This window comes from Cucumis melo, chromosome 1 (assembly GCF_025177605.1).
Source record: "Cucumis melo cultivar AY chromosome 1, USDA_Cmelo_AY_1.0, whole genome shotgun sequence".
Taxonomy (NCBI): domain Eukaryota; kingdom Viridiplantae; phylum Streptophyta; class Magnoliopsida; order Cucurbitales; family Cucurbitaceae; genus Cucumis; species Cucumis melo.
The window spans coordinates 2020595-2074149 of NC_066857.1; the positions used below are offsets into that span (position 1 = coordinate 2020595).

A 53555-nucleotide genomic window follows, 5' to 3' on the forward strand; every position below is an offset into this window, starting at 1 on the left:
TTATCTTTAAAGAGAGGACATAAGTACGTTGAAGACAATGCTAGAGAACAAAATAAGGGATTAGAACATCGTGGGGTTTATGAATTGTGACACACCGACAAACTAAAAGTAAAAGTTGCACTATCAAATCTAACGATTTTTCTTAAGCACAAATCAACCCCACAACTAAAGAGAAGAGACTTCTAGTTTTACCAAAAGAGCGAGAGAGAAGCGTTTTCTATGAAAGTGTATTCGAGTTCTTGCCGTTTCGTTTACTGCCAATTGGATCGAAAATGAGAAATAAATAAATGAATGTTAAAAGAGAGTTGAATATATATAGATGGAGTAGAATTTAACTACAGTATGGGGACTATAATGAAAAATGTTAATGTGTAATGTTCGAAAGGACAAAGAAGTTTGAATTTTGATTTTCATTTCTTTTTCTTTCTCTTCTTCCAAATTATCCATCACGGGTTGCTAAGAAACAACGTGTTTTGGTTTTGGCGCTTCCATAATTCCCTATAAAATAAGTGTTTCATTGCATGTCTCAGTACAACATATACCCTTTTCTCTTCTTCTCTTTCACTAAACTTCTTCCCCACTCATTTCCATGGCAGCCATTCAGCTCGCCATGGCATCCTCCCCATTTCTAAGAAGTACAACCACACCACCAAAAACCCTCCTCTCTCTTTTTACATTCTCCTTCTTCTTCTTCTTCTTTTTCCTTCTCTCTCTCTCTTTCTGCGCCACTACCTCTGCCCAGTCTCCCACCGCGTTTGCCTGCGATGCCGGAACCAATCCATCCGTGTCCGGGTTCGCCTTCTGCGATTCATCACTCGGGTTTGAGGCGAGAGTGGAGGATTTGGTGAAGCGGCTGACACTGCAAGAGAAGATTGGGTTTCTAATCAACAATGCTAGAAATGTGACCCGGCTTGGGATTCCAAAGTATGAATGGTGGTCGGAGGCTTTGCACGGTGTCTCTTACGTCGGTCCAGGAACGAAATTTTCAAATGTGGTTCCAGGTGCCACCAGCTTCCCTCAGGTCATCTTGACGGCGGCTTCCTTCAATGCTTCTCTGTTTGAAGCCATTGGAAAGGTATCATATAAAATGCTATATGCTTCTCTTTCTTCACAATGTGGCTTACACAAAATGCTCGCCTTAGATTATTGGTCCACTGATTAGGACCCTCTTGCTTTTTTTTTTTATCTACAAGATGTGTTTTTGATAAGTTTAGCATATAAAACTCGGAACTGACTCAGTGAGTTGGGTGTACAACTCGAAGGTTTCAAATGGTTCTTTCTGTTTGTTAATGCAAATCACATTTGCACAGGAAGAAAATGGATGAGTTTCTATTTTTCCCCTTTAAAAATTTCATTTCAAAGAAAAAACAAAAGAAAGAAAGAACTCCATCTTCCTGTGACAGGACTTAAAAAAAGATTATCTTTCTGAAGGTGGATGCTGAAGTGGGATCAATCAATTGAAGCAAAACTGAAGTGTATCAGCCCTTTTTCAGAAGAAAAAAGAATCAAATAATATTTTTAGATTATTTCCACCTCATTTTGTGTCAGAAAAGTAGATATTAGATTACCTTCAATAGCAGCTACTAGGCAAGTTATGTGGAGGTGGGTGGGTGAAAGATTTTTCAGAAATTTGTTGCCTTAAAGAAGAGAGAGGAAAGAGAAGAAAGAAGTGAGAGATTAAAAAAGGTTGATTAAAAAGCAAATTATCCAATAATTGTTAGCAAAAGAAAATGGTAGTTGTTGACCTACTGGATTAGGAAAAATGGAAACTTGTACACAAATTCATGAGTTTTTCAAAACTTTTTCATGGTTCCAGCTCAAAAGGAAAATTTTGATGCAGACATTAGAAACTGCCGACAGCTCACATATAGATTTTTTTTCTGGATAATCTAAATGAAAAATCCGAAAAGCCCAAAAGAAAAGGGAAAGAAAAAAAAGAAAAGAGTTGTAAGAAAAAGTAGTAATAAATAAAAATATCCCACCAAGATGAAGAACACAAGAGCAGTAAGATTAGATTTGATTAAAATGAAAAATATGAAAGCTATTTTACTTGATGATGCATGCAGGTAGTTTCAACAGAGGCAAGAGCAATGTACAATGTGGGATTAGCAGGACTAACCTATTGGTCGCCCAATGTTAACATTTTCAGAGACCCAAGATGGGGCAGAGGTCAAGAGACTCCCGGGGAGGACCCTCTGCTCTCCAGCAAGTACGCTGCTGGATACGTCCGAGGCCTGCAGCAGAGGGATGATGGTGATCCTGACCGACTTAAAGTTGCTGCCTGCTGCAAACACTACACTGCCTACGATTTGGATAACTGGAAAGGCACAGATCGTTATCACTTCAATGCAGTGGTAATAGTTCACTTTCACTGTCATTGATTTGAATTTGTCGATGGCAATGTTCATTTTTGGCTCCATTTCTGAAGATGGTTTTGTATTTTGATTGAAGGTGACACCGCAAGATTTAGAGGATACGTTTCAGCCACCGTTCAAGAGCTGTGTGATTGACGGCAATGTGGCTAGTGTTATGTGTTCTTACAATCAAGTTAATGGCAAACCAACATGTGCAGATCCAGACCTTCTAGCTGGGGTCATCCGAGGGCAGTGGAAATTGAATGGGTATGTTGGTTTCTTCTTTTGCTTTTCTTTCTTTCCTTTTCCCCCTAAGAAACAGAACGAAAATGAACTCACTACATATCGATTAGGTTGCGTATTTGTTTTAGTTTAACTTGTGATGTTTAAGAAATACTAATTTATGTACTTTTAACTCGACAATGACGTGATATAACCACAGTGAGCTTGGCTAATTGATATTGATATGAACTCTGTTTCTAGAGGTTGAAGATTTTTAGTCCTACATTCTGCAGTTGATATACTAAAAAAGAAATGATGACGTGACATGTGTATTGGACAAGTATTTATTGATTTAACATAGTGTAATAGAACTAAAAGTAGACAATTAGATGAATCAAATGCCAAATTCACAGATACATTACTAGAAAGAGGACAAATGTGTCATTTTATTTGGTCTCGTGCCTACTTCTTTCTAAATTAGTAAGCCATTAAAGTTGGGACAAATTGTTAATTGTGGGTAATGATTTCCGACAACACTGGAGATAACTGCAGATATATAGTTTCGGATTGTGATTCAGTAGATGTGCTTTACAATTCTCAACACTATACCAAATCGCCGGAGGAAGCTGCAGCTAAAACTATTTTGGCAGGTAATCAACCACACGAAACAGTCTAACAAAGTTTGAATATCAATATTTTCTATAGGAATTGCAGTGTTATCATGTATAGAGGTTGAAAGAGAATGATTCAATGTTTAAATTTGTTGATTTAACAGGGTTGGATCTCGACTGTGGTGATTTTCTCGGGAAACATACAGAAGCAGCTGTTAAGGGGGGATTGGTGAATGAAGCAGCAATTGATAAGGCAGTTTTTAACAACCTTCTAACATTGATGCGGTTAGGCTTCTTTGATGGCAACCCCAGCAAGCAGCTTTATGGAAAGCTTGGTCCGAAAGATGTTTGCACACAAGAGCATCAGGAGTTGGCCCGTGAGGCTGCAAGACAAGGCATAGTCTTGCTTAAAAACAGCCCAAAATCTCTGCCCTTGTCTTCCTCTGCAATCAAGTCTTTGGCAGTAATTGGTCCAAATGCAAATGTCACAAAAACCATGATTGGAAACTATGAGGGTACATTATTTTCTAAAAATTCATCTTCGAATCTACCCATTAACTTGATCTGCTCTTGTAAAAATGGAGCACTATTTTGACTTGGTTACCTCTTTGCAGGCACACCGTGCAAATATACAACACCTTTACAAGGCCTATCAGCCGTAGTATCCACCTCGTATCAGCCCGGCTGCGCAAATGTGGCTTGTGCATCTGCTCAGCTAGATGAAGCAAAGAAGATAGCTGCATCAGCAGATGCCACGGTACTTGTAGTAGGTTCAGACCAATCAATTGAAGCTGAGAGTCGAGACAGAGTCGACTTGAATCTTCCAGGACAGCAGCCACTCTTAATCACAGAGGTGGCCAAAGCATCAAAAGGACCTGTAATTCTTGTCATAATGACTGGTGGAGGGATGGATATAACATTTGCCAAAAACGACGACAAAATTACGAGCATCTTATGGGTCGGTTTCCCTGGCGAAGCTGGGGGTGCTGCCATAGCCGATGTCATCTTTGGATCCTTTAATCCCAGTAAGTCTACGTCTCTTTACACTTTAAGCACCCTCCAATCACACAATTCACTTAATTTCATCTAACTAACATGGGTAAAACAACTAACTACCATGGACATTAATAAGAACATTTTCAAAAGTCATTGAAGCATTTCATCAAACAGGTGGTAGACTACCCATGACTTGGTACCCACAATCGTACGTAGAGAAGGTCCCAATGACGGACATGAGAATGAGGCCAAGCCCTTCCAATGGATATCCAGGAAGAACATACAGATTCTACACAGGGGAAACAGTATATTCATTTGGGGATGGATTGAGTTACTCCGATTTCAAACATCACCTTGTCAAAGCCCCAAAGCTCGTATCAATCCCCTTGGAAGAAGGCCACATTTGCCACTCGTCAAAATGCCACTCGCTCGAAGTCGTCCAAGAAAGCTGCCAAAACCTGGGATTCGATGTTCATCTGAGAGTAAAGAACGTGGGACAAAGAAGTGGAAGCCACACAGTTTTTCTGTATTCAACTCCGCCATCGGTACACAATTCGCCTCAGAAACACCTTCTGGGCTTCGAAAAGGTGTCTCTCGGAAGAGGCAGAGAAATGGTGGTTCGATTCAAAGTGGATGTTTGTAAGGATTTGAGTGTGACCGACGAAGTGGGAAGCCGGAAAGTTGCTTTGGGTCTTCATATTCTCCATGTAGGAACGTTGAAACACTCGTTGAACGTTAGGGTTTGAATCGGAAGAGCCGTCAATCTCTTCCTCCGCCCCCCGCCCCCCGCCGCTGCTCCCGGTAGCTGATTCTGATTGTTTCTTTTTTCTCTGTCTTTCTTTTTCTGGAAGAAAGCATTATGGTTAGGAGGGAAATCAAATTGTAAAATAAGTTGAGAGAGTTGTAAGAATTTTCTCAATTCTTATTTAAGAATACACAAAGAATGGAGTCCAAACTCTTTAATTCTTTGAAATTATCATCTAATTTTTCTAAAACTCTATTTTTCTCGACTTTTAGTAGGATTACATGACCGACACACCAACATTCTTTTAACCAAATGTAAATGATAAAAGAGAAGAATTGACCGCGACAAATGTAAGTAAGTGAAAGTTTAAAGATCGGAGGTGATTTGGTCGACAATTGGACCTCGTATCAATTGTTTACTAATACCATGTAATTCTTACGAATACTAAGTATTGTATTTTTAAAAAAGTCATAATAGACTAAATATTAAAATAGTTTGATTTTGTTTTTGCATTTTTTGTTTGAACATTCGAAGTCTTATATACTTTTTTATTGGGAAATTGCCAAAAATAGGTTAAAAAAAGAGATTTAAATGAATTTTGGGACAAGTTTTCAAAAGAAAGACTTTTAGGACAATTTGGGTGTGAATAGACAAAAATGCCCTTCATTAAATTTCTATCGCTCTCTATTGATTGTTTCGCCTACCCACGTTCGCTTTCCCTTCTCTTTCGCATAGAACACCTGAAGTAAAAAAAAAAAAAACATCTCCTTTCTTTGGCTTTTCAAATTTCCCGCTCTGCTCTTCGAAGATACTCCGACTGTTCGTCTGTCGTCGGTCCTCCAGTGCATTTCGTCGCTTCTCCTTTTCGAACCTAAGAATCAACTTTGAGCGTGTTCTCTTATTTCAGTGAGTTTTATCTGTAACCCATTTTCAATATATTTGCTTTTTCTTGGCTTGAATCATGACATCGACTTCAACATCGACCGACGGACCCTTCTACAAGATTAATCCTTCCCATCATTTTTATTCCCTAGTAAGCTGTTTGTCTCATTTGGAAAAGACAACACATAATATTAAGGCCAAACTCAAACCCGATCAATTAGCCTTATTTAGGAAAACAAAGTTTGGGCACTTTTTGGACCTAAATATTGTCTTCAATGGGCCACTCATCCACTACTTACTGTTAAGGGAGGTGGAAGATGAAGGAAAGGATTCTATAAGTTTCCTACTAGGGGGCGTTGTTTGTACTTTCGGTAGGAGAGAGTTTAACATCGTAACTGGACTATGGGGTCCTAAAGAGGACTATATTCAGTTGGGTGGGAACAGTCGACTGTTGGAGAAGTTTTTCAAAGACAAGGACTGTGTTTACGTTAGCGACTTAGAAGATATATTTTTGGAATACGAGGGTGATGACGATGATATCGTCAAATTAGCTTTAGTCTACTTTATAGAGATATCTTTGTTGGGAAAAGATAGGCGAACCAAAGTGGACATTGGTTTTTTGAAGATTGCTGATGATTGGAATTCATTTAATAATTATGATTGGGGTCGGATTGTTTTTGTACGCACGCTAAGTGCATTGAAAAGAGCCTTGGACAAGCAATATGCCAAGGGAAAGAAGAAATCAACACAGACAAAAAAATATACTATCAATGGATTTCCGCATGCATTACAGGTATTTGACTTCTTACTTCTTACTTCAAAACTTTAAAAAGATCGTTTAGTTATTTGAAACGATCGTTTAGTTATTTTAAACGATCGTTTAGTTATTTTAAACGATCGTTTAGTTATTTAAACGATCGTTTAGTTCTTTTTAACGATCGTTTAGTTATGTTAAATGATCGTATAGTTGTTTTCAAACGATTGTATAACCACTTGTTTATATATCTATATATATCTTGTGGCACTTTCTAAACTTGTTTGTCAAATGTGGAATAGGTTTGGGCATATGAGTCTATACCAACCATCATTGGATGTGGTGTAGATAAAGTAAACGATCATGCCATACCACGAATGCTGAGGTGGGTGTGCCAACAATCACCAAAGTCCCAAACTATAAGCCAGGTGTTTGACTCGCCAATGGTAAGTAGCAAGCAATAGTAACTTACTTAAGGATCGCGTGATTTTGTGCTTATTTCTTTGTCCTAAATACATTTGCCTTTTTCTATTTGCAGTTTATAATTAAGGCGGTCATTGAGATGACACCTGAAGAGGAGCAATTGAAAATTGCTTCAGGTGAACTTTTTGAAAACTTCCGCTCATCTACCATTATTCAGTCGAAGAATGGTGGTTCAAAAAGAGTACGAGAAGTTGTTAACGATGAAGATGAGTTGAAAAAGAGTAAGAAACAGAAGTCCAAGATTAAGATGAAAAAGGCTATTCGAAATCTCCAAGATCGAGTAGCGGTTGTTGAAGGCCAACTTAATACTATAAAATCCGATATTGACGAATTGAAGGGCCTGATGTCAACCATATTGAAGCACATTGGACTTCAAAGAAAGGTTAGGAATGAAACTGTTAAGTGTATTCACGTTAGTTGTTTCATATTTGGTAACCATGTTCTCGCTAATTCATTTTGAGGTTCCATAGGGTGACGAAGGGGACCACAAGGTGTCCGAAGGCTTGGAGGATGAACACATTGAAGTTAAAAAGAAGGTTTGGTTCCATGTTCATGCTAATATTGATGTTTAATTTCTATCATTATATACACTAATGCATTATGAGCTTCCATAGGGTGACGAAGATGTGTTGGAGAAGAAGGTTGATATTGGTTTAGAGGAGCCAATAGATGTCGTTGACGATGAGGACGTCATAGAGATAGAACCATTTCTCACTCAACGACCACACGTTCGGCCCGCCCGTAGGAAGCGTGCAAGTGTTTACCTATCAACCCCATTCACAACTCTACCTAAACGGTCTCTGACATCAACCACCAGCACCTCTGAGTCTGAAGCAATTGTTTATGATCCTATGCACAAAATACTTGACGTCCATTTAGATAGACTTCGAGCGTGGATTACAGACAAGCGTACAGACGATGAGCTGCGTGAAACCTTTCATGGGAAAAAATCGAAGGCTTTTTTCAGAGACTTGTTTATGTGTCGCCGGTGGTTGTCGGATGAGGTATGGGATTATCTTATCATTTATGCAATTATAATTTTATCATTGTTATGGTTCTATACATTTACTGCTTACTTTTGTTTGTATTAGCATTTGGATGCACTTTTTCTTTTCATTCGCTTGAAGATTAAGGCAGCCGGGATACCTTCTTCTCAGAACTTCACAACTGCGGACACAATCTTTATGGTTTGTAATCGTCTCGTTACTTTATGTATGTATTTGCGTTTGATATTTGTCTTTCGGTCTGATATTTGCGTTTGTATGTTTTTCTTTGCAGCGCATTTTAGTTTCGAAGTGGCCCCTATACAAAGAATGTATTAAAGAGAATCGCCCGTTTGACTGGGACGAAGAGTATAGGTTGGTTGACTATGTTGTCGGGTCAAAAGTGGACTTCCAAGATCCTTGGGCAAGTGTTGATTACGTTTACTCTCCATTCAATGTCCATGGCAACCATTGGGTTCTATTATGCTTGGATTTGGTAAGTTGTCAAGTGAAGGTATGGGATTCGCTTCCGTCACTTACAACTGCCGAAGAGATGACAAACATATTACTGCCCATTCGACAGTTGGTGCCAAAGTTGTTAGATAGTACTGGCTTCTTTGATAGGAGAGGTAGATCATCGACATACAAGGAACCTTGGCCAGTTGTCATTGTTGACCCAATTCCACTTCAACGAAATAATTGTGATTGTGGCGTATTCGCAATTAAGTATTTTGAGTACATAGCTGCTGGTGTTGGTTTAGATACATTATGTCAAGAAAACATGTCATACTTTAGAAAACAATTAGCATTTCAAGTATGGACCAACCAACACTCCTATGTATTGAAATATTAACATAAATCACAAGTATCAATTGGCTGTTCTATTATTGTGTATGTTGCATTTCAATTAGTAGTATCGATTATTCTCTATGTTGCAAAACTACTTGTAGCTAAACGATCGCTGAATTTTTTTATGATTTTAAGAATATCGTTTAGACTTTACCAAACGATCGTTTAGACTGTACCAAACGATCGTTTAGACTTTACCAAACGATCGTTTAGACTTTACTAAACGATCGCTTAATATTTTGACGTTTATTAAGAAGATCGTTTAGACATCGTTTATTAAGAAGATCGTTTACACTTACCGAACGATCGTTTAGACTTTACCAAACGATCGTTTAGACTTTACTAAACGATCGCTTAATATTTTGACATTTATTAAGAAGATCGTTTAGACATCGTTTATTAAGAAGATCGTTTATACATATGTGCGCGATGAGTATTTCTCTACACGAATATTTTGTGATATGTATCTAAACGAATACAAATATTAACTCAAATATTCTTTCTCAATTTTGGTCGCGTTTAATTGAAAATATCACAAAGTATTTATTTTATAACAAAGTTTAAAATTATAATATGTTATTCTCTCTATAAAAATTACATAAAAAAATTATATAAACGAATACAAATATTAACAAAAGTATTTATTGGCCCAAAGTTCCAGCACATATTGTTGTCTAAACAGTTTCATGTTTGGCACAGTTAGACAACCAAGGTCACTAGCAGTTACAAGGCATTCAACAAATTTGGTACAGAAAATTCCACAATCCAATGAACGCCCTTTCTGTAATGTGGCCTTCGATCTGCGTATTGGCCAAGGGCCATATGTGAAACGATCTGAATGGAGGTTGACTCCAATTGCAATCGCGAGTGAGGCAATGCATCGTGCAGGCATTTGAAGAGCTTCATCAACAAGTTTCTGCTCAACATAATTTGGCATTGAGTCGAACACGTAGATCCTGCATTTTCTCATATCAGCTGCAATAGCCAACCAGTGTTCTTTTATGTTGATGCAGGTAATCACGTAGTTGACATCTCCCCACCCTGGTATGTCGTTGTAATCACCAACAGCAGTGTTGAAATAGTATTCGACATCTTTTTCTGTCCATATACTTAGGTGTGCTGTTGGGTCTGTCCATTCAGCTTTCTTATTATCTGGTGTCACCAGATGAGTATCAAAAATGTGGTTCCAAACAATGCAGTCTGGTTTATTGATTCCAGTCTTCAAGAACAAGTCAAAATTTAATCAGAATATAATGATGCAGTTTAACTTGTATACAAAAAAAAAAATTAAAGAATAACAACTTACCAGAAAAGAGGAATGTAATATTCTAAAAGAACGCTTGCAATGGTGCTTGAGATGCAACATTTTATTCTGCAAGTGGGCGAATAGCAGATCCAATGTCTACAAAGAAAAAATAAACGATCGTTTAATGAATGAAAGGAGAGGATAAGCGATCGCATAAGAAATGTACATGTGATCGTTTACGTAGTAAGCGATCGTGTAATATTAACTTAACGATCGTTTAGTTAATAGAAGCGATCGTATATCAAATATAAGCGATCGTTTGGGAAGAGTACTTACGTCTCCATGTACCCATGTGTTTTCTTCAAGCTGTCTGAAAAAGTCTTTCTTTCTGGTTGTGGAGACTACTTTCCTTTCTTCATGGGTTGTTTTTCTTGATTTTTTCCATTGCAAGTATTCCTTCCATAATTTTGGATCCACTTTCCACATCGGATTATATGGATCTACTTCTCTGATTTCCACATCTGGGACAGGTGTTGTAGATACTGATATGATCTGAGCAGATGTTGTGGGTGGATTACCTTGTTCATCTTCATGTTGCACCTCTTTATTTGCTATTTTACATAGCTTTCTTCTCTTTATTGGTTTTTCTTCCACATCTTTATCAGGCACAGTTACTGGTTCTTTTTCAACCAAAGTAACTGCTTCATCATTTTTTTTCATCTCAACCTGTTTTTTTGTTGTTTCCTGCAATGTAATCGTATTAAACAAGTAACAAACTATTCATTCAAACGACTACAAATTTGTTGTGTATACATACCAGTTGAGATTCTTCATTTACAATTTGTACAGTTTGATCCATTGGAGCCAATTCACAAAGTGCAAGAGGTTGGCTCACATATGGAAGGGTAGTAATCATCTGTGGCAGGTCTGATTCTTTCTGAATTTGATGACTTAGACTATCCGATATATCTCTTATAGTCATTAGCAAGTCTGCATCCCTACCGTCTATGCTTATATCACTACCACGTTCCTCTTCATGTTCCCTAAACAAAATGAGAAGAAACATGAGAATAAGAAAAAAAAATACAATTGTTAGGTATTTATAAACTAGTAAACAATGAATGAAATGTTAACCTTTGGGTTTCCTCTTGACGTTCAGTATGTTGTTCTTCAGTAGGTTGTTGTTGAGTATGTTGTTCTTGAACAACATACTCATTGTCATTCTGATCAGTATGATCATTCCCTTGATTTTCAGTTTGATTCTAACAAACAAATAAAAACGAACATAAAATTAAAAAAATAATGTATTGTTAAACCATCGTGTATATAAAAGTAAACGATCGCGTAACTTTGATAAACGATCGTCTATCGAAGTTAAACGATCGAGTAACTTTGATAAACGATCGTCTATCAAAGTTATACGATCGTTTATCTAATGTATGATGAAAACAAATTTTACCTGGACCAATCTCTCCAGCATCTGCTTCATTTCATACAGCTCCAATGACTGCTTTGTGATTGTGTCATCCATCCTACAGACTATAGAAGTCAGTGTGGATAAATCCTTACGAACTTCTTTTATTTCCTTCTTCAGTTTCTTGTAGGATTTTGAATGACTTCGTTCTTCTTTGTCATTGGACTTCTTTGATCTGAAATGTTTCTTCTTGGTGATTGGATGCATTTCAGACTCCTCAGCCACTGTTTGACTTTGTTCCCTTTGGGGTGAGAGTTGTTCTCTTTGTGGAGATGAGTCTGATTGCTCCAATGATTTGTTGTTCATTGCTCCAATGGATTCATCCTCCTCCATTTGCATGTTATCATCCCCTCGAATTCGACTCTCCATGAAAGCCTTCTCTTGGGTTGACATCTTGAGTTTAGGTTGAACAACAGTCTGCAATGTAATTGTATTATTGGATTGTGTAATTATATTAAACGATGACTGACAGGTTTTACTTACATTTTTGTTGTCGAATATGTTATTCTGCAGCATTTTGTAAGATGGAGCTTGTGTACAATTCCATCTCAATATCCTTGGGATTAATCCCTTACTGTTTCTTGTGGCCAGGTGCTCATTTGCGGTTGAGAGTACTTCATAAGCCCACACCTACAACATTTAAACAAATATGTTAAACTTTGATGTTCAATTGGCATTTACTTAAAGTGTATGAAGAAATAAAAATCACCTGAAAAGCAAGGACGTAGCCTTTGATGTTATAGTATGACACTGCTTTGGAACTTCGTGTCTTCTTCAGCTCGTATGCTTCTTTTTTGCCTTGGAGACTTGTCTTTAAACTGTTGAGCAGACGAGTGTAGAAGAAAGTTGACCAATCGAAGCTTTTAAATGCTTCTTCATCATCAACTCTTCCCAAAATGTCCATGTCAAACTGTGTTTTCTTATCCTTCCCGACCATCACAGTTTCTATAAAGACGGCCAAGGCGACCTTCACAGCATCGTCATCATTTGTAAACTCAAAATTCTTGAAAATTTCCTCAATTTCCAAGCATGTTATTACTTTCTTATTTTCTGATCCGAATAGAAGACTTTGCAGTCGCTTGCTATCGCAATCTTTCTCCAATGGATTGTTTGTTGGCCACAATCCAGTTATGATGTTGAATTCCTTTTGGGTAAAACGGACGTTCTTCCCTAAAACCGAGAAACAGATTCCATCTGCGTTACCGTCTTCAGGTATCTGCCTCAGCAAGAAATGATGGATCAACTGGCCGTTGAATACCATGTTCACATTCAGCAATGGACCAAAAATTGTTTTTTCGAACATTTGCAGCTGGTCCTTGGTCAGTTTATCCTTAATAAGACTGCCAATCTTGTGCACTTGGCATGACACAGTGGCAGGGAAATACTTTTCGCTAGGTACAGCCATCCTGAAATGAATATAATATATTGAAGACAGAAGTCGAACCCGAAACCCTAAACGCTTCACAATAATAATATAAGAACACAGTGATAGTTTTTGAAGACAGAAGTTGAAACGTTTGAAATATAAACAAAGGAAAAGTGTAACGTTATAGTAGGAAAAGTTCGGGAAAATACCTTTTAACGTTGACGAAAACTATGGACTGAGACAAAAATGGTCTGAGAGAACAATGGACTGAGAGAAAACGAAGGTGTGATCAGTGCGGTTGTGTATTGCGTAGTGACGAAAAACGAAAAGTGAGAAGGCGGAACGTATATATATATCGGTCGTTTTTACCAAAGGGGCAATATTGTAAATTCGCATACTTTTTTTGAAATGTTGAATCGCGGTTGTAAACAATTCGCGGGTGTCTTTCGTTGTTTCAAAAGATCGTTTAGTTTATGTAAACGATCGTTTAGTTTTTTATAGTCGATCGTTTAGTTAATTTCAAACGATCGATTGGTTGTTTTAAACGATCGTTTAGTTTTGTTCGACCAATCGTTTAGTTTTGTTTAACTGATCGTTTAGTTAATTTCAAGGTATCGATTGGTTGTTTTAAACGATCGTTTAGTTTTGTTTGACCAATCGTTTAGTTTTGTTTCACCGATCGTTTAGTTTTGTTTTAAACTATCGTTTAGTTGTTTTCAAACGATCGTTTGGTTGTTCTTAACCGATCGTTTAGTTATTTTTAAACGATCGTTTACATATTTTTAAACGAACATTTAGTTATTTTTAAACGATCATAAAACCAGTGTTTGTGTTCTTAAATGAATAAGTCAATCGTTATTTTCGTCTTCTTCATCCATTTGGACGCACAGAAAGTAAGAATGTTGGGACAAATCATTAAGAAAACACATCATTAACAAACATTCATTAATTAGTGTAATACTTGGTACATTGGTAGGGAAATTTCTAATCTTGTATGCTCGACTTGTCGGTATATGAAATTGGATTGGTACACGTTAATCTGTTGTGACCTATTTGTTTACACCGACCACACTTATGCAATTTCGGAGCTTCACCAACACTTGGAATCCTCTTTTTCTTCGGTCGACCAACTCTTTTGACTACTTTTGGAGGTAAAACAGTCATATGTACGTAGTCTTCGCTTGTCTTCCAATCTGACTGATTCCCAACTGGGTAGACGGCCTCCGCATATGCAGCCAACAAACATTCATTAGTGTAATAATTAGCACATAAACTATAAACATTTATATTACGAACCCGTGCTGCAGCAATGGCATGTGAGCATGGTAGTTGCTCAGCTTGAAACTCCTTGCAAGTGCATTCTTTAGTCTGAAGGTTTACGACCTCCTCCTTATCTAAATCTTTGACATGAAATTGGTAACAGTCAATTGGGTTGACCTTCATTGTCAAAGCTCCTTCTTGTTTCTTTTGAATAACTAACTCTGCCCATTTGGTCAATGTAGACGTCACTTTAATGCCTTCTTCTCGACGCTCCCAAAACCAACGTTGTAGCAAAGCTCGAACATTTTCAAGGAATGAAGCAATAGGCAAATCTCTAGGTTCTTTCAGTATAGAATTCATGGACTCCGCTATATTTGTTGTCATCATGTTATACCGTCTTCCTGGGCAGTGAACACGAGACCATCGTGCTATTCCAACATCATTTAAATATTTCCCTGAACCATTAGGAAATGAAAGAAGATGTCTCCACGCTTCAACAAACGTTGATTCACGATATGTTCTCGATGCATTATAAAACAAAGTAGCAACCGTGTCATTCTTATATTTATCATGCAAATTTTGACTCAAATGTTGGACACAAAGGCCGTGGAATGCAGATGGGAAAACTGATGAAATACCCTTGGCGAAGCATGTTTTCCGATCTGTCACAAAGCCTAGATTAGGCACCTCCCCTATTGCACCTTTCAATTTTTCTAAGAACCACTGTATTGAGTCATCTGTTTCTCTATCAACTACTCCAAAGGCTAGAGGATAGATCTGATTGTTACCATCTAAACAAACGGCCACTATCAACTGACCCCGATATTTGTTCTTAAGAAATGTTCCGTCCATGACTATGACCGGTCTAATGCAATTTAAGAATCCTCTAACACATGCACCAACAGCCATAAAAAGATATTTAAAGAAACGATCATCTTCGAGTTCCATGTGAAATATTGTACCTGAATTTGTAAATTTGAGTGCTTCACCATATCTACGCAAAAGATTATATGACTCTTCAGGAGACCCTCGCACTCGTTCATATGCATTTTCTCTGGCACGCCATGCTTTCTCATAACTCATATTTATGCCATAGTCTTGCCTCATGTCTTCTATGATATCACGTGGTTTGTATATGCGACCGGGCCCCTTGAATTTGGACTTGATTAATTCTCCAACAACCCAAGATTTTGCTTGCCTATGGTCACGATTCAAAAACTCAAGAGAACATGAATGAACTTTCACATACTTTTTAATCTTGAATATATTTGAATCCTTCAGTCTAACCGCTCGCAATCTCCAACCACACTTGTTGTCGATGCATCTAACGAAAAGAACCTCTTTTGTAGACTTTTTTACTACAAACTGAAAATTTTTTTTCATTGCCAACACACTTAATCTCATTGACAAATCTCTCTTGCAAAAAAATATTTGTCCTACATCCAACTCTTCACTTGTAGAGCTTTCTTCCGACCAGCCACTTCCTTTTGTCTTCAACTTCCGACTAGAGGACCTGTAGTCAACTTTACCTTTTCCTTTGCAATCTTTTGTAGGAGCATCTCTTTGTTCTGGGATGTCAAACAATTCATTGTACATCTCAACTGACTCCAATGTAAAAGTATCATCTATTGAATGATATGACTCATATGATTCCCATATAGCCGAATTGGTCCCTATCATGTTATGACACAAGCCACCCTCGACTTCACCAATATCAACTTCATTCTCATCTAATCTATCCATTCCAATTGGAGGAGGATGAGGGTTTAAATTTTGAACTTGGTTGCTCCCAGATACTGAATTGTAATCTTTGTTTAACACTTTCATGCTTCGATTGCTTGTAGGCTCAAACGATAGGTATAGGGGGACCTCCAATGGATTTTCACTAAGAATATAAAACTTCAAATCACGGTCATTGCTTAACTCAAATGGAGGAGCTTCCTTTTCCCCTTTGATCTCATATATACATCTTATCTTTATGTCAAACTTTGTAGGGTCAACTTCTGCAAGGTCATATAGTTCAGACTGTAAATCTTTGTGTGTTATTTCTTTAGGGACAACAATGCCTTTTAACACTCCTCCTTCATATTTTCTTCGTCCCTCATCCCATTCACCACCGTGACGCACTAAAATCCGAACATGTGCCATCCTTAAACTACCTTAAGTACTTTTGTATCTTAAAAAATTGATTTGAACTTAAGAACCTACAAAATGCGTGCAAGATGTAAAGAAATGAATTAGGAGGTGTACCAATTTGATTTTGAAATAAATAGTGGAAGTTTGGAACGTGCGAGATGTGTGCGAGATGTGTGCGAGATACGTGCGAGATGTGTGCGAGATACGTGCGAGATAAAGCATGAGGGCCTAAGAGAGTTACTAAACATGCAAAGAATAGCTCTAAATGGATTAGGAGGTGTACCAAGTTGATTTTGAAATAAATAGTGAAAGTTCGGAACGTGCGAGATGTGTGCGAGATACGTGCGAGATACGTGCGAGATAAAGCATGAGGGCCTAAGAGAGTTACTAAACATGCAAAGAATAGCTCTAAATGGATTAGGAGGTGTACCAAGTTGATTTTGAAATAAATAGTGAAAGTTTGGAACGTGCGAGATACGTGCGAGATAAGTGCGAGATAAAAAAAAAATGCGAGATAAAAAAAAAAAACCTTAATTCCTTCTATTCCTATTGCTTACTCCTCCTCTATTTGATCCAACTAAATCCTCATCCTCTAGTTCAATTCATTTTTCACTAGCCATTGAACATTGAACTTTCTAAGAACCTAAAACCAAAATTTGACTAAACTAATTTACGGCAAATAAGTCCAATTCCAAAAACCAGACAATTACGGATGAAAATAGCACCAAATACCCTAACAAACATTTACTTACAGCAGATAAATTGAAAATCGGTTATACATGAAACTCACCTAAATAAGACGCTCGAAGTTGATTGAATGGTCCGAATAGGAGCGACGAAATGCACTGGACAACGACCGACGAAGGGCAAGCGACGAAGGGCAAGCGACGAAGGGCAAACGACGATGGGCAAGCGACGATGGGCAAGTGACGATGAACAACTGACGATGGCCGGAGTAGGTTCAAGTGTTCTACACGAAAGAAAAGAGAAGGGAAACGGAACTATACGCGAAAGAGAACGAATCAGAGAAGGGAAAGCAACGTGGAAGAGGGAAAGGAAAGGAAGGGCATTTTTGTCTATTCACACCCAAATTGTCCTAAAAGTCTTTCTTTTGAAAACTTGTCCCAAAATTCATTTAAATCTCTTTTTTTAACCTATTTTTGGCAATTTCCCTTTTTTATTTTATATGGTTATAAAATTATAATCCTGGTAACAAATACCGAGTAGTTATATTATGCTGCTTGACGGGGAGTTGTAATGATATAGTTTATACTTGAAAAAATATATACTATGTTCTTTTTGTAATCTACACTTTAGATTGTGAGGATAACGAAGTTACCCATAATTTACCCTTTAAGATAATTATACAATATCTTTTAAATTTTTTGATGAGATAATTAATAGTATTTATTGCTATGCTAATGTTCCCTAGAATATTTGCCCATGTGACAATTTGTGTGGGATCACGTGATGGTCATTATTCGAAATTTTTTATTTCTCTTTAATAAGATTTCAACGGGGAATTAGGTTTTATTTAAAAAAAAGAAAAATTAAGTGTTTCAAAAGTATCTATTTTAACTATTTACTTAGAACTCTCATTATCAATGTATTATCCTAACAACTTCTCAACCTCATCATAAATAGTTTCAACGAGTAAGTAGTCTTTTAAAAAAACTATTTTAAACACAATTCCCATCGAACAAATTCCAATCGAATAGATTCGTGGGTGAAACAATCGATTATTTGATTAAATTAAAGCAATTAGTTCTTGTTTGGAACTAGCTCACTGTCCCGAGCTATTGATTTTAGGTTAAGATAAGCGAAGGTAACAACTTCAAACTCAGAAAATGTAAAGCATAGTTAAGATATTAGGGCCACTCAACTTTCAAGAATCACACTAACTAAACCCTAAACAATGGCATAAAGAAAGAATCATATAATGACATTTTAATAAATAATAAAATTCCATTAAAATATGAAAAGTTGTGGATTTGGGCCAGAAGTTATTAGGCCCAGAAAGCGATGGGGAGTCCACAGAAATCACCCACCGTGAAGAATCATAAATCAATGCGTTCGCAAAAGTCTTCAATTCGTTGACTGCCTCTTTGCCCTACACCCACCCAGTTTTAACCAATATCACCGCCACTTTGCCTTCTCCAGCTTTCAGGTTCTCTCCTTAAGCGAATCCAATTCCTAAGGGCTAGGGCTTTCGTTCTTCACAATTTGTAAGCTCAATTCATTTTTCTCTCTTGCTTTTATGCTTTTCTTTATTCAATTTCCCATATAACACTCTCGATTTCGAATTCATATTTGCGCAGTTCCGTATTCTGCTTGGTTGTGAGGTTTTTTTTTTTCTTTTCTTTTTTCATTTTTTAATTCTTCGGATCCAGAAAGTTTTGAGTATTTTTTCCTGTTTTAAATCTCTTCAATTTCAACGAGTTTATTGCGGGGGGATTTTTTTTTTCGAATTTTTCGCTATTCTTCCCAATTCGGGAAATTCAATTTATTTGACTATGGTTCTTCGATGAAGCTCTCATAATGGCTGACGAGGTGGAGTATCGCTGCTTTATTGGCGGCCTTTCTTGGTCAACATCTGACAGAGGTCTGAAAGAGGCGTTTGAAAAGTTTGGGCATCTTGTCGAGGCCAAGGTATCTGATTTGTTTTTTTTTTTTTTTCCCTTGATCCTTTCTCCTGTAATGCGATTTTTCATTTTATATTTTTATTTTAATAGATATTGTTTGTCATTGGTTCTTTCTATTTTGTCCTGTCGTTCTTTCTTTTTGTAATAGAAAAAGGGAAAATGTACTACTTGAATGACAATGCTTCTATTGATTAATGTTTACAGATAGAGATGTGAGAAATGTAATGTTGGTACTTGTTGAATTTGATAATTTTGGATGATAGCGTGCTTAAGGAATTTCCATAGTCACCTGTTCGATTTTGATAATGCACCACCATTTCACAGGTAGTTGTCGACAAATTTTCTGGACGTTCCCGTGGTTTTGGATTTGTCACTTTTGATGAGAAAAAAGCTATGGATGAGGCAATCAAAGCCATGAATGGAATGGATTTAGATGGCCGGAGCATTACAGTTGATAAGGCTCAACCAAACCAAGGTTCTGGTAGAGATCATGATGGTGACCGTCCACGTGGTGGTCGTGATCATGATCGCGATCGAGGTCGTGATTTTGGTGGTGCACGTGGATCTAACAGTGGAGATTGCTTTAAATGTGGGAAACCTGGACATTTTGCTAGGGAATGTCCCAGTGAAGGTGGTAGAGGAGGTAGGTATGGAGGTAGGGATGACAAATATGGTGGTGGTGGCGGCGGTGGTGGTGGCGGCAGTGGTCGATATGGTCCGGACCGAAATGGAGATAGATTTGGTGGGCGCAATAGGAGTACTGGTGATCGAGGAGGTTCGGGAAGTGATCGATATAGCCGTGACCGCTCTGGTCCATATGAGCGACGTGGTTCTGGTGGTTTTCGTTCTGGATAGTATGGTGACTTTCCTTGTAGGGTGTGTACCTCAACTCAACTTTACTGGTTCTTTGCGGCTGCTTTGTACTGATGACTTGTACTGTCTCCCCATTAAATGCAGCCAGCTTACATGGTGGGATCTTGCCGTTATGTACTGCACAGTGTTAATGTTTCTGTCTACAGGTTGTCTCTCGTACAGTTCAGAGTTCTGAAGTGCAGAGCTTGACGTTAATGTTGAGATGTTTGTGTTCCTATGTGATGAATTTGGTATCTTGCTACAGTGGTGTGGTGTCTAATGTGTTCTTGACATATTCATTCAAACCTGGTTTTATGATCTTTAAGTGCCCATTGTAGCTGCTGCATAACTTGTGACACACACACAGGGAATTTCAATAACTGCTGCACCATTTCATTTTGAAAAAAAATTTCTTTTAGAATACAACTAGACCTGGTTTTTGATATTGGATGGGTATTGACCATTGAGAGGACCTTGGCTTTTGATAAGCTGCAACTAGAGATTTGTGTCCTGACTTGGAAACTTTGAAGTGAAATCTCCTTTTCAGAACGTTGGTTCCTATTGTCTTATAAATTCCACATGAGTTTACAGGTAATTACTCATCCTTCTATTGCGTTGCTGTCCTAATATGGCATATCATCTATGTATGGTGTTATATTGATGTTGTGAACTTCTTGGCAGCATCCTTCCTTTTTATGGTCTTATTGGGTGCATAGTACAGTTTCTTGTTAATTGGGCGCTTTAAACTTAAAAACTTACCAAAGCCTTTGGGATGCTCAAGCAATTTTGCAAATAAACACACTTAATCTTCAAATACGTCCTGCTGGCTTATGGTTGAGGGGTATTTCATGTGCTAAAATGCTCGGCAAGTTGTGTTTGGACCATCTTTTGCACTTACGGTTCTATTTCCACTTTGTTCTTGTTGGGGGAGACTTTTGATGTGTTCGTTCTTGCCTGTTGTGGATCTCTACTTGTTCTTGGTTTTGTTTGCGGAGATTAATTCAGATGTGTGATTCTCTGTGCATCCAAGGTTTTCATTCAAAGTTTATTTGGAGTTTCTATAATGATCGTCCCCCTTTCTTCACCATCTGGATCAGTTTGGTTTCAAATCCATTGATTGTTCTTTCTCTTCTCCAAATGTGATCAAAGGACCCGTTTCGCGTCTTCTGTAATTTTTACTCATATGTATCTCAATTTTTCATCCTTGTTTGCTGCCATGATGAATGTGTTACAACAATTAATGTTTAGCAATTATATTTTGAACTTCTTTGACTTTTTTTTCTTTTTTTTTTTCTTTTCATGGTTTCTTTTCCATATTTTTGTTCTTGTATCTATCCTTGTCCTGTAAGGGATGGATTTTTTTTCCCTTCTATTTTTGTGGCCCTAAACATTTTCAAGCTGTAAACTTTTTATGGTGAAGTCCAATATTGACATGTTTTTGGGAAGTGCAGGTCAAGTTATGTGAAATTTCACTTGGAATGTTTAAGGTGTGTTTAGTTTGACTGTTTTTTAGCGAACAAAAAGTGTTTATAAACCCTTAGGAAAGTTAATTTAGTATGTTTATAATGCTCTTCTCTCCCTCTCTATGGTTTAATTCTTTGTTGAAGGGAGGTTATCAATATTTTCTTAATTTAGAGAATAAACATTTCATCTTTTTTTTTTTCTTAAATATATATTTGAGAATAAGTTGTGTGGTATTTGATGATTCTTGTATTTTTAGGTTATTATTGTTGTTATTATTTAGAAATTAAGAGAGATTCTAGTCAACCTTGGAATGGTTGTCCTATGAATTTACAATTTTATCATTTTTCTTGATGATGCCTATTCATTCATACCCAAACATTCAAGATTAGTTATTTCTTTTGTTTATTGTTTTTCAATGGTCATTAAGATTACTATTATTGAATTGGTAAGTTTAAGTTTGATCTTCTACTTTGCCACTTTGTTATATTTTCATTTTGTTATGCTTTTTAAATAAAGCAAAACGAACTAGATATAACAAAACACACGGATAAGTTTTAACATTCGTTAGATTTGTAACAGCGTAGTTTTGTTATTTAAAGGGACAACAGTCGCATCATAATTTTGTTATTTTCGACTTCAATTCGTTAGAAATTTTTGTTATTATTATTATTATTATCATCATGTTCCTCACGAAAAATTGTCAAAATGTGCCAAAATGTGCTTATAAATTTTTATTTTGGACATGAAAGGTCAAGGAAGTGTGAGGCACTCCCATTACTCAATTCAATTAAATAATGTTTTTGAAATAAGTACATTAATTTAGCATTTTATATTTAATTAAATGTATATTTGAACTGTTTTATAATATGCTTTTCCAGAATTTCATTTCGATTAATTTTAACTTATATGATAGTCTAATTTATTATTTAAATCTAGTTCAAATAAATTAAATCTGCCCTATTATATAGTTTAAGTTTGCATCTTGAAACTCATTCAAAGTAACTTCATATTATAATGTATTTATATATATATCTTAAACAATATCATATACAGTCCATATGAACTATAACAATTTTAACATCTCCAGTTCTTCCAAAACTAAATAATCTTACTTTATGTGAGCTAGCTGAGAAACTTTATAAATCTATAGTTGTAAATTTAATATGAGATTAAGTAATTAAACTCTTAAAACTAATTAACGAGCATTCAATAAATATAAGGTATTCTACTGGATCAATGACTCTCAAGTAAACTAATTATTTAAAGTTGTGTCAAATCACCGTTATTCTTGTAATTACCTCTTATTTCTTAAGTATCATTAATCTTCTAATGAGCAATCTATTTGTGATACAATCATAAACAAAATCTGTCTAAAGAGGTCAAGGCTTCATTGTTCAATCACATAGTATCGTTAGGGGAATAACTTACCTATTTACTATAAAGGTGAGAGAAAAGGTTAATTTCATCTTATGTAGCTATTTTTCTGACTTCCTATTCGGTTTCATTTTCAAAATGTTAGGTTTATTGATTCAACAGCTTGGATCATTCTTACCCATCATATGTACATAGGAGTAGGAGTTCATAATTCCCTCATAATTGAGAACGGGTTGCACATGATCATCGTTTGAATTTTTAATCTATTAAGTCAAGTGTTACAAGGAGAGATTATATATTCTATTTATATACATATCTCTACCTAAACAATTTGGATCAAATGATTTGTAACATTTACAAAATGGATCATACTCATAGCATTACTCTAACAAGATATCAAACCTTATTCATATACTATAAATTACAAACGTCAACTTATTTGCGGAGCGGAAAATAGGGGGTAAAGTCAATGGCGGAAATCGGTGAGGAAGTGAAGAACAAGCAGGTGATTTTCCGGGATTATGTCAATGGCTTACCTAAGGAATCCGATTTCATCATTTCCACTGCTACCATCCGCTTGAAGCTTCCTCAAGGTTCAAATGGCGTTTTGCTCAAAACTCTCTATCTTTCTTGCGATCCCTTCATGCGAATGCTCATGGACAGTCAACCCTCCTCCTTCTCTTATTCACCTGGCTCTGTAATTACTCTCTCCCTCTTTTCTTTATTAAGAAATGAAACTTCGGATGCAGGAATTCAGTTTTATACTGAGATTGACCATTGAACTCTTTATAAGTTTTAGTCTAACTCTCTGACGGAAACGAACATTTTGGCAGTTACTATTTGGGTATGGAGTAGCTAAAGTTTTTGAGTCTGCCCACTCGGATTTCAATAAAGGTGACCTAGTTTGGGGAATGCTGAAATGGGAAGAATACTCTGTCGTTGAGGACCCTGAAAAATTCATCAAAATCCACCATACAGATGTCCCCCTCTCGTATTATACTGGAATTCTTGGTATTACTTTTCTGTGTAATGCCCTGAATTTTCAATTTACTATATATCACAGTGAATTTGGGATGATTTTGAGTATCGTTCTTTTAAGAAGAGTACTTGTTTCTGTTTTCTATAAGGAGTTTTGGGAGAAGTAGCATAAATAAGAGCATCTAGAATGGTTTTTAGAAAATTTACGGTCACTTTTGGTGAAGTTCGGAGAGTTATTCTTCTAAAAGTAATACCAAACTCATTATGTTTCCTATCTTAAGAGAAAAAATCATACCAAAGTCACTCTTATTCTTGTATTCTTAGTACTTCTGTGTCGTGTTTGTCACTTCATTTCTTTTTAAAACTTAGCAGTGAAATTTTGAAGTTTATGGATAAATAAGACGCTAAGCTGTACAGGAAAATAAATCTTGATAGTTCTGGCTTCTGAATAATTCACAACCTACCATTTGCATTGTTCCTTTTTTTTTGAGCTTTACATGGAGGCTGCAGCATTGCTGTATTGATGACGTAGCAGCTTGACTTGGACTTATAACTCCAAAGCAAAAGCAAGTAGCACTCTTATTGTCGAGTTTGATGTCTTTGGGATTTGGAACGATATTTTCCATACACATCTTGGCATTTTATTCCTAATTTGCAATACACATCTTGGCAGGATTCTTTACATCATGTACGATACTTTCTATTTGAGAAAGTGATAAATGTCAAGATTTGTTTTCTCATTGGTTGACGTTATATTTGGTAATTGATGTTTACAGGTATGCCTGGTATAACCGCTTATTTTGGGTTTCATGATATATGCTCTCCTAAGAAGGGAGAATATGTGTTTGTATCAGCAGCTTCTGGGGCAGTTGGTCAACTTGTTGGCCAATTAGCAAAGTTGATGGGTTGTTATGTTGTTGGGAGTGCTGGAAGCAGAGAGAAGGTGAGCCACTATGTTGTTAATTGTTAAAGCTTGCTTCCATATCCTCTTTCTCTCAATCATCTGTTTCTTTGACGAAATTCAGTTTCATGCAATTAGAAAATTGTTCAATCTTTCGCCTTTTCTTAATGAAAGTAGTCTTTTCTATAGAACAAAAAAGAGGATTTTGTGATATTTATTCATCTATGCAATTGTGCTGTTTATTATTTTCCTTTTTTTTTTATCAGTATTTGTTTCGTAGATATACATTTTTTTTTGTCTAATTTGGTTTCCTAATATAACATTTGTTTTGTTTTGGTCCATAAGCTTTTAATGTTTTTATTTTAATTCCTTTATTTTCAAATGGCGTGTTTTAGTTTTAGTTCATGAACTTTGCGTTTAATAGTTAAACTATAAATTCAGTCAATGTACTTATTTCAAGGTTAGGGGGTTAAACCGAGATAAGCATCCAAGTTTAGGTACTACTGTAAGATTTAAATCAAGTAGCACGGTTGTACTTTTGGTTTTTGAAAAGGGCCTTGTATTTTTAACATCGTTCTAATTTTCCAACCTATATTTTCTGATCTGTCAGCTCAGCTCATTAACATCCATTAATAATGGATTCTTATCCTCGCCAGATATTCTACTGAAATATCCATATCATGTCTTATATGTATGCCTGACATAGATTGAGCTGCTGAAAAACAAGTTTGGATTTGATGATGTTTTCAACTACAAGGAAGAACCCAATTTAAATGCAGCACTAAAGCGGTCAGTATCTCTCAGACTCTTACATGATCTACAACTTAGAAAGATTGATGGACCAATGGACTATTGTCTGAATAATAGGAAACTATAGCCCTTTCCTAATCATGATTCGGATGTATAGTTTAAGTCCCATTTGATAACCATTTGATTTATTTTTTTGTATTCGAAAAATGAACTTACTGATACTATTTCCATCCATAGGTTTTGATGTTTAGTTATCCACCTTTTACTCATGTTTTCGGAAACCAAGCAAAGTTTTAGGAACTAAGAAAAGTAGTTTTAAAAAACTTTGCATTTGTTTTTTAGAATTTAAACTCAAGTGCTTCTTTTACAAGGATAAGAACCATAATTGAAAATTTGTGGAAAAACAAACATAAATTTTAAAAATAAAAAAGTAAAAAATGAAGTCGAACAGGACTAAAGTATCTAACTTCACATCCTATTCATATTCTTGAAAATGGAACCCAATCTTTTCATGTTGTTTTGGTGGCAGATGCTTCCCTGAAGGTATAGATATTTACTTCGAAAACGTAGGAGGGAAAACACCTGATGCAGTGCTTTTAAACATGGCGACCTCATGGTCGTATTGCAGTATGTGGAATGATATCTCAATACAACCTCGATCAGATGGAGGGGGTGCATAATCTCATGCTTCTTGTACTTCAGCGGATCCGCATGGAAGGTTTCAGTGCTCCCGATTATTTCCCCCTTAATGCCAAGTTCTTAGAAGCAATGTTGCCCTATATCAGAGAAGGGAAGATAATCTATGTCGAGGACACGGTTCACGGCCTCGAGAGCGGCCCAGCAGCTTTGATTGGACTCTTCAGTGGTCGCAATATTGGGAAACAAGTAGTTTCCATCTCTACGGAATGATTCATATGTAATTGTTTCTTCCATCCATTCGGGTCTTGGGTGCTGTCTGTCTTGAAATGGAACGTGCATAAGAAATAAGCAGTTTCCATCACCACAGAAGCAGCCTAGGTACTTCATTACTATCATGTTGTTGCATATACTAAAAACAAGTTAGATGGTTGGATTGTACGATGCAAGTAGCATGCTTTTCGATGTGTACTTGCCGTTTACTTTCTCTCTCAAGTTATCTTATATTTACCAGTTTCGAATAAATTGTATTTAATGTTGTAATTGCAGTTTATCTAATCTTCATTACACACATTGCATATTCTATTGTATTATCTCCATCTTTCATATTTGATGGCTTATACATTAGTCAAGGATTCAATAAAATACAATGTAAATATGATATTAGCATTTTTTAGTTCTCGAATCCTCTTCACTAGTTCCTGTCTTCTTACTTCTCCTCTTTCACTATGCATTGTTAACAATCCAGTTCATTTGAGAAAGCACACCAGTAAGGATTAAATGACTTCGAATTTGGATGAAATTGCCATAAGTTTTGAATCCCTTAAATATCAAAGACTACTTTTTAGTTTTTATCTAAAAATAACTTTATAATATTTAAAAATCAATCAAATATACAAAACTATTCATAATGAATGTACGTATCACTAACATGCAACCATCATGCAAAAGAAAGAATGAAAGGATAAAAGGAGCAAGATCAAACAATGATTAACGAGAGTCGAAGGGCGACGTGGAAAATAGATAACAATCGGTAAGGATAATCAAAATGAAAATTGAAAATTATTTTGGTCATTTTATTATATATGAAGATTGAAACCCTAACCAATAATGGGTCATTATTTAAAATAGAAAGGGACATTTTTCAAAAAGAAGAAGTCAACAAGAAAAAGATCAAATATGTCATCCGTACAACTTTCCCGGTATCTTTTCCTTCTCACAGTTTGCTTTTCTTTTGTCCATTTCCTCAAATTCACCGGTTAGTTATCAGAGCGTGGAGTTAGTGGTGGGGAGTTGCAATGGCGGACATCGGAGAAGAAGTGAAGAACAAGCAGGTGATTTTCCGGGACTATGTTCGTGGTTTCCCTAAGGAATCCGATTTCATCATTACTAGTGCTACCATCCGCTTGAAGCTTCCTCAAGGTTCAAATGGCGTTTTGCTCAAAACTCTCTATCTTTCTTGCGATCCCTACATGCGCTGGTTCATGGAATGTCAATCCGCCCAGAATTCCTATTCTCCTGGCTCTGTAATTTACCTCTCTCTCGTTAATTACTTTACGTTTCAAATCAGCGCTTGCATAAATCATTCCGCGCCCCCTTTCCATTCATTTTTTTCATGGTTATGATGATAGTGAAGGAAAAATGTGTTTTTGTCGTAGCTTACAAAAGGGTAAATTAAGAAGTGGAAATTTCAGATGCAGGAAAATTAAATTTATAGTTATGTTTTTCGTTTATTTCTCTGATGGAAAGGAAACATTTACAGTTGATATATGGGTTTGGAGTTGCTAAAGTGTTGGAGTCTGCTCACTCGGGCTTCAGTGAAGGTGACCTAGTTTGGGGAACATTGAAATGGGAAGAATACTCTGTCGTGGAGGAGCCTGTAAAACTTATCAAAATCCAGCACACTGATGTGCCTCTCTCATACTACACTGGAATTCTTGGTATAATTTGTGTGTGTAATGACCTGGAGTTTCAATTTACTAAGGCCAGTTTGATATTCTTTTGATATCTGGTTTTTGTTTTTGAAAATGAAGCTATTTACGTATAATTTATGTGTAATTGGCTGAATTTTCCATTTCCTAAGGCGCCGTTTGATTTTATTGTTTCGTTTTAAATAATTCACCAGCTACTACATGCATTGTTGTTTTCTTGAGCTTAACATGGAGAATGCGGCATTTCTGTATGGATGATGTTGGAGTTTGCTTGGATTTATAACTCTAAAGCATGCATGTAGAACATAATATTTTCCATACACAACTTGGGATTGTTCTTTCCTATTTTTCCGCACTGTGAATCCCACAAGGCCATAACCATAAAGTAAAGAATGGGAGTTGTCTGCATGTTTTCATGGTGAAACATGATTATGCCTGCATCATACTTTCAATTTGTGAAAGTGATCAATGCAATAGTTTACTCAATCATTGAACCTTATATTTGATATACGATTAATCTTAACAGGTATGCCTGGGATAACTGCATATTTTGGATTTCATGATATATGCTCTCCCAAGAAGGGAGACTACGTGTATGTATCAGCAGCTTCTGGTGCAGTTGGTCAACTTGTTGGCCAGTTAGCAAAGTTGATGGGTTGTTATGTTGTTGGGAGTGCTGGAAGCAAAGAGAAGGTGAGCCACTGTTTTAAAGCTTGTTCCCATATCCTTTTTCTCCCAAGCATCCCAAGCATGAAATAAGGAGACCATCATACTCTGTTTAGGATTTTGTTATATTTAATTCATCTATGCAAATGTTCTGTTTATTATTTTTTCTTTATCAGTTTTTGATTGATAGATACACATTTTTTGTAGAACCTTAATTTGGTTTCTTAATCTTAATACTTGTTTCTTTTGGTCCATAAACTTTTAAGTCTTAAACCTTGTTTTATTTTATTTCCTTAAGTTTCAAATTGTTTATTTTAGTTTTAGTCGATCATCTTTGCATAAAAATTTTTAGTTAAGCTGTAAATTTAGTGAATCTTATTTCCAGGTTGGGGGGCACATTATAAGCATCAAAGTTTAGGAGCTACAGTATGATTTAAGTCAGATAGCATAGACCCCAGTTGTAGTTTTGAGTTTCGGAAAGAGCCTTATTCTTTTAAGAACTTTTAAGATTGTTTTAATTTTGCGACCGATACTTTCTGATCTGCAAGCTCTTTAATATTTATTAACAATGGATGTATTCTACTGAAATATCAAATCGTGCCTTATATGTGTATGCCCAACATAGATTGAGCTGCTGAAAAACAAGTTCGGATATGATGAGGTTTTCAACTACAAGGAAGAACAGGACTTAGATGCAGCACTAAAGCGGTTAGTATCTCTTAAAGTCTTCATAGACTTTTACATGATCTACATCATAAAAATATTGATGGATTGACGATTGTCTAGCATCTGTAGTCACTTTGAAATGAGAAGAATTTGTGTCGTGGCAAAATCTTTTGGATCAAACAAAATCTGTAGAATAATTGATCAAGAACTACTAAAACTAGGTAGGAAATAGCATGAGACCCATAAGGATCCTGCGTTTTTCTTTTCAACTTAGATGGCTAGATTCAACTTAGCGTTTTTCTATTCCTAAGGTTGATTACGTAATGTGATAGACATAGGACAAATGCCATAAACGCAATTAAAAATTATGTATGCAATTGTCACGATTACTGATTACCAAAGCATACATGAGCAATCCACACTATGAACAACTAATTTGTTACATTAATTAAACACACATTGCACGAATTCAAGCAAGCAGTAGAAAACAGTATGTTAGACCTCCAATCCTTCACACTTATAAAAGAAGGGGCAAGAAGGGGAATTCACAAAATAGTTCATTTGGGGAGCTGATTGGAGAGGAAGGAAGTACCTGAGGGCCCACTTGGTTTGTTGGTATAAATAGGGACTGTTTTTGGGATTGCTGAAAGGAGGTATCTTTTGTTAAAAGCTGCCCTAAGCTTTTAGGAGAGAGGCTTCTGGTCTTCTCGAAGGAGCTGGGTTTATTTTCATCTTTATTCTGTATTTTGCTTTCCTTTGTCTTCATCTTGTTTTGTATGTTGGCTTGTAGAATTCTTGGTTGGTATTGCAATATATTGTAGTAGAGTGCTGCCTCTATTTTGCCATTGTTGGGATTTCTCAGTTTCAGGTTGAACTCATTGAAGAGTCCTAACACAATAATTCAGTAAAAGTTAAGAAACCCATATGCATTCAGTTCAAAATCTCACAAAATCGATAAGTTAAATCCAACAAACCTCTAAATCAGTGTTTCAGGCCTAGTCGAGCATCGAATCTCGATTGCAAACGCCTAAATAATCAATTATAGACCAAAATCAAGTAAAATTCATGGGTTTTGGCCAAACTTGGTCACAACCGAAAACTAAAAGCCTCTAAAATCTCCACAAACTGAGCTAAAAATAAAAGGGCATACCTATACTCTTTGTGAGAGTGTCGAGATGCTTGCAGTGTTGGCCCCTACACTTTGCTGTGTCAAGAGGCATTGCACATCATTTTCACCTGAGAGTTTCGAAAGACTTGGCCTGTCTTTCGACGACGTGTAGTGTTAATCTTGAGCCGTTTCAATGCTATAGGCAGGGACATTTTGGCTTTTTAGCTCCTTTAAGCTCCAATTGCTTGAATAAGCTTCCAAATCCTTCAATTTAACTCTGGTTCATCGTAAATGCTCTCAAATGCACCTTCTGCTTGATTTCCTATAAATAACACATTTTAAAACGTGAAAAAAAACTTACACCAACAAGAAATATTGGATATAAGATAGTTCGTTTGTGAAGCTATCACCTTTTCCTATTTATTTGGTTTGAGGTACCGTTTATAATCATGTGGTTTTCTTTTTTATTTTCTGGAAATGAAGGTTGTAAATACTACATCTACCTGTAGATTGTTATCCATCTTCTATACTCATGTTATTAAAAACCAAGCTAAGTAACAAAAACTAAAAAAGTATTTAAAATCTTGTACTTGTTTAGAATTTATCTTGGAATTCAAGTGCATCTTTGATAAAGATAACAACCATAATTCAAAATTTGTGAGAAAACAAACATAAACTTTAAAAACAGAAAACTAAAAATGATATCATTTCATAAATGCAAGAATCTTTCCATGTTATTTTCGTGGCAGGTGCTTCCCTGAAGGTATAGATATTTACTTCGAGAACGTAGGTGGGAAGATGCTTGATGCAGTGCTTTTAAACATGAGACCTCATGGTCGGATTGCAGTATGTGGAATGATATCTCAATATAACCTCGATCAGTCGGAGGGCGTGCATAATCTCTTGCGTCTTGTAGTTCAGCGGATCCGAATGGAAGGTTTCGGTGCTCCGGATTATTTCCACCTTAATGCCAAGTTCTTGGAAGCAATGCTGCCTTATATCAGAGAAGGGAAGATAAGCTATGTCGAAGACACAGTTCATGGCCTCGAGAGCGGCCCAGCAGCTTTAATTGGACTCTTTAGTGGTCGCAATGTTGGGAAACAAGTAGTTGCCATCTCTACAGAATGATTCGTATGTAATTATTTCTCCCATCCATTCGGGTCTTGGGTGCTGCCTGTCTTGAAATGGAGCATGTATAAGAAATAAGCAGTTTCCATCACCACAGAGCAGCCTAGGTGCTTCATTACTATCATGTTGTTGCATATACTAATAATAAGACAGATGGTTGGATTCTACGACGTAAGCAGTATGTTTTTCGATGTGTACTTACCATTTACTTTTTTTCTCGAGTTATCTTATACTTACTATCTTTATTATAATTTAGTTCGATGTTTCAAATAAATTGTGTTTATTGTTGTAATTACACTGTACCTAACCTGTCATTTCACACATTGTATATTCTATTGTATTATGTCCATCTTTCATATATTTGATGGCCTATACGTTAGTCGAGGATTCAATGAAATACAATGTAAATATGAGATTAGCATTCTTTACTTCTCCAATCCCATTCACTATTCTTGTTTTTTTTTTTTACTTCTCCTCATTGTTCATCGTTCAATTCACTTGAGAAAGCACATTGGTTAGGGTTAAATAACTTTGAATTTAGATGTGATTGTAATAGGTTTTGAATCCCTTTAATATCCAAGACTATTTTTTTAGTTATTTCTTGAAATAACTTTACAATATTTAAAAATCAAGAAGATAATTCTTCGTTTCAAATGTAAAAAACTGTCTATAGTTAATGTACACATCACTAACATGCAACCATCATATAGAAGAAAAGAATAAAAGGATGGAGAGAGCAAGATCAAACAATGACTAACGAGAGTTGAACGACGATATGAAAATAGATAATGAATGACGATATGAAAATACAAAATTTATTTTAAATGACAAAATATCATAGATATTAGTCTATCTTTATCTGCCAAAGATGAACTTTAATATTTTTAAGAGTCATTATTCAAAAAGAAAAAATCAAACAATGTGTCATCCGTACAACTTTACCGGTTTCTTTTCCCTTCTAGAGTTGTCTTTCTTTTGGCCATTGCCTCAATCTCACCGGTTAGTTACCATAGCGAGGAGTTAGTGGCGGAGAGTTGCAATGGCGAACATCGGAGAAGTGAAGAACAAGCAGGTGATTTTCCGGGACTATGTTCGTGGTTTCCCTAAGGAATCCGATTTCATCATTACTAGTGCTACCATCCGCATGAAGCTTCCTCAAGGTTCAAATGGCGTTTTGCTCAAAACTCTCTATCTTTCTTGCGATCCCTACATGCGCTTGCTCATGGAATCTCAATCCGCCCCGACTTCCTATTCTCCTGGCTCTGTAATTTACCTCTCTCTCGTTAATTACTTTACATTTCAAATCAGCGCTTGCATAAATCATTCCGCCCCCTTCCATACATTTTTTTCATGGTTATGATGATAGTGAAGGAAAAATGTGTTTGTGTCGTAGCTTACAAAAGGGTAAATTAAGAAGTGGAAACTTCAAATGCAGGAAAATGAAATTTATAGTTATGATGAACATTGAACTCTTGTGTTTTTCGTTCATTTGTCTGATGGAAAGGAAACATTTACAGTTGCTATTTGGGTTTGGAGTTGCTAAAGTGTTGGAGTCTGCCCACGCGGACTTCAATGAAGGTGACCTAGTTTGGGGAACAATGAAATGGGAAGAATACTCTGTTGTGGAGGAGCCTGGAAAACTTATCAAAATCCAGCACACTGATGTGCCTCTCTCATACTACACTGGAATTCTTGGTATAATTTCTGTGTGTAATGACCTGGAGTTTCAATTTACTAAGGCCAGTTTGATATTCTTTTGATATTTGGTTTTTATTTTTGAAAATGAAGCTATTCTTGGTATATTTTATGTGTAATTGGCTGAATTTTCCATTTTCTAAGGCGCCATTTGATAACAGTTTGATTTTAGTGTTTCGTTTTAAATAATTCACCAGCTACTACATGCATTGTTTTTTTCTTGAGCTTAACAAGGAGAATGCGGCATTTCTATATAGATGATATTGGAGCTTGCTTGGATTTATAGCTCTAAAGAATGCAAGTAGAACATAATATTTTCCATACACAACTTGGCATTGTTCTTTCCTATTTTGCCGCACTGTGAATCCCATAAGGCCATAACCATAAAGTAAAGGATGTGAGTTGTCTGTATGTTTTCATGGTGAAACATGATTCTTTGCCTGCATCATACTTTCAGTTTGTGAAAGTGATAAATGTCAATAGTGTACTCTTTCGTTGGACGTTAAATTTGATATACGATTAATCTTAACAGGTATGCCTGGGATAACTGCATATTTTGGATTTCATGATGTATGCTCTCCCAAGAAGGGAGAATATGTGTTTGTATCAGCAGCTTCTGGTGCAGTTGGTCAACTTGTTGGCCAGTTAGCAAAGTTGATGGGTTGTTATGTTGTTGGGAGTGCTGGAAGCAGAGAGAAGGTGAGCAACTGTTTTAAAGCTTGTTCCTATATTCTTTTTCTCCCAAGCATCCACTTCTTTAGTGAAATTCAATTTCATGCAATAAGAAAACCATCATTCTCTGTTTAGGATTTTGTTATATCTGCAAATGTTATGTTTATTATTTTTTCTTTATCAGTTTTTGATTGATGGATATACATTTTTTGTAGAACCTTAATTTGGTTTCTTAATCTTAATACTTGTTTTGTTTTGGTCCATGAACTTTTAAGTCTTAAACCTTGTTTAAGTTTCAAATTGTTAATTTTAGTTTTAGTCGATCATCTTGGCATAAAAATTATTAGTTAAACTGTAAGTTTAGTGAATCTTATTTCCAGGTTGGGGGGGCACAATATAAGCATCAAAGTTAGGAACTACAGTAAGATTTAAGTCAGGTAGCGCAGACCACAGTTGTAGTTTTGAGTTTCGGAAAGAGCCTTATTCTTTTAAGAACTTATAAGATTGTTTTAATTTTGCAACCGATACTTTCTGATCTGCAAACCCTTTATATCTATTAACATATCAATTTCTACTGACATATCAATTTCTTGTCTTATATGTATGCCCAACATAGATTGAGCTGCTGAAAAACAAGTTCGGATTTGATGAGGTTTTCAACTACAAGGAAGAACAGGACTTAGATGCAGCACTAAAGCGGTTAGTATCTCTTAAAGTCTTCATAGACTTTTACATGATCTACATCATAAAAATATCGATGGATTGACGATTGTCTAGCATCTGTTAGTCACTTTGAAATGAGAAGAAAACCTAGCTAAGTTTCAAAAACTAAAAATGCATTTAAAATCTTGTATTTGTTTTTAGAATTTAACTTGAAATTCAAGTGCATCTTTGATAAAGATAACAACCATAATTAAAAATTTGTTAGAAAACAAACATAAACTTTAAAAACAGAACTAAAAATCACATCATTTCATAAATGTAATCTTATCTTTGCATGTTATTTTCGTGGCAGGTGCTTCCCTGAAGGTATAGATATTTACTTCGAGAATGTAGGTGGGAAGATGCTTGATGCAGTGCTTTTAAACATGAGACCTCATGGTCGGATTGCAGTATGTGGAATGATATCTCAATACAACCTTGATCAGTCGGAGGGCGTGCATAATCTCTTGCATCTTGTACTTCAGCGGATCCGAATGGAAGGTTTCAGTGCTCCTGATTATTTCCACCTTAATGCCAAGTTCTTGGAAGCAATGTTGCCTAATATCAGAGAAGGGAAGATAAGCTATGTGGAGGACACAGTTCATGGCCTCGAGAGTGGCCCAGCAGCTTTAATTGGACTCTTCAGTGGTCTCAATGTTGGGAAACAAGTAGTTGCCATCTCCACAGAATGATTCTGCTGCCTGTTGTTTCTTCAGTAATCCTTCCTTCCTTCCATTTGGATCTGCTCTTGATTGTATATAAGAAATAAGTAGTTTCCATCACCACAAAGCAGCCCAAGTAATTTTTATTATCATGTTGCAGAATGTACTAAGAATAAGACATATGGTTGGATCGTATGATGCAGCTGTGGGTATTAAACAATGTAATGTGCTTTCCTTTTAGTCAGTTGCTTATTTTTCAGGAAATTGATGCAACTTGGGAGATTGTTGTGAGAGCGTAGGTGGGTTTGGGAGTGTCAAAATCACTTCCCTTTGAAATAAATATGTTTGCCAAGAAAATAAAAAAATCGCTCTAAATTGATTTGTGACGTATCACTGGCCAAGTGATTTTTGTTTTAGTGATTGAGTGGAAATTTTAGAACTCTTATTGTCCCAAATTTAAGAAGAAATTTAAGTTGAGGAGCCTTTTTCATTAGTTTCATATGGAAAGGGAACTAGCACGGTGCATGAAATTGACAATTCGTTACTTGATCAGGATTTCATGCTTCAATTCTTGAAGCTTCTTTATTGAAATTACTATTGAATGTGAAATAGAAAGTCGATGATTGGGTTTATCTAAAGTTTATGACTGTATTGCCAATTGTCCTCTGGCTAAACATGCTCACTTGAACCTCGCTCTACGATTTATTGGGTCGTTGAAGAAATACTTGTTTTTGGCTTGTGATCTATTGACTTACCTTACCACAATACTTGGTATTCATCTTGTTTTCATAAACTATTGGTTTCAATTTATCGGTTATTCTCATTTCACCGGTGACCATCGCTTTAGAGGCATCATTGGCAACTTACTCAATTTCTTGACTTGATCAAGCCTCAATTTCCTAACTATTATCGTGAGGATGATACGGTGTTTTGACATGCAGATAATGATAGACTCTATGAGTAAGTTAATATTGGTAAGCATAGGAAAACCTTAATTTCCTAACTATTATCTTGAGAATGATATGGTGTTTTGACGTGTAGGTAATGATAGACTCCATGAGTAAGTTAATACTAGTAAGCCTAGGCACACAAATACAAAATTTCTAAAAATATTTATAAAATTCAGTAAATTTGACAGGTATATTTTGTAAATGTTTTTGTTTATTTTATTATATTTGAATTTTTTTTTTTTTTAAAAAATCATTTCATAGCTACGATGACGCTTAGGCGCTATCAAATTTGGCCCGTTGACTGCCAATAGGAAAGGTGCAATGGCGCAGATCGGCGACGAAGTGAAGAATAAGCAGGTGATTTTCCGAGACTATGTCAATGGTTTCCCAAAGGAATCCGATTTCATCATTACCAGTGCTACCATCCGCTTGAAGCTTCCTCAAGATTCAAATGGCCTTTTGCTCAAAACACTCTATCTTTCTTGCGATCCCTTCATGCGAATGCTCATGAAGAATCAACCCTCTCCGTTTTCTTACTCCCCTGGCTCTGTAATCTATCTCTCTCTCTCTCTCTTTTCTTTACTAAGAAAAAGAAACTTCAGATGCAGGAAAATCAGTTTTATACTGAGATTGACCGTTGAACTCTTAAAGATTTCAGTCTAATTCTCTTCTGCAAACGAAAATTTTGCAGTTAGTATTTGGGTATGGAGTAGCCAAAGTTTTGGAGTCTGGCCACTCGGATTTCAATGAAGGTGACCTCGTTTGGGGAATGTTGAAATGGGAAGAATACTCTGTTCTGGAGGATCCTGGAAAACTCATCAAAATCCACCATACTGATGTCCCCCTCTCATATTATACTGGAATTCTTGGTATAATTTCTCTGTTTAATGGCCTAACGTTTCAGTTTGCTAAATATTATTGTGAATTTGTGATGATTTTAGGAATAGTTCTTAGTACATTTTGCCATTTTGTGTGAGAAGTAGCTTAACTAAGAGCTCTTACTGTCTCTTTTGGTGAAGTTTGGAGAGTTCTTTCAAGTGACAAAAAGCCATTTCCACCTTTCTAAAATTCATACCAAACTCACTCTTATTTGACACTTCATGTTTTTTCCCCTAATCTTTGCAGTGAGTTTTTCAATTTTATAGATAGGAAGGTCTGTTTGGTTGATAATACTGATTCTGTTTTATATTTCTAAATTTATTGAGTTCAACCTATGTCGATTTAGTAGAGAAGTCGAATTCTATAATCCAAATAGTTCCAATTTTGAAGACTGACATTTTTTTTAATGTTTTTATTGTATATAGAATTTAAATTTTACATCCTAAAGGCAGAATTATGTTAAATACGTATACGAATATTTAGAAATACAAAATATCATGTTATAAAATCAAATAACCTTTTAATATAATATGCAATATGTGAATAAAATTATGAGTATGTAACATTCTTATAAAAAATTGTAGTATGTAACTTATATATTACATATAATAATTACATAAATATTTTAGGTTAAATTATTAATTTAGTCTTTATGGTTTAAAAAAAGATAGAATTTAGTCATTAAGGTTTAAAATTAGAACGTAGTCTCTTTGGTTTGATTTCATAGAAAATAGTCTCGTTCGTAAGGGACTATTTAGGAAGGTTTTTCAAACCACGACGACTATGTATGAAGTTTTATCAAATTATAGGGACTAAAACCCTTAATTACTTTCTCCAAACTAAAAGGACTAAATTTGCAATTGAACCAATTTTTTAAGTATGAATTAGATTCATTAATAAAAACTTGTTGTCATCTAAATCTTAATAGATAAGTAAATATATAGTATCAAACACATTTAAGTATTTTTTAAAATTAGGATCCAATTTTTGAATCGATCACCAAACACATATCTAGAAACATAAAACACAACTTTTTTTTTTTATTAAATCTTTTGTTTTCAAATTTTTGTTTTCAGATTCTCTACCAAACAGGTCTTTAAATACGGATATTTGTCAATAATTCACTTCCTACCATTTGGATAGTTGTTTTTCTTGAGCGCTTTACATGGAGGCTGCTGCATTCCTAATGTGCTACTCTATGAAGTCCATAACCAAAAAAGTAAAGGATGAGGATTGTCTGGGTGTTTACATGGGGAAATACGATTCGTTGCATGTATGGTGCATTTATATTCTATTTGAGAAAGTGATGAATGTCGAGTAGTTTTCTCATTGATTGAACGCTATATTTGGTATTTAATTAATCTTTACAGGTATGCCTGGTATAACTGCCTATTTTGGATTTCATGATGTATGCTCTCCCAAGAAGGGGGAATATGTATTTGTATCAGCAGCTTCTGGTGCAGTTGGTCAAATTGTTGGCCAATTAGCAAAGTTGATGGGTTGTTATGTTGTTGGGAGTGCTGGAAGCAGAGAAAAGGTGAGCCACTGTCTTAAAGGTTGTTTCCATATCCTCTTTTCTCCCAAGCTGTTTCCTTGCAAAATTTAGTTTCATGCAATAAGAAAACTGTTCATTCTCCGTTTAAGGTTTTGTGATATTTATTCATCTAGGAAAAATGTTCGTTTCATCAGTATTTGATGATATACGCTTTTTGTTGATTTTTCTTTTTGGTCCATAAATTTTTAACATTTTTATTTTAGTTCCTTAAGTTTCAAATTGTGGATTTTAGTTTTACTTCACTAACTTCACATTATTTGTTAAACTATTAAATTTAGTGATTATACTTATTTCAAGGTTAGAGGGTATAACGAGATAAGCATTGAAGTTTTGGAACTAGAGTAAGATTTAAATCAGTAATACAATTGTGGTTTCGACTCTTGAAAAGTGCCTGATATTTTTAAGATTATTTTAGTTTTGCTACCAATACTTTCTGATCTATAAGCTCATTAACGTCAATTGACAATGGACTCTTATTCTCTATGGCATATATGTATGCCGATATAGATTGAGCTGCTGAAAAACACGTTTGGATTTGATGAGGTTTTCAACTACAAGGAAGAACCTGACTTAAATGCAGCGCTAAAGCGGTTAGTATATCTGATAGACTACATAATCTACATCATAAAAACATTGATGAACCGATGGACTACACCTCTGATGGCAAACAATGGTCGTTGAGTACTCGAGATTCATAATAATTTGACTTCTTGTTTTCGAAAAGTAAGCTTTTAAATACTATTTCCACCCATAGGTTTGACTAGGAATTCATATTGTTGAGACCATGATTGAAAATTGCTAGAAAATAGACAAAGTTTTAAAAGTAGAAAACTGAACGAAATCATTGAACGGGGCCTCGAGTGTTTTTCACATTCAATTCATAATCTCGTAAATGAACCTCATCTTTTCATATTGTTTTTGTGGCAGATGCTTCCCTGATGGTATAGATATTTACTTCGAAAATGTAGGAGGGAAGACGCTGGATGCAGTGCTTTTAAACATGAGACTTCATGGTCGGATTGCAGTATGTGGCATGATATCTCAATACAACCTTGATCAGACGGAAGGTGTGCATAACCTCATGCGTCTTGTAACTCAGCGGATCCGCATGGAAGGCTTCATTGCTAATGATTATTTCCATCTTAATGCCAAGTTCCTAGAAGAAATTTTGCCTTATATCAGAGAAGGGAAAATAAGCTATGTTGAGGACACGGTTCATGGTCTCGAGAATGGCCCAGCAGCTTTGATTGGACTCTTTAGTGGTCGTAATGTAGGGAAACAAGTAGTTTCCATCTCCAAAGAATGATTCTAAGTAGTTTCTGTTCGTTTACTACCTTGCCGTAGAATATACTGAAAATAAGGCTGATGGTTGGATTGTGTTGACATTTGAGATCTTTAAATGATTTCTTGTTTGTTTCTTAAATTTCTTGGTCCGATTCAATTCAACTATTAAGGTGAATTTTCATCACATTTGTATTATCAACAACATTTTTTTACTTCAATAAAAAAGTTTATTGATTCGTTGGATGTCACTCTTGTTTTCCATTTTTCACTCTTAGTTTACCAAATACTTAAAATTTTCATTATTGCTTCTGCAAGTTTCATTTCTTCTATCGATTTCATTTTTTCAACAGTGTGCAATGCAGTTGTGTCTTTTCTTGTATTATCGTTTACCTTCAAATGACAAATTTAAGATTAAGGGTGTAAATGCCAAGGTAGAAGAGAATTAGAACAATCTATTCTATTCATTGAATATATTTATGTAAACACCCTTCCACCAGAGTGGCTATATATTACTAAGTTCGCAGAAGTACATATGCACCCGTTCGAGGGTGTGAAGAGCTTTCCTTGTGATAACTTTCATGAGATATCTTAGGCCAAAATTACACATACCAAAGCAAATAGAAACTGATGCTTAAATTGAGGATGTAGAGATCAGATATGATACGGTAGATTCAATAGCTATTGATATTTGTGCTTTAATGATGTAGAGACCTCTAGTTTCTTGTCCTTTACCAATAGTCCTCTCTTCGTTAGAATCTTGAAATAAGCAATAATTAGGGTAAAAGAAGGCAACAAGTTCCTAAACATGACCTTTAACGACGTTAACACAACAAACTCCATCTTTTGAATTTGATTACTGAGTATTGGAATAACCTTTGGAGGTATTTGATCAATCCCCTATGTTACCTCTATCGTCATTTGTGCACCCAACTAATGAGATGCTTGAACTAGATCTTTGGCCATATCATATTAGAGTTAGGTAATTTCGATGTTTGGGATCCCTGAAGGGATGAGCAGTGTCAAAAAGTAGTGACAAAAACATACCACACTCGCAACGAGATGATAATTAAGGATAGTGGGAGAACATAGGTGCAAATTGACTTCCTAAAACGCATTGGAATTTTTAATGGATTTACTTTTTCCGTATAAAACCTTTTCCAAATTTTCGTGTATAAGTTGACCGATGAACAAATATTTTATCTACTAAATGATTAATTTTTAAGTCAAGGCAGAATTTCATTCTTTTGAGATCTTTTATTTTAAATTCTTTCTTAAGATATTTTATTGCCTTTAAAAACTTTTTGAAAATTTTGATTATATTTAAGTTGTCAACATATATAGTTATAATAACAAATTTTGACTGTGATTTCTTTATTAAAAACACACAAACATATTAGACTGAATCCTTCTTTCAACAAATATTCACCCAAGCGATTATACTACATTTTTTATGATTGTTTTAATCATATATTAACCTCTATAACTTTATTGAATATAGTCTGCGTGAACTTTAACTTAAATGTTTCAGATATTGTAAATCCTTCCGAAATTCTCACCGAAATGTCATTATTAAGAAATCAAAATATAAATATCTTGTGGTCACATGTAGAAGATGCATATCCAAATTTTTTTACACAGTCAGACCAATTAAATATCTTATAAGTGTAGCTGTATCCACCACTAAAGAATACGTATCTTCATAATTATCAATACCAAGTTTTCGTGAAAAACACTATGCGACAAGTCTTGTTTTATACATTGTGGCCTTATTGTTTTCATTTCTTATTCTCACAAATACTTCTTTTTCTCACAAATACTCATTTGTATTTCACAAGTTTGACACATTCTGGTGTTTGAACTATTGGTCTAAAAAATCTCATGTTTTGTAATTGAGCTCGATTCTGTCACAATTGCTTCTTTCCACTTAGGCCAATTGTTTCTATGTTGACATTTCTCTACAATTTTTAGTTTAGAATCCTCATTTTTAGATATAATATCAAGATCAACATCATATGCAAAAATGTTATCGATAACGACATTAGTCTGATTGTCTTTTTCTTGTCCTCACATAGGTTATTGAAATCTCTTTACATCTTTAGGTATTTCATATGTGTTGACCTCATAGTTAATATTAAAAAGCTTAATAATTATTTGTGGGCACAATTCCTTTTTAAATCCGCGATTTGTTTTATCCCTCTTATTATCTAATTCAACCAAAAATCCAAATTTCGATGAAATCGAAGTGATATATTATCAATTGAACTATACCCGGGTTAGTATGTTATAAATTTACGTAATTTTTAAGTTTACCAGAACCTAATGACAATGTTATTGCCAACGAATTTTATTAATTAGAATCCATTGGAACATTTATTTTTGGTGGGATTAAAGAGGTTATTTATTGCATTGGGTTAAAGTACATTGATGATACATACCAATCATATTAATGAACCCAACAAAATAAAATAGGAGTGTAGTGTAATGTTATATAGAAAAAAGAAAAAAAAAATAGTGTATAAATTAAAGAGTAATCAAAATCAAATAGTATCTTTCTCCCTTGAAATACAATGGTTATTTAATATTTTTCTTAGTACAATACAAGCTTCTTTAAGAATATGATACGTTTAAATACTTATTCATATACTTCCAAGAATTTTGTTTGATTTTAGCATATGTATCAAATTTCTAATTTTAGTTTAAGTATTTTAAAACATAGTTCAAAATTTTAGGAAACTCGTAAAAATGATAAAATTGATAAAATATAGTAAAATTTTAGATTATCGTTGTTGTATATATGTTCAATAATTCAATAAATGCATAAGAGAAAATTTTCACCTCTAGTTGGAGCGAAAATTCATTAGAGGGTTAAAATTACCGCATACCATATGAGTTTAGAATTAAAACCGATGAAATTAAAAGTTTATAATTCCAAATTAACACAATCAAACGTGTTTAGGGTGAAAGTTGATTTTTTTTTCTTTATTCTCCTAATTTATAAATTTCCAAAACATATTTTTTTTCAACTAACTATATAACAACAACAACATAATGTAACACACTAACATATAAATTATTGATTATATCACATATATATAATTTGATTGAAACAAATTAAAATACCAAGAGATACCATAATAGCAAAGTACAAAAAAAAAAAAACAATCTCATTTCTAAATCCAAAAATCACAACAAGACAATCCTTAATCTTAAATAAGATTATTCAAGCCTTAATCAATAATCATTAAAGAGTCAAAGATTTACACATTCAAATCAAACTAGGAACATATACTTTGTATCATCACCCATTTTCAACTATATATTAATAATAACCCCAATCCTAACAACTCTAAATTCAAACCAAAAGGGTAAAAAAAAAAAAAAAAAAAAAGCACAAATAATTCTTTTTTAAGAAAAAGAAAATACTTACAAAACACATATACCCCAACTTCATCATATGATCACAGATAAAATTCTCCCCATTTTAGAATAAAATTATATAATCAACATGCATGCATGCATTAGTAACTCAAAATTATGAATAATAATAACAACAATTTACCATACCCTTAGTTAAAAGCAGAACAAACCCTTCGAATCTCTCCTTGAGAGCCAGTTTTAGTCCCAATCTGCCCCATTCTCAAAATGGAGTTGATAAAATCACGTTGAAATGAGGGGCCAAGAATGGGGGAAAGAGGGCTAAAGTACGAGTCCATGATGGCTCGGGTCGATGGGTCGTCGTTTAGACTAGCATCGGAGGCGAGGACGGCAAAGCCGTTTCTTATGTTTTGAAGAATGCTGATGTCGAATTTGCCCGGACTGCCACGGTCGATGCCAAGTCGGACATTCACGTCGCCATTTCTAGGACATTGCGACTGTAGCTCCGGTAGCAGCGCCGGGTTTATGCTCGGGTCCGACCCCCCGCCCGGGAAGCTGTAGAGGCGATTTGTCATGAAGAAGCATGCGGTGGTTCCGATTGTGTGGGCAGCTGCGGGCGTTTAATTTAGAGAAGATTATATGATAGAAAATGAACTTTTTTTTCCCTAAGATTCTATGACACTATGTAAAAAGAAAAGTAACGAAGGATGAGTACATTAAAGATGTAATCTAAATATTACATATTAGGTTAAAAACACACCTTGGACCAACTTAATTTAGAATCGCATTTTCTAATTTAAATGTCTACTTGACTCTTGAACTATGCTAGTATAAATATTGTATCTAACCTAGGCGTCGAGAGTTATCCTCGTTATTTTGATTTTAGATACCCAACTCTACCCAACGGCAATATAAGCCGTTGAGTAAACATACAATAACCTTCGATGCGGTTGGTAATTGAAGAAACAATATCTTCCGACAATTCTTGTTTCCACAGAAAGATTCTCTTTTTCTTATAATAATAATTAGAGTTCAAGAGAGATTATCTATATCAAATAATAATTTTATTAAGTTTACAAATTCGAGGCATACAAATAACACAATAATATTAAATTTCTAATAATTAAGTTAAAACACCAATTAAATAATTACAACAACATGAAATTTCAAGGTTAAAATTAAACACAAAAGATTAAAAAACAAAACAAACTTTTAGGACTTAAAAGCTATGCTAAAGTGGAAAAAAATTAGTTGTTAATAAATTACTCAAATCAGTTTCTAAATTTTAATAAATCACCCTTAGTTCTGGTTACTTATTATTGAAGTTAATGGTTTAATTTATTCACAAATTTAAATTACAAAAACAATCATATATCATTCATTAAATAGTCATTTTAATGAAGGTTACATTTGAATTTAACCAGACACAAATTCTCAACTTTGAACTTAATTAAGCATGATGGTAAAGGTGTGAAGAATAATTCTCAAACACAAACTTTATAAAGCTATAATATGCCTTAGTTAAAATGCACAAATCTCCTAACCTAATTAATAAATGTGTGTAAAGAGAGAGACAAAAAGTGGATAAAGTGGCTTAATCCTATATGTATGTATGTATATGTATGTATAGTCACGAGACGTGTCGTACAAGAGTAAGTAATTAATTTAAACATTTCCTACTATCATTACATTATATATATATATATATATATATATATATATATATATATATATATATATATGGTGAAAATTAAATTATTATTATTGTTAAAAAAAAAAAAAGACATGTCTCAGAACAAACAAGACGAATGTTTATCAATTTATGTCACTTGGAGATTCGGGACATCTAAGATTGGCCTTTCCAAGAGGCAACTTTTCAAGTTGTTTTTTTATTACATTTTTGGGTTTGTCCCAAGTCTAAGCTACATTGACATTTAGCAAAAGAAAACACACAACAAAGAACAAAAAATCTGACAACCTTATGTTTCAAGAAATTAGCTAAATGTAAATCCGTGATTGATTTGGAGAATCCCATGTGACATTGAATAACAGCTGTTTTTCTTTCTTTGTTTCTTTATTATTATTATTATTATTATTTTCATTTAGTTATATTATTATATATGGTTAGTACTAAGGTGAGGATGACTCAAATTTTGGCAAGTGGGATTGGGTTTAAACTTTAAATTAAATTGTGAAGGAAAAAGATATGGTGGGCTTTGCATATTATTGCAATATTCACAAATATCTTGCCCCTTTTATCAACCCTAGCTCTTTCACAACTTTATGCAATTAGATGTACATATAATTAATTTATTTTATCTTTCAATTTTCTAAATAGTTTTGAGTGGTTTAGAAGAAAAGAAAACAACTTCTCTTCTCAATGAACATGACATTACATGCATTAATTACTTGTAAACATTGGTTTTTCAAAAACTTGGAAAAGAAAAAAAGAGATCAAATTTTTATTGTATTCTCCTTCAATTTGTTTTAATATAGTAATATTTGGGTGTAACTTGATGATCATTTTCATATGTAAATTATGATTGAAAACTAGCTTGGATGGATGGTAGAATTAATAATATATCCAAATAACTTTTGAATTTACGAATATTCTATTATTTGTCAATGTTACTGTTATTAATTTTTCATTAATAATTTAACAAAAACATTGAAAATGTTTCAAAACTCATCTCTTTATGGATTGCACAGCACATGGCTTTAAATGTTGGCTATGGAATTAAACACCTACTCATCAAATAAATTAATATAGAGAGAAGGCTTTCTCAAGTGTTTAAAAATAGTAGGTATGGTATAAATTAATTATTAACAATAATCCTCAGAATTGTGTTTTTATAGTCAAGGGTAAAAACAAAATATTTGAAATAGTTAGATCAACTCATCAATTTAGTTCAAACGACCCAAATTAAATCAATTTTTCAAAGAGGAAAGAACACAATAAGGATTAAAATGAAATCTAATATCTATATCTTTAAAAATTAGTTTGAGTTTAATTCAAATAACTATTTAGGTTTTTTAAAAAATAAACTTATAATACTATATACTTTTATCTATAATTTTTCTTACAAACATTTAAATATCCAAACCGAATTTTAGCTATTAATTAAAATAATTTTTAAAAACTTTAGCCAAATTATCAAATGGGGTTTATATTTTTCTCTAAGTCGTTCGCATCATCGATTTTAAATCTAACATTTAAATTTTAAACATATATATTTTTGTTGAAAGATCAAACCATAAAATTTTAAAAGTTTAAAAACCGACAAAAAAAAAAGAAAAGAAGAAAGAAGAATAAAATAAACCATAATTAGTTTAAAAGAAAAGGCATGTTTTGATTAAATTAAACATAATATAATTGTGATAATTCTTAAATGGTATGATATCTTAGGTAAATGATGAATAGTTTAGATCAATCCCTATTCCTAAATGTAATAACTTATTAAAGCACATAAAAGTAGGAAATGTGAATCATCCATTCCCTTTCAAAGTACATTATGTGATGGTGCCCATTTGGATGGTCCTATTGACCTTTGGGAAAATTAGTTTCACATCTCAAATTATATATATATATATATATATATACACACACACATACATATATCCTGCAGTTGGACCTAACATGGCTTCCCAATCATAAATGGAAAAGTAGGTTTTGGTTTTGCCATTTATGTGCCCTCTTCAATGTTTACAAGTTTGACAAACCTAGTCTTTTTTTTTTTTTTTTTTCCTTCCCAAAATTTATATTCTTTATCAAAATTATGGCAAAATGAGGAAAAAAAAAAAAGAAAATCTAATATAAATTCAAGACTAATGAAGTAATTTTTTAGTACACAATTAAGTTTAGTCTTAGGCTATAGTTAGCCCCCATCTTACCCTTTCCTTTACATTAAAAAGAGATGAATTTGATAACTTTTTATTGCCAAACAACACCCAATTAAGTATTTACTTTCTTTAAAAAATATAATTCATGTCATTCTCCTTCCTCTGTCAAAATTAAAACTATATTAAAAATCGTGAAAACATTTTTAAGTTACGAAAAGAAATAGATTATTTAACTATACCCGTAATTAATACTACGGTTCTACTTACTATTTTTATTTATAATTTATCACATCATTATTAATTAATAAACTAGGGGACTTCAAATTATTATTTTTTAGATTCTACCTATCATACCAATGAATAGAGGTAGTATATTTTCCTAAGAGATTAACCTAGCTAGGTTAAGTTGATTCAATAACCTCAGTGATCAGGGAATATTATGTGTATATATTTCTTTTTTCCAATAGAGGAGTAATGAAAAAAGAAAAGGATAGATATGGATGATGATGATGATGATGATGATTATTGAATGAGGTAGGGAAAGTAAACTCATTTGTGTTGGCTTTCCAACCACCTTAATATCACCAAACGTGCATGAGAGAGAGAGAAAGAAATGAGTGTATGTGTGTGTGTGTACCTGTTAGTAAAACCAAGTCCTTTTCATTCATCCCTTTCTCTGCAAATTTCCTCTTCAAAACGTCAATTGAATCACTCACATCCGGCAGCTCACTCGCCAGAGATACATCCGAAACTCTACCGTCTCTCCGTCCGGTTGGAATATCGTAGTCCGGCCCATTTGCCTGTCATAATTCTCCAACTATTCAAAAACTAAGTAATACTTAGGTGCATCGGGTAAGAGTTTAATTCAATGAATGTTAATGTACTTCGAGGTTCAAGAAGTTCGTGGTTCAAATTACGTAAAACAAAAATAATTTATTACCGAAACAATGGCATCTCTAGCAGCCATAGCTACGATATCAGCACAAGAAACAATTCCAGGACATCGTGTTTCCAGTTCTCTCTTGGCTCTTTCTATTACATCAAACCCCCGCACTCCTTGATGCCCGAAAGCAAGTTTCTCAGACCTTGCCCCATTGTCGACCAAGATCGAACCATCGCAACCCTGTTAATCAAGTTATTGCATGATAATTTGTTTGGATTGGATTGATTTTCAAAAGAAGTATTAGTCAGGAATAAGTGCGCATTTTCTGGAGAGTTTACCTCTACAAAGCAATCGTGAAAATGGAGGCGGAGCAATACAGCAGCCATGGTGGCATCATTTCGAATGGCGTCGTTCACAACGGAACGAACGATGGATTTGGCGTTAGGACAAGATTGAGCATAGAATCCAAATTGCAATTGGCCTTGAGAAATGGAAGCAAAGCAACCAAGGAATAACAAGAGATTGAGAAGAACCATCAACTTAGCCATGGATTTGTAGAGAAAAGAAAGTTTTGTTTTTTTTTTTTTATTTAATCAATGGTGAGGGTGAGAGGCTAAAACATAAGATATAAGAAGTAATTAATATATGAAGAAAGGAAAAAAGGGAAATTTTTTGAAATAGAGAGAATTTGTAAAGAAAGAGACGTAATGTCTTAAAATAAATAGAGAGAGGAAGTTGACAGATTTGAGAATTTAAAGGCATTCGAAAGCTGTCATTGTAAGTATTGCATGAGAGAGAGATTTGTCATTTTGTTAATTAATTTTATTTCTCATCATCTAACCCTTATAAAAATTTAATCATTTAATTACTAATTCATCTATAATTAATTATATCCCTACCCTCTTAATTTGCCTTACTAATTTAATTCCAATGCGTTTTCAATAATCTAATTCCAATTTTACTCATTTAAGAGAGGGTAATGGAAGAACCCTCTGATTACTCCACTTCCCCACCTAGGATTATTGCTTTTAAAATCCTACCCTACTCTTTTCTCTTTTCTTTTCTTACCATTTCTTTTTATATGCAAGAAGATCAGAAACAAACAATCACAATCCTAACATACTAACCTTATCAGAAGAACAAGAAAAAGTCAACCAATAATAATAATAAAAATAAAAAAAATTTAAAGATCAAGTGAAAACCACACCATAAAGATATCCATGAGAAGCCAAGATACGAGCCATACTATTCAAATCTCGATAAATAAAACGAAAAATAACGTTAGTAAGAGCACACATGCCAAATCCCAAATTTTCATAATCAAATCACGAACCTTAATTAATTCATAAGAGGGATGGTTGTTAATTAATAAAAAAACCTAGGAATCAATCCGAGAAAATGGTACAAACACTACAACCTCGTTTTTTTCTACCATTTTTACTCATTACCTCTTAATTAACCTTGCTAATATGATTTTACTTTTATCTCATTGTGGTTAATTAGTTAAATTAAAAAGATTAGTGTGTGAGAAGGTTTGTTAAAGTGTTTTAGTTAATTAATTTGATCATTTAGTTAGTATAGGTTTATTGATACTTAGATATGGTAAGGAGGGAGAGGTGAGAGACACGGCTGTGGAAAAGATTATATGTTAGTGGGGAATATTTCCTCATTAAATAATCTCTGCAAATTAATTTGGCAAGCTTTACAAGTTACATTTTATGATCCTTAATTTAATTTCCACACGTTAATGAGGTTGGGGTGGCCAATTATTTTTTTTTATCCATAACTTCAAATTTCTAAGATTTTTCAATCTAAATGAGTTTTCGATATAATTAGAAATTTTGTTTTGTTTTTATTTTTCAAAGAACTTATTTTGTTTCTTATATTTTGATGAAAATTTCGATGTTTTTCTTAACGTTGTCGGAGAATTTGAAAAAATTTCAAGAAAAGTTTGATTTTTTTTTTAGAATTGAGTTACGTTATCTTAGTTGAAGTTATTTTAATTTTGTGTTCCTTGTTATATATATAATTCTATACTAATACGTATCAATGTCATTTTCGATCAAGGATGAAGCTTTTTCGATATGTTACCCTTTTTCTAGTTTTATACTTTTCCCAACTTTAAGTTTTCTTTTAATTCAAGACTTTAATTTGCAAAAGGAATTGAATTTGAAAAAACCATAAAAAATATATATATATATATATAACAATAACCTATATTTCTTTTTAAACTTATTCAAAATAATTTCCATTGAATTTTTGCATAATTTTCGAGTTGATGTAAGTATTTTTTTACGAACCAAATCTTTTGGTTTCACATCATCTCATCTCAAAATATTTTTGAACTTTACATTTTGTTGTAATTATTTTTTGATTTCTTTTTCAAATTTATATTGTCGGTAAGACATTTATACATAAATTTACATTATACTTTTAAATATTGTCTTTATAGAAATGATAGATTAGAAATGGTCGATTAGATTAAGCCAATAGGCAAAATTTCATTTACTAATTATGATATATTTTTATTAGTTTTCGCAAAAATTTTGTGAGCAAGTGGGAATCCTATGTAATTTTGATCATTTGATTATTTTTGTTAATTAAACATACATTCGATTTATGTGTGTGCACAATGACTCATTAATCCAACTAAATTCATCGGATGCTACTAACAACCAATTAGGCTAAATCGAGTTAAGTGCTCTAATTACTATCACTTAAAACCTAGGCTCTAATTAAATTACATGCCTTAATTTAGAATTTTTATTTGGATTCGATAAGCGATCATATGATCAATAATTCCATTGGGTATTTAATTAATTAATTGTATTCGAACCTAGTTAAAGCATGCACAACTAAGTCCAAAGATATTAGCTAGTTATAATTTCTTGTTTTGTTTGGATTTGCCTCTAGCCCTTTAACTCTTGTTTTTGTCGGGTCTCTTTCTTGCTTCTCATGTATCTCTTTTTTATATTAATGAAGCGGGAATGATGAGGGTGCTACGGAGTGTCCACTTAGTGAAGATGTTCGGGTGCACCTACTGACCTATCGTATCTTTTTCAAAAAAGAAAAAACAAATACTAAGTCCCGATATATATATATAAGCTTAAAAATCCAAGCATACAATTAGATTCAACTATTTGTTACTTATGGTGATACATTATAGATGGATGAAGGAGAAGACATCATGCAAGATATGAATCGAGATTTAACAAAAACATATAACTATGAGAGGGGCTTGTGATCAATCCAAGCACATAAGCATGCATTTAGAAAGTTAATAAAGATTCAAAGAAAATATATTCGATCAACAGAAAACTCACAAAATTAATTACATCAGGATCTTGCTCCCAACACTTAGAAACCTTACCTCTTGATTCATAGACACAGATCACAGCAAATAGGGGTTGCCAAAAGAATGTAAAAAACTAACCTAACTAGATAAGAAATACTAATTTAGGGAGAGAATGAATTTTGGTAGAGACTTTTCTCTCCATTGAAATCCCACCTAAAAAACCCTACAAATTAAGAAGGATAATATATACATAAAAGTCACAGAGCGTTGCAGTGCCTAGAAAAATATTTATAATGAGACAACTCTACTTCTAATATATTTTCAAAACTTTTAACTAGATGAAGGTTTATCTCATGCCTGAGAATAGATGTTTCAAATGTGTTTCTATCATGAATAGAAATCCTAAACATATATGTTGATCCATATAGTCATAGTCTTGATTAATTTGTGCATGAAGTGATTTGAAGTTTTGAGTTCAGAAACAAGTTTTCTTTACTTTTATTATTGATCATCTCTAGGTAAATCCATTCTCTTCTTCCTTAAAAATCAGTTTGGTTTGGGAGTTTTAGTATATTACTGATTTAGGAGTTTGCATACCAATAAACGTTGTTCTTAGATCCAATTAGCTAGAGCTTTCACGACCCTTTTGGCTCACCTCACACCTCAACTTTTGTAAGAAAAAAAAAGTTAATTACAACGTAGAGAAATTTTAAGAATAATAATTAGTATATAGGGATGCCAATAAACGTTGTTCTTAGATCCAATTAGCTAGAGCTTTCACGACCCTTTTGGCTCACCTCACACCTCAACTTTTGTAAGAAAAAAAAAGTTAATTACAACGTAGAGAAATTTTAAGAATAATAATTAGTATATAGGGATGCCAATAAACGTTGTTCTTAGATCCAATTAGCTAGAGCTTTCACGACCCTTTTGGCTCACCTCACACCTCAACTTTTGTAAGAAAAAAAAAGTTAATTACAACGTAGAGAAATTTTAAGAATAATAATTAGTATATAGGGATGCCAATAAACGTTGTTCTTAGATCCAATTAGCTAGAGCTTTCACGACCCTTTTGGCTCACCTCACACCTCAACTTTTGTAAGAAAAAAAAAGTTAATTACAACGTAGAGAAATTTTAAGAATAATAATTAGTATATAGGGATGCCAATAAACGTTGTTCTTAGATCCAATTAGCTAGAGCTTTCACGACCCTTTTGGCTCACCTCACACCTCAACTTTTGTAAGAAAAAAAAAGTTAATTACAACGTAGAGAAATTTTAAGAATAATAATTAGTATATAGGGATGCCAATAAACGTTGTTCTTAGATCCAATTAGCTAGAGCTTTCACGACCCTTTTGGCTCACCTCACACCTCAACTTTTGTAAGAAAAAAAAAGTTAATTACAACGTAGAGAAATTTTAAGAATAATAATTAGTATATAGGGATGCCAATAAACGTTGTTCTTAGATCCAATTAGCTAGAGCTTTCACGACCCTTTTGGCTCACCTCACACCTCAACTTTTGTAAGAAAAAAAAAGTTAATTACAACGTAGAGAAATTTTAAGAATAATAATTAGTATATAGGGATGTATTTTAAAAAATACAAATATAACAAAGTCTATGGATGATGGACTTTTATCGCTGATAGATCAATATTTGCAGTATGGTCTATCAAATATATTTTTTGTAAAAAATTTACAATTTTATTAAAATGTTGCTACATATGCTAATATTTCAAATTTATTTAATTACTATATTTACAACTATTAAAAGAAAAAAAATAAACCAATTGAGTATCTCAACTCTAGTTTACAATATAATTTAAACTCATAATTTTTAAAATTGGTAAACAATTAAATTTCCTCACTTTAATAGGTAATAAGTTCCTCCATTCTACATTATTTTTATTAGCAATTTATTCATACCTTAAAACCTTTTCATAAAAATTTAAGTCTTTAATATATATCGATCATGACTTTTATGTAAAAATTTAGTTTATTACACATTTTTAAATATAGTAAAATAAACTAAAATATTTTAAACATATAATAAAATTTTAGATTCTATAAATGATAAACATCGATAGACTTAATAGAAGTATATAAGTGTCTATCAACATCTATCATTGATAGAATCTAAAATTTTGTTATATTTTATAAATATTTTGTCAAATTTATTATTTTTGACAATTCTCCTGATATATATATAGTTTTGGTTACACATAGCTAAGAGATTCTTAAATCATGAAACAATTTCTTAAACAACAAGGAACTATGTTTTGGGTCCAATATATATCTTAGAGTAA

The 53555-nt window shown here is 34.1% G+C and overlaps 9 protein-coding genes and 1 pseudogene across 11 annotated transcripts; 8 read left to right on the plus strand and 2 right to left on the minus strand.

Moving 5' to 3' along the window:
- Positions 1 to 351: 351 nt before the first annotated feature.
- LOC103495448 (beta-D-xylosidase 4-like) lies at positions 352 to 5156 on the plus strand. The gene is made up of 7 exons (XM_008457013.3): positions 352 to 1075; positions 2067 to 2354; positions 2452 to 2621; positions 3129 to 3226; positions 3352 to 3702; positions 3802 to 4212; positions 4358 to 5156. The coding sequence occupies exons 1-7, from the start codon at positions 590 to 592 to the stop codon at positions 4927 to 4929; spliced, it is 2376 nt and encodes a 791-aa protein (XP_008455235.2). The 5' UTR covers positions 352 to 589; the 3' UTR covers positions 4930 to 5156.
- A 346-nt stretch (positions 5157 to 5502) lies between these two features.
- Positions 5503 to 7112, plus strand: LOC127149114 (uncharacterized). The gene is made up of 2 exons (XM_051084248.1): positions 5503 to 6603; positions 6867 to 7112. The coding sequence occupies exons 1-2, from the start codon at positions 5890 to 5892 to the stop codon at positions 7026 to 7028; spliced, it is 876 nt and encodes a 291-aa protein (XP_050940205.1). The 5' UTR covers positions 5503 to 5889; the 3' UTR covers positions 7029 to 7112.
- Positions 7108 to 8955, plus strand: LOC127149113 (uncharacterized). Its single transcript, XM_051084240.1, has 5 exons — positions 7108 to 7429; positions 7518 to 7583; positions 7662 to 8051; positions 8139 to 8234; positions 8326 to 8955. Exons 1-5 carry the CDS (start codon positions 7127 to 7129, stop codon positions 8881 to 8883), a joined length of 1413 nt encoding a protein of 470 aa, XP_050940197.1. The 5' UTR covers positions 7108 to 7126; the 3' UTR covers positions 8884 to 8955.
- Positions 8956 to 9455: 500 nt separating this feature from the next.
- On the minus strand, positions 9456 to 13316 carry LOC127149115 (uncharacterized). Of its 2 annotated transcripts, XM_051084256.1 has the most exons (9): positions 13175 to 13316; positions 12309 to 13005; positions 12083 to 12229; positions 11585 to 12016; positions 11260 to 11387; positions 10943 to 11168; positions 10462 to 10869; positions 10186 to 10281; positions 9456 to 10098 (listed from the first exon to the last, which is right to left on the minus strand). In XM_051084256.1, exons 2-9 carry the CDS (start codon positions 13002 to 13004, stop codon positions 9508 to 9510), a joined length of 2724 nt encoding a protein of 907 aa, XP_050940213.1. In that variant the 5' UTR covers position 13005; positions 13175 to 13316; the 3' UTR covers positions 9456 to 9507. The 2 variants fall into 2 exon arrangements, with proteins under 2 accessions (XP_050940213.1, XP_050940217.1); XM_051084260.1 differs by lacking the exon at positions 13175 to 13316 and having other exon boundaries at positions 10462 to 10851; positions 12309 to 13006.
- A 5102-nt stretch (positions 13317 to 18418) lies between these two features.
- LOC103495449 (glycine-rich RNA-binding protein RZ1A) lies at positions 18419 to 20300 on the plus strand. The gene is made up of 4 exons (XM_008457015.3): positions 18419 to 18586; positions 18892 to 19010; positions 19328 to 19879; positions 19961 to 20300. The coding sequence occupies exons 2-3, from the start codon at positions 18900 to 18902 to the stop codon at positions 19856 to 19858; spliced, it is 642 nt and encodes a 213-aa protein (XP_008455237.1). The 5' UTR covers positions 18419 to 18586; positions 18892 to 18899; the 3' UTR covers positions 19859 to 19879; positions 19961 to 20300.
- A 2521-nt stretch (positions 20301 to 22821) lies between these two features.
- On the plus strand, positions 22822 to 26652 carry LOC103495450 (2-alkenal reductase (NADP(+)-dependent)-like; annotated as a pseudogene).
- A 440-nt stretch (positions 26653 to 27092) lies between these two features.
- Positions 27093 to 31749, plus strand: LOC103495451 (2-alkenal reductase (NADP(+)-dependent)-like). Its single transcript, XM_008457017.3, has 5 exons — positions 27093 to 27484; positions 27721 to 27898; positions 28416 to 28582; positions 29181 to 29263; positions 31079 to 31749. The coding sequence occupies exons 1-5, from the start codon at positions 27257 to 27259 to the stop codon at positions 31455 to 31457; spliced, it is 1035 nt and encodes a 344-aa protein (XP_008455239.1). The 5' UTR covers positions 27093 to 27256; the 3' UTR covers positions 31458 to 31749.
- A 623-nt stretch (positions 31750 to 32372) lies between these two features.
- Positions 32373 to 35432, plus strand: LOC103495452 (2-alkenal reductase (NADP(+)-dependent)-like). Its single transcript, XM_008457018.2, has 5 exons — positions 32373 to 32721; positions 32975 to 33152; positions 33685 to 33851; positions 34441 to 34523; positions 34840 to 35432. The coding sequence occupies exons 1-5, from the start codon at positions 32497 to 32499 to the stop codon at positions 35216 to 35218; spliced, it is 1032 nt and encodes a 343-aa protein (XP_008455240.2). The 5' UTR covers positions 32373 to 32496; the 3' UTR covers positions 35219 to 35432.
- Positions 35433 to 36401: 969 nt separating this feature from the next.
- On the plus strand, positions 36402 to 40104 carry LOC103495453 (2-alkenal reductase (NADP(+)-dependent)-like). 2 transcript variants are annotated; one of them, XM_008457019.3, is made up of 5 exons: positions 36402 to 36687; positions 36830 to 37007; positions 38388 to 38554; positions 39080 to 39162; positions 39500 to 40104. In XM_008457019.3, exons 1-5 carry the CDS (start codon positions 36460 to 36462, stop codon positions 39876 to 39878), a joined length of 1035 nt encoding a protein of 344 aa, XP_008455241.2. In that variant the 5' UTR covers positions 36402 to 36459; the 3' UTR covers positions 39879 to 40104. The 2 variants fall into 2 exon arrangements, with proteins under 2 accessions (XP_008455241.2, XP_050940234.1); XM_051084277.1 differs by having other exon boundaries at positions 36409 to 36687; positions 39080 to 39295; positions 39500 to 39646.
- Positions 40105 to 43311: 3207 nt separating this feature from the next.
- LOC103495454 (peroxidase 43) lies at positions 43312 to 48647 on the minus strand. The gene is made up of 4 exons (XM_008457020.3): positions 48293 to 48647; positions 48012 to 48194; positions 47709 to 47871; positions 43312 to 43841 (listed from the first exon to the last, which is right to left on the minus strand). The coding sequence occupies exons 1-4, from the start codon at positions 48500 to 48502 to the stop codon at positions 43423 to 43425; spliced, it is 975 nt and encodes a 324-aa protein (XP_008455242.1). The 5' UTR covers positions 48503 to 48647; the 3' UTR covers positions 43312 to 43422.
- Between the last annotated feature and the right edge of the window lie 4908 nt (positions 48648 to 53555).

What these genes read in the sequence shown, in the direction of transcription:
- LOC103495448 (XM_008457013.3), top strand. Translation starts at nt 590, where the DNA reads ATGGCAGCCATTCAGCTCGCCATGGCATCCTCCCCATTTCTAAGAAGT. An exon ending in GTTATCACTTCAATGCAGTG is followed by an intron (nt 2,355 to 2,451) that starts GTAATAGTTCAC and finishes TTTTGATTGAAG; the next exon opens with GTGACACCGCAAGATTTAGA. An exon ending in AGCTAAAACTATTTTGGCAG is followed by an intron (nt 3,227 to 3,351) that starts GTAATCAACCAC and finishes TTGATTTAACAG; the next exon opens with GGTTGGATCTCGACTGTGGT.
- LOC127149114 (XM_051084248.1), top strand. Translation starts at nt 5,890, where the DNA reads ATGACATCGACTTCAACATCGACCGACGGACCCTTCTACAAGATTAAT. An exon ending in GATTTCCGCATGCATTACAG is followed by an intron (nt 6,604 to 6,866) that starts GTATTTGACTTC and finishes AATGTGGAATAG; the next exon opens with GTTTGGGCATATGAGTCTAT.
- LOC127149113 (XM_051084240.1), top strand. Translation starts at nt 7,127, where the DNA reads ATGACACCTGAAGAGGAGCAATTGAAAATTGCTTCAGGTGAACTTTTT. An exon ending in ACATTGGACTTCAAAGAAAG is followed by an intron (nt 7,430 to 7,517) that starts GTTAGGAATGAA and finishes GAGGTTCCATAG; the next exon opens with GGTGACGAAGGGGACCACAA. An exon ending in CTGCGGACACAATCTTTATG is followed by an intron (nt 8,235 to 8,325) that starts GTTTGTAATCGT and finishes TTTTCTTTGCAG; the next exon opens with CGCATTTTAGTTTCGAAGTG.
- LOC127149115 (XM_051084256.1), bottom strand. Translation starts at nt 13,004, where the DNA reads ATGGCTGTACCTAGCGAAAAGTATTTCCCTGCCACTGTGTCATGCCAA. An exon ending in GCTACGTCCTTGCTTTTCAG is followed by an intron (nt 12,230 to 12,308) that starts GTGATTTTTATT and finishes TAAATGTTGTAG; the next exon opens with GTGTGGGCTTATGAAGTACT. An exon ending in TGCTGGAGAGATTGGTCCAG is followed by an intron (nt 11,388 to 11,584) that starts GTAAAATTTGTT and finishes TTTGTTTGTTAG; the next exon opens with AATCAAACTGAAAATCAAGG.
- LOC103495449 (XM_008457015.3), top strand. Translation starts at nt 18,900, where the DNA reads ATGGCTGACGAGGTGGAGTATCGCTGCTTTATTGGCGGCCTTTCTTGG. An exon ending in GGCATCTTGTCGAGGCCAAG is followed by an intron (nt 19,011 to 19,327) that starts GTATCTGATTTG and finishes ACCATTTCACAG; the next exon opens with GTAGTTGTCGACAAATTTTC.
- LOC103495451 (XM_008457017.3), top strand. Translation starts at nt 27,257, where the DNA reads ATGGCGGACATCGGAGAAGAAGTGAAGAACAAGCAGGTGATTTTCCGG. An exon ending in ATTCCTATTCTCCTGGCTCT is followed by an intron (nt 27,485 to 27,720) that starts GTAATTTACCTC and finishes AAACATTTACAG; the next exon opens with TTGATATATGGGTTTGGAGT. An exon ending in GTGCTGGAAGCAAAGAGAAG is followed by an intron (nt 28,583 to 29,180) that starts GTGAGCCACTGT and finishes TGCCCAACATAG; the next exon opens with ATTGAGCTGCTGAAAAACAA.
- LOC103495452 (XM_008457018.2), top strand. Translation starts at nt 32,497, where the DNA reads ATGGCGAACATCGGAGAAGTGAAGAACAAGCAGGTGATTTTCCGGGAC. An exon ending in ATACTACACTGGAATTCTTG is followed by an intron (nt 33,153 to 33,684) that starts GTATAATTTCTG and finishes TAATCTTAACAG; the next exon opens with GTATGCCTGGGATAACTGCA. An exon ending in TTAGATGCAGCACTAAAGCG is followed by an intron (nt 34,524 to 34,839) that starts GTTAGTATCTCT and finishes TTTTCGTGGCAG; the next exon opens with GTGCTTCCCTGAAGGTATAG.
- LOC103495453 (XM_008457019.3), top strand. Translation starts at nt 36,460, where the DNA reads ATGGCGCAGATCGGCGACGAAGTGAAGAATAAGCAGGTGATTTTCCGA. An exon ending in TTTCTTACTCCCCTGGCTCT is followed by an intron (nt 36,688 to 36,829) that starts GTAATCTATCTC and finishes AAAATTTTGCAG; the next exon opens with TTAGTATTTGGGTATGGAGT. An exon ending in TTAAATGCAGCGCTAAAGCG is followed by an intron (nt 39,163 to 39,499) that starts GTTAGTATATCT and finishes TTTTTGTGGCAG; the next exon opens with ATGCTTCCCTGATGGTATAG.
- LOC103495454 (XM_008457020.3), bottom strand. Translation starts at nt 48,502, where the DNA reads ATGGCTAAGTTGATGGTTCTTCTCAATCTCTTGTTATTCCTTGGTTGC. An exon ending in TTCACGATTGCTTTGTAGAG is followed by an intron (nt 48,195 to 48,292) that starts GTAAACTCTCCA and finishes CTTGATTAACAG; the next exon opens with GGTTGCGATGGTTCGATCTT. An exon ending in CTAGAGATGCCATTGTTTCG is followed by an intron (nt 47,872 to 48,011) that starts GTAATAAATTAT and finishes GAATTATGACAG; the next exon opens with GCAAATGGGCCGGACTACGA.